The sequence below is a fragment of the Cupressus sempervirens genome, chromosome 10 (genome assembly GCF_028749045.1).
Source record: "Cupressus sempervirens isolate cs-2001-9-10 chromosome 10, ASM2874904v1, whole genome shotgun sequence".
NCBI lineage: Eukaryota > Viridiplantae > Streptophyta > Pinopsida > Cupressales > Cupressaceae > Cupressus > Cupressus sempervirens.
Window position 1 is genome coordinate 699,764,198 of NC_143127.1, and position 72,089 is coordinate 699,836,286.

Genomic DNA, 72,089 nt, shown 5'->3' on the forward strand with positions numbered 1-72,089 from the left:
TATTTCCCATAAATTCTATTTCTCTTTTGATTGTATCTAATGTCTCCTCTAGTACTACATATATGACACGTTTCCTTTGAAAGTCTACATTACCTCTAAGTGTATCTAATGGCTCTACAAGAGTTGTTGAAAAAATCCCTTCTCTACCACACAAATCACCAAGAAAATGTCACAAGATGAAACACCTATCTTCTGAAATTTCACATCTCCAGGTCTCCATAGATGCTCAAGAAATCACAAATAAAATATGAATAGAACAATGTGAACCAACAAGAAATCTTTTCCCATTTCTCCTTGAAGGGAAAGAAAAAGGTGTGAAGTCCCCTAATTTCTCTAATGACATAAATACAATACTTATCATGCAATAAAATCTCCCTAAGAAAGAAGCTAACTTGATATGACAAATAACCTCTTGTATGTTGCATCCACCCTCCAATACAATCTTTTATATTTTAGTGATCAAATGTTGCATGTGTGTTAGTCTTGAAAGCTCAAGCAAGTGTAAAAAGAATGATTTTGATGATGTGTGGCTATTATTATAAATAAGATTGATAAAATGTTTGATTTTACTTGACAATACATCTTCATAGTATGACAATATGTACAAATATCATCATGACTATAAAAAAAAATATCAAGAAACCATTACCAAACTAAAAATGCCCAACTCTATTGTAAAATTCAAAATTCTCTTAGTCCACATTTTCCTATTGCACTCAATGAGAACTTTGCAATGATAAATATTAAAAAATAAATCCTTATAATCCCTTCAATAGTTTCCTTCAAACATAAAACCATTTCAACAATGAGAATGAATATTAATTTTGACAAAACAATATGTGACCAAAGTCGCAAGTCTTCTAACTGCTATTTATAAACTCAAATTTATAGGCATCTAGATCCTCTACAAAGTTAATTACTAATTTACTAATTTACCCCCATTTACTAATTTACTAATTACTAATCAACTCAAATATATAAATATTAATTTTTAATTATGGAAGATCAAGCCCAATCTATGGCAAAATAAAGGAAAATATCTATGAACGATATGATGCATGAGCTTTGTCCATGATTTAGGAAAGTGATGCCAAAGATGGACTCTATGAATATTGTAGCCTTCTCCCCATGACTCCAAATCTTCTATGAAACAATCAAAATATTTCATGGAACAATAAACCTAATTGAGCACTCCTTCACCATGACTAGATTTTTTTTTTATGCACTTTCTCTCCAAACCCATGCCTTGGTATCAAAATTGTTTCTCCATGCTTATTAACTCACTACACAATCATTCAATCTTCATGATTTATAAATTATTGTATATGTAGAAACATGAATCTCCACTACTACTCTAATACAAAATGCAAATGCCAAATGAAAAAGATATAAGTTATTTTGATGAAATTCTTTATGCTTATGATGACTTCGAATAAGAAGTGGAGAAAAAACAACAAAGATAATTGTTTACAAAAGATGGCTTCAAAATGAAAATACTTACTAACTAAAAATATTTTTTTGTAATATGCTAAAAGTATTAAAAATATATATTAGATTTTGTTAGAGTCTTTATATTTAAATTTTAATTACAATCTATGATTCATCATTGTGATGATAATATATACTAAGGAAAAAATCTATTAAAGGTAGAGTTTAGTTCTAACTCATTGCTTGATAGTTTATACATGATATAAAGATTAATATAGCTAAATATTTGATATAGCACTATGTGTCTTAGTCTAGAATATATTTGAATTAGAGAAAATGATTAAGGGGTATCCATTACACCATAAGCCTAGCCTTATCTTTTTTATGGTAAATTGACATGTTGAACTCATTATAACTTGATCTTTTATGGTTTTAGCTAGAACTACTCAACTTCACCAATAAACCAAATTTATCATGTTTTGTATCACGTTGAATTAGTATTTCGTCAGAAAAAAAGTGAAAAAAAATATAAGAGTTCACTTTTAAATCATTCTCTTAAGTTTCATATCAAATCTATAACAATATTATTTATTATTCAAAGTGGGATCATCATAAGTCTTAGGTTTAGGGACAATACCTTAGATATATTCTTTCTCCCATAGCCATAAAATACATGATTCTATTATTTTTGGTTAAGGGTTAAAGAAGGTTTTTTTTACAGGGGACCCGAAACCCCAATAGTCAATACAATAATTATATTAAAAGTATATTAGTTTAAACATGGTGGGTAAAGAAAACTAGCATCCCACCAAAGACCAACACTTAACATAAACTAGGACCAGCTCTAAAACTAGACAACAAAACTAAGCTAAAAACACAAAAGGAAAAATAAACTTGAAGACTTAAGAGCCAACCCAGCATTAGGCTTGCTCAAGAGAAAACTCCTCATTGTTTTACTTAATATTTTCCATGGCCACTCTAACACCCTCTTTGATCTATTCTTAATTCTTGGCCTTCATCTTCCTTGTCAAAGATCTGGTTCTTTTCTTGCTAGAAGACTCTACCACACCCTTAGCCTCTTTTAGGTCAAGCACCATAATGTTGTCCATGTGCATTGTGGCCTTGAACTCAACATGGTGTGATTCTAGACAAGTTTATTTACAAGTATTTTAACTTCACATATAATAATATAAATCTTAATAAGATTTTCTAATTATTTTGTTATATATATCTATATATATATATCGATTATAAAATATTTTGACACCTTGACAATTATATTTTAAAAATATTTGCGGAAAATGGATTTAGCTATTTTGAGGATTGTAGATATTGAGAAAAAATAACTAATATTATTATATTTTTATAATAGATTTAAGCTTGTGGTTTTATTTTTAAATTTTAAAAGGATGAATTTGTAAATATGAAAATATTTCTACAATTGTAGACTTGTTTAAGGACATGAAAAGGGATAGACATGTACAAAAATGTGCGCATGCAAATGTTTACAATTAGACCTAGAACACATAAATGAATCTATTAGGACATGGATAGGATAAGTGGTAGGTGCATTTAGATGTATGTAAGGTGACATAGGGAAAAGTGAGCTAGAAATTGAACAAAATTACATCCTTTCTCAATATGCTAATCTATCAAGATACTGTCCATTAAATGAAAAAAATGGCTCACGAAAAATAATATGGGTATGGAAATGCAATAATTTACGTACCAACAATGATAGAGTGTAATGTCAAACTAAAACACATCCAAGGAAATGAAACAAAAAGAAACTACTCAATTTTATTTTTATTAAAAAATTAATCTATTTGCATTGTTAATAATTTTTCCCTCATTTAAAAGATGGAATTTTAAGTATCTATATTGGCCTAAAATATTTTATTATTGGGTGTAATTTTTTTTCTAAACTAGTTCATTTGGCAGAGGCTTTTCCTAACCACAAACTCATTCTTAACTACTATATTGATGATTTGACATGTGACTTGTCATTTTTACTACTTTTTGGAATTGAATATTATCTAACAATATTTATTTTCTTATCAATATATGTACATGGAGTTTTATATACATATGAATACATAGAGTCTCTAGGTGATTAGTCTACATAGGACATCAAGAAATTGTAAACAATGAATACCTTGAAATTGCATGCTTTATTGTGAGTGTGCGTCATAGTATTTTGATTATCATAGATAATTCCCTTAAGATAGTAGTACGTAAAAGCCATCATATGGATCAAAATTATTTATATAGGAGGTTGGCCTTTATGTCCAAATTGTAGATATACGCTAGTGATATTGATGATAGCAATCCCTAGTGTGACAAAATAATAATGATGTAGGAATCACACCTAGCCATTATAATTTTTTGGAAAAAGAAAAGCATCCTCATTTTATCCTATTGATGCAATAATTAATAAGATTATTGTAGGAGAAAAAATATATCCTTAAGGTACTATATGGATTTCTCACAAATTGGGTACTACTAATGATAATTACCATACTATAGAAATAGGGATTGTAATTTTACATTAATTGATTTAAACTAGGTCTATTTTTCTATTATATGGATTCATAAATTAGGCAAACTAGATTTAATTTTATGTTAGGATCATAAACAACAGGAAAGACATAATGTCTTTCCTGATGATCAAATTGGTCATCCCAATTGATAAAGAAGATAATATGATATCATGTATGACTAGAAAATGTGCACCCCATTTGAAGCTCATGAGTTAGATTATGATTCCCTAGAAAAGAACATCTATAGATATTGCATTGATATCACTAGAGGGGTTACAATATATTTGGGAGTAGATATATCAATTTATTGAGTAGAGGGCCTAGGTATATGTAGACACCATTTTTCAAGAGATGGAAGATTGAATGAGGACAACAAAACAAAAAGAATGTATAAATGATACCTTTATTTTCTCCTTTGATGGTTTATTTTGAGTGTGCATGAAACCCAACCAAACATTGTAGACAAAGCTTAACAAACTATATTAGGAGGTGAAGTGTGTAGAATTAACCTAGTGGTACAATAAATTTAGATCATTAACCATTTGTAATAAGAATTCATAGTAGTGGTTAAAGTGATTCACATGAAGAATTATGGAGACTGCCTCCACTTAAAGATAGCCCTAATATCATTTTTTTCATATAGAAATGCATTTCTACATTAGGTATACATATGAATATATTGCTTGATTTTATATCTTTATACACTCGATGTTTATATGATTCTATGTGCCTGACTATTGATGCTAATGTATATTTCCCATTAAAGGCACATGCTACAATTTGTGATTTTCTTACTTCTTTGGCTAATAGCTATGTATTCATGTAGGTGAACTACATCATGCATAATACCTCACATTCTATCAATTATAATCATTGAAACATATTAATGGTATGAAGCCTCAAAAGGATGAACCAACCACTGACCTAAAAGGAGTCTCAAACTCAATATCACATGTAATAAAGGAAAATGAAATCTCATTATGGTTATATATATTATCATTGTGAGGTTCTTTCATCCTTTTTAATCACTCTTCTAACCATTGAATCATGCACATAACTTGATGGGCTATTTTATAACATTTATTCTATTTTCACTTCTTTGAGAAAATCATCTATATAACAATGTTAACTCTTTTTAACTAATGTAGATTTACATTTGATATTTTTTTATAGTATTATACTTGTACATATGTGATTTAGGGGTGAATGGTAGTGGTGTAGAATATGTATTACGTTTAGTATCATTTTCAAACAAAACTTTCTCATTTGCATTCTTATATACCTTGGATTCTTTCTCACATATAGAGGGAATCGTATATAAATATGGACTCCATAAGCCTTACAATCTACATGACACTAAAACCACAAGGTTTAAAATTTGATGAACTCCAATACTCACCCTATGAACTGTTGGAAAGACTTGACAAAGATTCATTTTGCGTAATAAGATTATTATACTTACTAGACTAGCCATAATTTTTATATGATTTGAGATTGTGAGGCGAAAAAATACAATAAAGTTTTATAGTATATTTTAAAGTTTGAAAGTTAATAATGTGTATAATCTAATAATGAGATTTTTAAAAATGAATTCCAACTTGCATAGTAAACTAATTTGTTTTCTTCTAGATATTCACTTATGAACACTCGCATATGAAAACAAAAATATCCTCAAAAAAAATTGGAAATATTTAACAATAGAGAAAATAGAATGATAAGAATATATTAAAACATAATGATACAATTATATCTTACAATAATTTAGTATTAAATACAATATATTAATATAACAGTTTTAAATTGTAATAATGACCAAATATGATATCTTTTGACATGCTTTATCTATAATCTTCTAAAAGTAAATATATTAATATTTTTCTTATATTTTTAAAATTTAATATATAATACTTTTTTATGATTTGACTCTCTTGTTTTAAACATTATCTATAATACATTTTAAAATTTTAAAATAAACAAAAATGCATTCTTATATTCTAAAACATGACCACCTAATTAATAAGATGCTAAAGCTAACATTACAATATATTCTCATCTTAGATTTTAAAATATATTTTCTGAACTACCCTGATTGCCCTTGAACTTAATTTTTGACTTCATAAAATATAACTTAAAAATTAGGGGGAAAAAGGAAACTGAGAAAATGACTGAAGGGCCAATATATGAATTTGACCTCCGTAATGGTATATATGGCCAAGAGAAATCATTATTATTGAGATAATAGAGATTTTACGGGAAAATGATGTATCAAGCGCACAACGTAACGGATGACGTTATGTAACTTCCAAACAACGTTTTACAAAACGGGTATCTCATTGGGTGCTTAGCTGTGTATTAGTTTAGCCACAAAGGACAGCTTTCCTCCTTGTCTTCATGTGGATTCATAACGATATGAAACCGTACGAGGCGAATCCATTCTCCTTATCTAAGGATAAAGCAAAAGTTTAATATTATTTTCTTCATTGTCTTTTTATCTCGCTTGAATTATCAAGTTAGACAAGGACACGTATACCCAATCATGAAACAATGACTGGGTTTAGATAATATCTTTAGATTTTGGGATTAAATCATGTATTAGTTTTATCATCATTTCTGATTTTATAAAGGAATTTTATAATTAGGATCATTAATATTTTGGATCACACTTTTTAATTCATCTACATAATATTTGAGAGTTAAAAATTATCAAGGTTTTGGACCACATACTTCAATCGATCATCAATTTACTAGAGATATAAGAAACGTCAACACTTTGAATTGCACTCTGTAGTCCATTGTTAGGATACTACAAATCGAAGGAACAACAATATTTTGTATCACAACTCCATCATTTATGATAATTACATTATAGAGCTCAAAATCATGATATCTGATATTTAAGAAACATCAACATTTTGCTTCACATTCTGTAACCTATCATCACGATACTAAAAAGATAAGAATCATGATACTAAAGAGATAAGAATCATGATACTAGTGATCTAAAAAATATCAATATTTGATATCATACTACACAGTTTATCATTATGTACTAAATAGCTAATAATCATCAACAATTTCTTATCAAACTCTATAATATATCATCGGGAGACTAGAGATCAAAGGATCGTCAACATTTTAGCACACTCTATAATCCATTATCAACGTACTAAAGAGTTAAGCAACATCAATATTTCAAACCACACACTGTAATCCATCATCAAAATACTAAAGACCTAAGAAACATCAACATTTTGGATCACATTCCACAGTCCATCATGAAGATACTAGAGATTTAAGAAACATCAATGTTTTTTTATCACACTCTATAATCCATCATAAGGGAACTAGAGATCTATGAAATATCAACGTCTTGGATCAAGCTTGGTAATCTATCATGGTGATAATAGAAATCCTAGAATCACCAATGTTTTCAATCACGTGCTTTGTAATCTATTATTAGGATACAAGATTTCTAAGAAACATAAAAGTTGTGTGCCACACTTTGTAATTTGTCCTCATCATACTAGAGATCTAAGAGACATCAACATTTTAGACCACACTTGAGAAATCTAGCATGAGGATAGTTATGATCTAAGAAACACCAAGATTTTCATATCACACTTTGTAATTAGTCATAAAGATACTTGTAAATTAAGGAACATCAAGATTTCAAAACAAACTCAACAATTCATCATCACTATATTGGAGAGCTAAGAAACATCACCATTTTAGTTCACACTTCATAGTCCATCGTTAGTGTTTCTGAATATATTTAATTTATTTACACTTTGTCTTTTCAAGCCTCATTAGTCATCCATGATTATATTATGGCACTTGTCTAGAGATCAAAGAAACATCACGTTCCTTGTAATACATCATTAGGATATTATAGAACTATAGAGAACTAAGAAACATCAATGTGTCAAATCCCGTTGAGAAATCCATCATGCAACTAGTGAAGAGCTACGAAAAGCTAACTTTTTAGAACACCTCATCGAGATTATAGAGAACTAAGAAACGTCAAGATTTCAGATCACAATCGATAATCCATTATCACTATACTAAAGAGCTAACGTTGATGTTTTAGATCATGTTCTATAGTCCATCATCATGATAGACACGAGCATAGAAATATCAACACTTCAAATCACACTTTGTAATCCATCAGCACGACACTAACACCAACGAGCTAGGAACACAAAATGCATGAGAGGAAGATCACCACATCGAGATGATAGAGAACTAAGAAACATCAAGATTTTAGATCACACTTGACAATCCATTATCACTATACTAAAGAGTTAAGAAACATCAACACTTCATATCACACTTTGCAATCCATCATCACAACAGAAACGCTAACGAGCTAGAAACACGAAATCTGCGAGAGGAAGCTCGCATATAATTATTAGAAAAATATTTAAAAAAATATAAACCATGGAATGGAGGGAAATGTTCGTGGGATTTGGTAGGAAGGAATTCACGTGTGCATATGGATATAGGATTTGACAAGAAAAAGAGTTAATTGGTGCACCGGAAAAGGGTGAATTAAAAAAAGGTTGATTCCCAAAGTCTTGCACAGTTTAATGAGATGGCCATGGGCATGACACGCAGCGTGTGGCCCAATTTCTTCAACTCCTTTTGTCGTCTTCCTCTGCCCGTCGCCATCCCTCGCCTGCCTCACCACCACGCTTACACGCAATTCTTGCTTATTATATTCATCAATATCCGCTTCACAGAAAACCAACCAATAACTGTTTTTCAATTAACACCCCGATGATGCGGCAGATAACTCACAATTTGACTTTACAGGGAAATTGCTCATGTTTAATTCGGAGTTCCCACCGTTTATCACTTCTTCCCCTCCCCCGACTCGCTTTCATTCCAACTCACGCGGATACGTGCTAGATATTCTGCTGGTGGGGGAAAGCTACCTCATTGGCTGCATCCATTTCACTAGCCGCCAATATTTGTTCTTCAACATCCCCCTCTTTTTTCTCATTATTTTATTCCCCTCCCTCAACCATAAAAGGCCCTCCTACTACCCTCTACAACATTTCAAACACCTCTCCTCTCCTTCAAACCCATTGCCCTCTTCTCCCCCTCCCCCTCCCCCTCTCTCTCTCATGTGAGCTTCTCTTTTTAGTAGCCATTACTTCATTTTAGTACCCCATTGCAATTCCCTCCCTTATGGAATCAGGGGCTGTTGAAATGAACCCCCATGAGCTTCCTCCTGGCTTTAGATTCCACCCCACAGATGAAGAGCTCATTCTTCACTACTTGAAGAAAAAGGCTGCCTCAACTCCAATTCCAGTCCCCATTATTGCAGAGATTGATCTTTACAAATTCGACCCTTGGGAACTTCCAGGTACCTTGCGCCCTCTGTCAATCTAGATATCTACAACGTAGACTTTTTCGTGACTTTTCTTCTATATATATCAATCTAGATATCTACAACATGAACTTTTTCATGTCCTTCCTTCTATATATTGATTTAGATGCTTACAATATGAGCTTTGTTGTGTCAAGATTAAGCTAATATGATTTATATCTTCTTTCATTCCTTTCATTGATTTAGATGCTTACAATATGAACTTTGTTGTGTTAAGATTAAGCTATATGAGTTATATGGTCTTGTTAATTTACGCCCCTCTCTATTATTAATCTAGATGCCTACAACATGAATTCGAGCCGCTTTTGCGATCTTAGCTCTAGATGCCTACAACATGAACTTTGCCATATGATTTATGTGGGTTTTTGTGGGTGTATCAGGAAAGGCAGCTTTCGGGGAGCGGGAATGGTATTTTTTCAGCCCGCGTGACCGGAAGTACCCGAACGGAGCTCGGCCAAACCGGGCGGCGGCGTCTGGTTACTGGAAGGCGACCGGGACTGACAAACCGATTGTTATGGCCGGCAGCGGACACGCTGTTGGTGTGAAGAAGGCTCTGGTTTTTTACCGGGGAAAACCGCCCAAGGGGGTCAAAACTAGCTGGATTATGCACGAGTACCGGCTGGCAGATGTCGGTGGGAGGTCCAGCAGTTACAGCATCAGGAAAGGATCTATGCGAGTAAGCACACCTCTTCCTACTTCTATACTTTATTATTATTATTATTGTTATTACTTCTTTTAAGTTTCTTTTCTTAACTGCCTTTTGTTTTATCTCCTATCGGAATATATCAATTCTCAGCCTGCTGTACAAACGCCAAAGAAGACAATTCTATACCGTTCTAGAATATGTAATGTGTGGAGCCCTTCGTGTTCCTGTCTTGTGTGCATAAAAGTGAGGTTTTTTTTGTCTAGTTTGAATTATCCCAGTGGAAAATAATACTATATGAACTTGTTACAAAATGGGTGCCGCAAAATTCAAAGTGGAAACTATTCCAAAATGTTGTGTCTAATGTGGTGCATTGTTTGTCATGGCAGCTGTTTTATTGAGTAAATTGTGTTTGAACATTGACCTAGGGATTTGGGTGAAACAGTGGTTGTATTTGTTGAGTTTTAATACGAACATCATTTCGCCTCTGTGGGTTCAGAATGTGGGTGGTTTGAAATTGCATACACAACATCAGCAAATGGTATTAGTCGAAATCTAATCAAGCTAATGCTAGTACGTGTATATTCCCACACACCCAATGACATGAATTGTACGAAGATTAACTTCTAAAGTTTGAATTTGTCAGCATTTCAATTTTACGGGTTTAATTGTTGCTTTCAATCCTCTGCACTTTGTTTCTTCACCTGTCTCATCAGTAAGAGGTTAGGAGTGAACGGATAAACTGTATGGAGTGGGCGAAAAAACTGCATGTAGAGAATGAAGAAACTACATCTTTTGGCTGTTAATCTTTTGTATTGTATTCTTATTTAGCTTGGTTAAATAAGGAAAATAAAAATTATATCTATTGCACTTCAGTAATATTTCATATAAGAAGCATGTAATTATGCTACAAACAAACAAGGAGGACATATCTCTAGTGGAATTTAAACTTGTAACATCTCTCAAGAATATATGTTCTCTACCACTAGACCAACTCAGATTGTATGAAAATGATTAAATTGCATCAAAGTTAAGATATTGGAGCCAAATTTCTTTTTGTTAAGAGCAATTTTTCAATTTTAGGTGTTGTAGTCATGGTTTCTTCAATTTGTATTAGCGTGCATTTCAGTTTCTTGTTTTGACAGTGTGTCTTTTCAATTTAACAGTTGGATGACTGGGTTTTGTGCCGGATCTACAAGAAGAAAAACAGCCAAATACCCAATTCAAAGTTCTCAACAAGATCTGAAGAGGAGGAGTCTGGAGTGGAGGACATGATGGCCACTTTGCCTGACATTGAGAATGACCAGAAGCCCATCCTGCCAAAGATTGGATCTTTCTCAGGTCTACTTGACGCAGACTACAATCCTTTCTTATCATGTGCTTTCACAGATCAGGAGCCCTCAGAAGGAAGTGGACTGGTGGCTTCTGTTCACGACTTTGATCAATCCAACAAGAACAACAGTCAGAAACAATACCACGGCTTAACACCAACAATTTTGCCATCAATTGACAGCAGATCCGTTCTCGAGTCCATAAAGAGGACTCTCTCCTTAGGTTGCATGGATGACACAACAGTATTTCAACCATCCAAGCGACCCAAAAACAACAACAACAGCAACAACAACAACAGCAGCAGCAACAACAGCGGCGGCAACATCAGTAACTATAATATGCCAGCCTTTCTAAACACCCAACAGCCAGGCCAAATCTATTATCAATACCCACAAAAGCTCACATTCAATCCCTGGGATGATCTTCAGCAAATGTATAATAGATCATCCTTTGAAAATAGACCTTAAATGCATGTATCAATAATACTATACATATATAGGATATATAAGTCCTCACTGTGTGGTTGTGGAGTTCTACTCATATATTTTACCAATACATTCAGTACTAGTCCAGACAATAAAGCAGTTTACTACAACATAAAAATACCCAATATATATAGACATGTCTATAGACCTCTTTTCTATCAAGCTTCATCAAGGAAGTCTGTACAACTAACACACATGGTTTATAAGCTTTTTTCCTGGAATTGGAATCAGTGTTTGATGAAGAATGCATCTGCATCAGCCATGTAGTTTTAGCATCAAGAGACAGGAATTTCCAGCCCTGCAACAAAAACAGAGCAAGATAAAAGAAACTAATGTTTTGTAAATCTCGGAAACATTCATATATTCAGGATCAATCTCACCTCTGTTCAATCCATGGATCAGATGAAATCATCCAAAGAGCAATTACAAAGAGAGAGAAATTGAACCATCTGACTGTGCTGTATTCTTTTCTTTATCAAGGCAGAGGTTACTAAAAGTCGAGAAAACTAGGTACAAGAGATGGGGATGCATTCAAATTGTACATTAGAATTGGCTAAATTCAACTCTGGTGCAAATCAACTTGTTCATGCTTCAGGAGGGAAAATCCGGCTTCCCAATGAGAGAAGTGATCAATCATGTTGTTAAATTTATTATTGGTATGATTGATATATTAAAATCTTCTTCATTTGCAGGCAAGTCTACAGTACAACGATAAGTTGTGAGTCTCTTATTTGAAAGATCTTGAGATCGAATCCACTCAAGCTTAATAATACCCAAAAAAAAATCTTATTTTAATGTATAATCATTTATTTTTCCCCAAATGGAATGCTTGAGAATATTTCAAAACGCTCTTTTGTCTTATCGTGCTTTGACTGTGAAAAGTAACATAGTTTTATTTATTTATTTGGCCAAAGAGTGTCATAGAGTTATGTTGGCCTAATATCTAAGATTTGTTTTTCCTGAGGGAAGCTGGGATACAATTGTCTTGACAGCTACGTAATATTATATGATATAAACTTCAAATAATTGCACGAAATATTAAAATTATAGCTCGTCAGAGATATCGTGGAGCTTTGTGAATGGTAACGATATCTACGGAAGACCGTTTGTTGCGAAAATTTCTGTCCAAATTACGAATATATTATAACCAAATATCGAAGGATTAATATTTGTTTTTCCTATCGGATTATAAATTATTGACCTAATATTCATTATCAACCTTCACTTTTCCACAAGATTAGGAGATATATTCTGATATTATTAATTCCTGCGAGATATTATTGTAATTTTCCACTTTAACTTTTTAATTAATTCAATTAAATTTTTTTATGACAAATTATAAAAATTTTCCTTAATTTTCTATTTTTCAGATTATAAAAATTGCTTTTCTTTTTGATGTTGGGCATTATTATTTTATTTGTTAAAAATAATATTTATTTGAAAAATGTTTAGATTAATTTTTTTTATAGACTATTAATTATTGCTGTGGTCTTGACTTTTGCCTTTAAAATCTGAAATTATATTCTTATGATTTTGTATTCATTTTTTGTAGTGTGTGTATATATATATATATATATATGTTCTTGGACATGATTTCTAGAATTATTTAGACTTGAATTTCTAGCCATATTTGTAATACATTATTATTTGTTCTCATATTTTACATACAATAAGTATACATGTGTTGTTGGTATGATTTTTCAGAGTTGTCCTTCTTGTTACTACTAGTAGGGTTTTTTTGAGTTTTAAGTCTCTATGGATGTCCCTTTTAGGCAAAATCCTTGTTGTAAAGGTTTTAGGTCAAAAACCCTAGGTGAAAGTAAGAAAAACCCAAATTCTTTTATTTCTTCGTTACTTTTGTTTCACTTAAGAAGGGGGTCTTCTTTCATGCATTATATTTTAAGATGCCTAGGCATTATCAATTTAAGTCTTGACTCGACGCCCCCTTTTATTTTAATATACTTATGTTCTAAGTCACTTAGATAAGGGTTGTTTCTACATGAAAAGTGGGGGTGCGAGGCAAGGGTTTGAAACTTTTCTTATAATAATTTTGGCAATCTCCTTTTAAGCACATGAAAAATGATGGGTCTTTCAATCTATGACATGCATATCAATGCTAAGTCTGATCTCTATATTTGTGAAGTTGCATGATCATGCCATGTGGAGACCTCTTATTTTGACATCAGAGTTGTTAACAAATCAACGACTATCACTGTCACGCTAGGTGTCCTTTCCCAAATGGCGCTAGAATGTGATGATGACACACATCCAAATGGCGGCCCATGTGTTAGCAGATATAACTATGTAGATCAATGGCCCGCATTAACCCGCTATCTTTGGTTGCTGGTATAGCAATGAAGTGAGATGATGAAACATGGAGCCACTTTCAGGTCTAAAGTCATCAGTCAAACCAACTCTAGTTAGGACGAGATTTTCTCTTATTTGTCCACATGTATTTGTATCAGCGGGGGAGAGTAAAGTGGACGTGTGAGTTGTACAGTGGAGGGATTAGGATGTTTCCATGTGGATCAAATGATATTTTTTGTTTCTATTTTATGATGGATCCCTTTCCTTATGATTCAACAGTATCGTGGCCTCTCAAAATATGACAAGGATTATGATGACAAAGCGAAGATAAGGCATGTGTCTCGTTCTTTGAGTAAGCCATCTAGTGGGACCTGATGAATCGGTTGGGACCTGCTAAATGATTGGTCCATATGGATTGTGTTAGTAGGCTTAGTCACAAAGTAATCACACTCACTTTTTAAAAGAGTTGATCTAATAGTTTGTAATGCTTCGCTAAAGACTAGATTTTCCATAATGATGAAGCATGATGCTTCCATGTTTCCCTCTCAAGCCAAGATAAATAAGTCACCACTTAAAGAAGATATAATGCATGAGCAATAAATCAATGGTGAGGACTTAATTACTTGATGAAGAACAATTGTCCATCTGTTTGAGAAGGAAATGGTGAATCAACGATCTGGATGTTATCGCAAGGTAGTAGCATCAGTATAGTGATGCAACATGATGCATCCATGTGTCCCTTCCTCCCATAATGTGTTGAATTTTTGAAAGGGCTTGTATAGTCACTTTGCTAACTTCTCATTGGTTAGTGATGGATCTCAAAGTTTGAGTAGGATAGTCAATGGAAGTTAAAAGGGTTATCAGTCATCTAATGCAAAGTTAAAATATGATCAATGGGTAATTTTTAGAATTGAGTACAAAGCCGAACAAAGTAGTTTTTGTTTAATGCAGTGAACTGATAGTTATTTTGCATGAGGTCATGTTAAATATTGATACAACAGTTTTAAAGGTTTTCGTCTCATCTCAATTTTTGCCAACTACATGCTAAATTTGTAAGAAGAAAATTGAAGAGCTTGTGGGTTTGTGAAATTGAAATTGAAGTGCTCTAGAAAGTTGCAAATTCAACTAGTGTTGCATTCTCCCCTCTATCTTGAATTTGACAATTGGTTTGCCTATTTTTTTTTTTTTCTATGAGTAGGCCCTAGTTTGAGTCTCTAAACCTTAGATGAACCCTTTTTGTGTGTATCATCTATTCTGAGAAAAATACCTCCAAAGAAATACTCTTGAAAATTTAATTATGAGGATAGAGACTTCAAGACAAATTTATTGAACAATTACCTATGTCAATGGAAAAGAGGCCACAGAAGGATGGAAGTTATTATAAAATGAAGTACATTTAGGTTTAAAGGACAAGTATGGAAATGTATGTCACACAAACACAATTGAGAGGCAGGGGAGAATTTGAGGTTTAAAATACTTTTCAAAAACCTCAAACAATTACAAGTTATAAAATTTAACACATGAGCAAGATAGTTAATGGAAAACAAAGTGACACAATATTTTAATGTGGAAACTCCCTTAGGGTGAAAAACAAGTTTGAATCTGAAACTTTATTGGCCTCTTGGGAAAATCTTTTAGAGCTACAACTCTGGGAAGCACCAACACCCTATTTTAGAAACACCAATTTCAAGGAACACCATTCCTTTACACGTAAAGCACCAACATCATGAATAGAAGAAGCACCAACTTCCAAAATGAAAAAATGAGATTAAAAATCAGAGGATCATCTCTATTGCAACACAAATCATGGATCACTAGTTCCAACTTCTTGTTGAAAACATAATGTAGGGCATACTTCTATTCTCCTCAAAACATCCAATATTAAAATATGTTTTTTTTTTCCAATAAAAGATATGATCAAATGTTGATATGAATGAATAAAGAAGAAATATATAACCCTTCTTCTACCTTTGATAAACTAGTGCAATGAAAATCAAATAAGAAACAGGAAAATAGAAACATAAAGCATTATCATCTTCTTTATTTTTTAAAATCTGCCTACAAACAATTTGATCTACAAAAAATCCCACACAAATCTTGCAACTTCTATCAAAACCACCTAATGGATGTTTTAGAGGAATGTATCCTCTACTTATAAACCAAGAAAGTCAAAATTTTGGAGGTAGGTACATACCCCAAACTTCCATTAGATCAAAACCACACAAAATTGCTAAAACTATCATAACAGTTTGGTAACTACTTCTGATAATCAAACTTCTTGTCTTTCCTTACATGTGTTATGCAAAAACTAACAAAGAATCATTTTAGTTAAATCAAAGACCTTACAAAAAGGTATGATAGTTGGGGTCTGAATGTTAGGGCTAACCTCAAACAAAAATAATAGTTACATGCAAATATAACCAATACCAGAAAATAATAGATTGCAATAAAGAGAACACAAGACACCAAGATTTAATGTGGTTCACCCAATCCTTGGGCTATGTCCATAAACAATAGGTCCAATATTATTATTATCCAGTGATTACAACTTGATTACAATCTGTAATACCTTACAACTCAATACCACCGCAAGAAGCTACAATATTACCATTCATCATGAAGTCCATAACCCTGAACCTTTTTATACAAGCTTTTGCTACTTACAAAATTAGGGCTAGAATAATAGAAAAATAGTAGCTAATGCCTTTTACAATATAAGAGCATTTTTGGCTTCAGGGGCATTGCCCTCGAAAACCCTTGCATAAATACTCTAGAGGGAAATAGTGTCAAATAAACCTCTGAGTCTAATTAGGCTCCACATCACAACAATCTCCCACTTGGAGACCGATTAGAATCCACAATAATAACCTCCCACTTGGAGACTGAATATAGCACTGTGAAACTTGTAGCTCCCACTAAAATAACAAACTACCCTAGACTCTATTGTTCTTGTATTATGTTCAATCTAGAAGACCAACCAAAGCTAAAGAGGGATTCAACTTCTCCCTTGTCACTACCTTTGTAAACATATCCACTGAATTGTCATTTGTATGTATCTTCTCTAGTTTTAACTATCCATCATCGAAAACTGACTGAATGAAATAGTACCACAATTGTATGTGTTTTGTCATTGAATGCAGAGCTGAATTATTTGCAAGATGAATGACACTGACTATCTATAAAAAAAAAAAAAATTATTCTTCTAAGGTGTTGGTGTTTTGAAGCGCTACAAGTTTCAAATTACCCTGGTGAGAATAAGGTATATCTAGGGGCAGCTAAATCCCATCTTCAACATACTATTTTAGACACCAAGCCAACTATAAGGCTAGACCCTTCTTCTACTTCAGGCTCTATAAAACCTAGGCGGGTGGACCTATAGATTAAATTTATATAGTACTAGTGCTAAGACATATTCTTGAATCTATTAAAGAAGATAAAACCCTTAATCTCCTATTGACTCATGCAATAACATAGATCTGCAGTAGCTAGATGCAAGAAAATACAATTCACAAGTTGAGTGAGGGGATCCTTTTCAACTCTTCAACATGAAAGGGAAGGACGATTGATTAATGATGTTGAATATTAGCACAACCCCAAATATGCAACAGTGAGAACAAGTAGATCTTGTAGGGGATCAATGCCTTATCCATTGGGCAATTTCATGAATCAAATACATACATCTATGATATTAAGGACATATTTCATACACCAAAATATTAGATCTATCTAATCACTTTGTGAATTAGAGATTTGTGTTCATAAATACCTCATTCTTATGAAGTAGCCTTCTCAAAATAACCAGCAACCCTGTCAAACACATCAAGCATTTACTCGGCCCTTTATTCCAACAACAAAATATATATGGCATACAACCTTGAAGGGATGCAAATGAGTCTCTATTCTTTGTTCCTAGACCACATAAGACTATAGAAAAACACCTAATAGATCTAAACTTTCTATATTATCTTCACTACTACTGTTCATACAAGAGAAATAATGCTAACGAAGGTGGTGTCACAGTGATGAAAGCACATCAAGACTGGACCTTGGTTTCACAAATTTGAGAAAACTCTAGATTGGAACACACATGGTATCACAATAGTGAGTCTTTTTTTTTTTCCAAAACTGGAACCTCCATAAAGAATGAAAGAAAGAAAGATATAGAAGAGGATGAATTCCTAGATCTGATCTAAAGAAGACATTGTTGGATACAATTTTTCAATTGTGTGTTGTCTTTGATGTCACACAAATGTCATATCAGTCATCAGATAGAGTCTACTAAGCTTAGAAGGTCAACAAGGCAAAGGACAGTATCTACCAAGCTCAAAAGGTCAGAAAGGCAAAGGACAATGTCTACCAAGCTCAGAAGGTCAGCAAGGTAAAGGACAGAGTCTACCAAGCTCAGATGGTCAGTGAGGCAAAAGGATAGAATCTACTAAACCCAAAGGTTTAGTAAAGAAAACTTGCAGTATCTACCAAGTAAATAGTTCTTACTGAGCTCACTCATTCATCAAAGGAAATGTGGTAGAAATAGTTCTTACTAAGCTCACTTAGCCATCAAAGGAAATGTGGCAGAAATAGTTCTTATTGAGCTCACTCGGTCATCAAAGGAAATGTGGTAGAATAGTTCTTACCGAGCTCACTTGGTCATCAAAGGAAATCTAGCAAAAATAGTTCTTATCGAGTAAACTCAGTAGCCAAAGGATTTTAAGGATATTGCAATGTTAACCGAGTCAAGAAGGTTAACTTAAGAAATTTCTAGAAGCAATATTTACTAAGCAGGGTTAGCCAGTAAAAGATTTTATTATTTTATGAAATAACGTTAATTTGTTTAGGGTAATATTTGTAGCCAACTGATGTATGGTTTATTGGTAAATGTAACATGTAAATGGGCTGACTTGATAATTTGAATGGTATAATTAAGAGGTCAAGTTGCAAATTCTAAGTGTGAGTGGAAGTGTGTGTGGATTAATGTGATATGAGGACTGATTATTGTGGAAGCGAATTTCAAGGATGATCAGAGATCATTGAGGAGCAACAAAGCTATATTTGATCAAGGAGGATCTAATGATGCTGAATAGAGACCTGTAGCTAGCAAATTTAGTTGCATCTTGTTCAGGTCAATTCATTGTTGCTTTCTAACCATTGTAGTAGTGATTTCAAATCTCTTAATAGAGTTGGTTTAATAGCCACTTTGTAAATCCTCTAACAAGGTGACAGTTTAGTTGAATTGTTCTAAAAATCTCTAGCAAGGTCACTCCTAATAAGGTGATTAAATTCTCTAACAGGGTCACACCTAACAATGTGTATTGTAACCTTTAAAAAGGTTGGCTCCTAATAGGGCTCACTTCAGAAGAGTGAAAAAATGGTGACTAGTTACTTGGTGGTTTTTTCCATATTGGGTTTCCACGTTAAATTTGGTGTCTCTTGTCTTCATTTTTGTTTTCAATTACATGCATGAATGCTTGAAGACAAGTAATAGTTTAATTTACTGAGTTACATCATTTGTTTACTGAGTATCAATAGTAACTAGATCTTTAAGACATCTAAGGGATTTGTGGATTAATTTTTGTTAGTAACTGATTCACCCCCCCTCTCAATTACTCTATCTTTAATCCCAACAGACATGTGTCCACTTGAAATTCCATCCCTTGCAATTGCAAAAGCTCTTTTTCTTTCAACCCATTTGATCTGATTTTGTTTTCATCAATATTCTGTAACCAAATTGAAATATCTGTTGTTCAATGGTGAAAACCACTTCATTTTCCAAAATATCTAAGTTGCATCATGAAATGCTAGTAAAAATTTGGGTTTGAACTAAATGAAGGTGACCAAAATCGACCTCAATTGTATTCTTACCATGTTTTACCAAGCCTGCAACTATGTTCCAATTTTTACCAATTCCACTGAGAAGGCCCCGAATTCTAGATTTCTGCCTATAACTTGAACTAGTGACTTCCTGTGTGAAAACAAACTCCATAGTCGAAAATTTCATCTTCTCCTAGTTCCAGCGATATGGGTTAGTGGAAGAAGTTGGGTCTCACTTTTCGCCAAAAAGTGGAAGTGCTTTTCCTGTTTTTGAAATTTTTTGTCAATTGATGTCAAAATTTGAGGCATTTAGATATTGAATATATAAAAAAATCAGAAATAAAATTTTTAGTGTTTGGAATCTAGTGTTTGAATATGTAATTTATTTGTGTACCCGTATGGTAGATTATTTGTTTGGTATGGATCTTTAAAAATCACTTTTTCAAAATGCTTGTTTTAGGACCATACCACTCTCATGTACGAACACCATAATTTGACAGAAATAAATGAATTTTCACAAATCCTTTTAAAGTGAGTTACCAAATACACCTAAGATTGATGACAATATTTTTCTTTAATTTTTTATCAAATAATTTTTTATTATTAATTATTAATTGGCTATAAAGGTAAATTTTAAAACCTCTCATATACAAACCACATAATTTGATCAAAATCTCACTTTTTTCTAAAAAAAAATTAACCTCAAAAGAATTGTATGTATATTGATGACATATAAATTAATTTAAGAAAAATTATTAAATAAAAAAGTTACTAAAGTTTTAGTGAATGTCACTTTTTAATGTTTAAGAGATAGTTTTGATTAATAAATAATAGAAAAATAGCAAATAAACTAATAACACTATAAAATATATAGTTTTTGAATCAGAATAGTAAGACCCATAAGGGGTTTTTGTTTCATCAAAAAATTTAGTGGGGATGACTATAAAAAAATTACAATAATCCCAAAAATTGTCGATTAAATGCCTTAGAAAAAAAAAATGGATCATAAAGGCATGGCTTGGTGGGACCAAGCCTATGCCATGCCTTTCCCCAAGGCAAGATCCCAGCAAAAGTCACCTGCCATACCAAATTCTAGCTCATGTCTCAAGAATCGAGCACCTGATTTGTAATTCAAAAATCAGGTGCCCAATTGCGTGTCAACCATTGTAAGAATTGGGTGCCCAATTATTTTAAAATTGGGTACTCGATTCTTTTAAAATTGGGTACCCAATTTGTAAGCAGGTACCCATTTTTAAACAATCAGGTACGCATTTCTTATGTACTCATTGTAGACACCTAAATTTGATTACATCGCTTTGGTAATCTAATTTAGCCATCTCTAAAGGTATCATTAATTAAATTCTTATTTAATTAATCCTTTGCCATCCCTAGCTAATTAATTTAATTAATCATCTATAGTCCTAATTGACAAATCAAATAACCTATTATTTATCAATTAAATCCTATTCTTCTATCTAATTCCAAAAATCTCCATTTATTAAATAAATCTATTTGATAAATAAAATCCTCAAATCTAAAAACCCCTAACTTATCCCTAATCCTCCATTTAGCCTAATCCACCCCATCCATCCATACTAACCAAGCTTAGCCACTAACTCACCCACCCTCATTAATGCCATCCACTTGCACATCTCTAACATCCCTAATCTAATCCTAAACCCAAGCCTAATCCACCCTCTAATTTTGTCACATTCCCTAAGCAAGTTTAAGACTTTCCTAAACCAAACCAAAGTCTCCCCTCAAAAATTCCAACAACCAAGTCATGAGTGCTCTTACAAACCATAAAAGACTCTTACAAGCCCACTCATGACTCTTACATCCATCTTCCACACTCTTCCCTCTTCCACAGTCATTCCTCTTACATCTCTCTTACATACTCAACCCCACTCATCATGCCTTTAACCAACCCTTTACCCTACCCTCTCACACCCATCCTCCTTGTGAAAAGTTTCACCTTCCCATTGGTGCTAAACAAGCACAATCCATGTGCTCTCTTTTGAGTGCATCCTAGCCCTCCTTAAGCCTTCATCTCTCCTTGCATCTTAGCCCTCCATCCCTCAAGCCCTTAGCCTATATATTTAATCCCCTCCCAAGCCATTTCATCACAACCATTTGAGTAAAGTTATCATGCCTTTTTGAGAGCCAAAATCCATACCCATACCCTTATAATGCCAAATTGAGAGCTCACAAAGCTACCAATTTTCCATTACCCATCTCTATTGAAGCCATTTTGAGCACTTGAGCATACATCCCCAATCCATAAATAGACACATCCCAAAAACAAGAGAACAATCTCATTGAGAGAGCCTATCCATGGCTCACATTCTCATTTGAGTTTGTCTTTTCTTTGTCTCTCATATATGTTATGTTAGTTTAATGTGTAAATGCTTTCATTGAATTAGTATTTCTAGCATATTAGATTAGTGTATACAGTCGTTGGGCCCCAAAAGCTATCCCACAGACAGACTTTCAATGATTGAAATGATTGAATAATAGTTTTGATTTGCAATGGAAAATCATGTCATAGTTATTTTTTTTTTTGTCTTCTTATACAATTTGCAAGTTACTAATTCAAATTCAAGATTGGTGGAAACATGGGATCAAAAAAATGAAGAAAGAAGAAAGCAAAAGTTTTGACAGATGAGGAGATAGAAAAACATTGAGATGGATGAATAGGTCAAGGAAGAGAACCTAATACAAGAAAATTCAAGTGCACATTCTAATCATGCATTTAATATAGGTGTGTCTTCAAACCCTTGAATTTTCTCTCATGATGAAATCGGTGATTTTTTAGAGGTAGGTTATGATTTAAATGATTTAGATTTTCTTCATGAGAATAAATTGTCAAATGATCATGTACAAAAAACTCCAATTGAAATGCATGCCCTGAAAGAAATACCAAGAAAAATTGAAAATGAGATTCAAATCCCAAATAATAGTGAAAATGAAATGTCAATTGAAAATAAAAATTGCATGAATGTAGACATAGAAACACCAACTACTAAACAAACATGTTAGAATGATAGTAAAGTGTCTAAATATAATTTTGATATTCCTAATGATGTGCTGGATAATCTTGAGGAATTGGTTTCATGGAGACAAATTAGGATACATGCTAATAGATTGTATATACATTTTTTTTATAATAAGAAATTTGGGTTTCAATGTCAATTGATGTTGCAACTAATTAAAATGTCTAAAATGCGAAAAGTAATAAGAAGGTTGGGAATTTATGCAAAACCTAAGAATAAAAATGAGTCTTTAAAACAAGTTGTATCCACTATTGCTAGTGCCTTTGATGTAATCAGAAAGAGAAGTCAGTCTAAAGATAAGAATGCAGCACAATGAGCAATAACAATAGCTTTAGTTAACAAATCAGCATCTGACAAAAGATTGATTAGCAACATAAGTGGATATCTTAATGTGAATCGTAAGACTTTAGAAAGAGCTATAAAAGGAAGGGTTAACTTTGAATGTGATCCAACAAATATTTTATGGACTTCTAGAGGTAGACTCCTGAGATGTTGATATGAAACTTACTAGTGAAGTCAAAAGTTTGATTAAATTTTTTTGGCATGATAATACAAGAGTATCACCTAATTCAAGATATGTTTTTAAATTGAGAATTGGGTCAAAAATACATGATCCACATCCTAAACACCTTTTGGACATGACACAAACTGAATTGTTTAGAAAATTTGTAGATGGTAAGGTATTAAATATTACCATTAGTCAAAGATCTTTTGAAAAGTGTAAACTATGGTATGTAAGGATTGTCAAGGAAAGAATCACATGTTTTTGTAAAACTCATATTTAATTTCACTACCATTATGATGTATTTTGATCTATACATGGTACTATGCATAGTAAAGAAATGTTGCAAGAATGTGGTATAAAAATACCACCTCAAACTATAAAGGATTTCATATTAGGTATGTTTTGTAAGCCACCTAATGATCAATACTTTCTTTTCAATGCATGCCTTTCTAGTACATGCAATATGTGTGGCAATCTTTCATAGTTATTATATATATATATATATATACACATACTTTTATTTTTATGCCATTGGATATGATTTGTAGACTTGTTTAGACTTGAATTTCTAGCACTATTTGTAAAATGTTATCAAAATATATTAAATAAATTTTATTACATTATTATTTGTTCTCATATTTTACATACAATAACTATATATGAATTGTTGGTATGATTTTTTAGAGTTGTCCTTCTTTTTACTACTAGTATGTTTTTTGAGTTTTTAGACTCTATAAATGTCCCTTTTAGGCATAATCCTAGTTATAAAGGGTTTTAGGCCAAAAACCCTAGGTGAAAGTAAGAAAAACCCAAATTCTTCTATTTCTTCATTACTTTTGTTTCACTTAAGAAGGGGGTCTTCTTTTGTGCATTACATTTAAGATGCCTAGGCATTACCAATTTAAGTCTTGACTCGACGCCCCCTTTTATTTTAATATACTTATGTTTTAAGTCACTTAGATAAGGGTTGTTTCTACATGAAAAAGGGGGGTGTGAGGGATGGGTTTGAAACTTTGCTCCCACCCACTTTCCATCAAAGTTTGAAACTTTGATTATAATAATTTTGGCACTCTCCTTTTAAGCATGTGAAAAATGATGGGTCTCTCAATCTACAACACACATATTAGTGCTGATTTTGATCTCTATATTTGTAAAGTTGCATGATCATGCCATGTGGAGACCTCTTATTTTGACACTGTAGCTATTAACAAATCAATTATTATCATTGTTACACTAGGTGTCCTTTCCCAAATGGCACTACAACATGATGATGACATGTATCCAAATGACAACCCATGTGTTAACAGATATAACTATGTAGATCAATGGCCTGCATTAACCTACTATCTTTGGTTGCTGGTATAGCAATGAAGCGAGATGATGAAACGTGGAGAAAATTTTAGGTCTAAACTCATTAGCCAGACCAACTCTAGTTAGGATAGATTTTTCTCTGATTGGCCCACGTGTATTTGTATTAGTGGGGGAGAGTGAAGCAGAGGTATGAGTTGTATAGTGGAGGGATTAGGATGTTGCCACGTTGATCAAATGATATTTTTTGTTTCTATTTTATGATGGATCCCTTTCCTTATGATTCAGCAATATTGTGGCCTCTTAAAATTAGACAAGGATTATGATGACAAAGTGAAGATAAGGCACGTGTCTCATTCTCTAAGTAAGCCTTCTAGTGGGACTTGATGAATCAGTTGAGACCTGCTACATGATTGGTCCATGTGGATTGTGCTAGCAGGCTTAGTCAGAAAGTAATCATGCTCATTTTTTAAAGGAGGCGATCTAATGATCTGTATTGCTTTGCTGAAGACTAGATTTTCCATAATGATGAAACACAATGGTTCCATGTGTCCCTCTCATGCCAAGGTAAATAAGTCACCACTTAAAGAAGATATAATGCACAAGCAGTAAATCAATGGTGAGGACTTGATTGCTTGATGAAGAATAGTTGTCCATCTGTTTGAGAAGGAAATGGTGAATCGATAGTCTGCATGTTATCGCAAGGTAGTAGCATCTGTATAGTGATTTGACTTGATGCATCCATGTGTCCCTTCCTCCAATAATGTGTTGAATTTTTGAAAGAGCTTGTATAGTCACTTTACTGACTTCTCATTTGTTAGTGATGGGTCTCAAAGTTTGAGTAGGATAGTCAACAAAATTCAAAGGGGTTATTGGTCATTTGATGCAAAGTTAAAATATGATCAATGGGTAATTTTCAAAATTGAGTACAAAGCAGAACAAAGTAGTTTTTGTTTAACGTAGTGAACTGATAGTTATTTTTCATGAGTTCGTGTTAAATGCTAATACAATAGTTTTAAAGGTTGTTGTCTCATCTCAATTTTTTCCAACTACATGCTAAATTTTTAAGAAGCAAATTGTAGAGCTTATGTGTTTGTGAAATTGAAATTGAAGTGCTCTAGAAAGCTGCAAATTCAACTAGTGTTGCATTCTCCCCTTTGTCTTGAATTTGACAATTGGTTTGCCTAAGATTTGTTTTCTTAATATAAGTAGGTCCTAGTTTGAGTCTCTAAATGCTAGATGAACCCTTTTTGTGTGTATCATATATTCTAAGAAAAATACCTTCGAAGAAATTCTCTTGAAAATTTAATTACGAGGATAGGAGACTTCAAGACGATTTCATTGAACAATTACCTATGTCAAGGGAGGGAAAAGAGGCCACAAAAGGATGGAAGGTATTATAAAATGAAGTACGTTTAGGTTTAAAGGACAAGTATGGTAATGTATGTCACACAAACATGTTGGAATACAAACACAACTGAGAGGGGAGTGAATTTGTGGTTTAAAATACTTTTCAAAAACTTGAAACAATCACAAGTTATAAAATTTAACACATGAGCAAGATAGTTAATGAAAAAAAAAGTGACACAATATTTTAATGTGGAAAATCCCTTAAGGTAAAAAACAAGTTTGAATCTGAAACTTTATTGGCCTCTTGGGAAAATCGTTTAAAGCTACAACTTTGGGAAGCACCAACACCCTATTTTAGAAACACCAATTTCAAGGAACAACAATACCTTACACCTGAAGCACCAACATCACAAATACAATAAGCACCAACTTCCAAAATGAAACAATGAGATAAAAAATTAGAGGATCATCTCTATTAAAAAAAAAATCATTAATCAGTATTTTCAACTTCTTGTTGAAAACATAATGCAAGACATACTTCTATTCTCCTCAAAACATCCAATATTCAAATATGTTTTCTTTTTCCAATAAAAGATCTAATCAAATACTAATATGAATGAATAAAGAAGAAATATATATAACCCTTCTTCTACCTCTCATAAACTACTAAAATGAAAATCAAATCACAAATAGGAAAATAGAAACATAAAGTATTATCATCTTCTTTACTATTAAAAATTTACCTTCAAATAGTTCAGTCTACAATGAATTCCACACAAATCTTGCAACTTCTATCAAAACCACCTATTCAATGTTTTATAAGAATGTATACTTTACTTATAAACCAAGAAAGTTAAAATTTTTGAGTTAGGTATTGTTGGATACAATTGATCATTTGTATGTTGTCTTTGATTTCACACAAATGTCATATCAGTCATCAAATAAAGTCTACCGAGCTTAGAAGGTCAGCACGGCAAAGGATAGTGTCTACCAAGCTTAGATGGTCAACGAGACAAAAATGATAGAATCTACTAAGCCCAAAAGTTTAGTAAGGAAAACTTGTAGTATCTACCGAGTAAATAGTTATTACCGAGCTCACTCGGTCATCAAAGGAAATGTGGCAAAAATAGTTCCTACCGAGCTCTCATGAAGGAATTTAGTTCTTACTGAGTAAACTCGATAGCCAAAGGATTTTATAGATATTGCAATGTTAATTGAGTCAAGAAGGTTAACTCAAGAAATTTTTGAAAGCAGTATTTACCGAGTAGGGTTAGCCAGTAAAGGATTTTATTGTTTATGAAATAACACTTATTTGTTTAGAGTAATATTTGTAGCTGACTGATGTATGGTTTATTTGCAAATGTAACTTGTAAATGAGCTGACTTGACAATCTAAATGGTATAATTAAGAAGTCAAATTGCGAATTCTAAGTGTGAGTGAAGTGGAAGTGGAATTAATGTGATATGAGGACTGATTATTGTGGAAGCAAATTTGAAGGATGATCAGAGATCATTGAGGAGTAGCAAAGCTATATTTGATGAAGGAGGATCTATGATGCTAAACTAAGACCTATAGTTAGAAAATTTAGTTGCGTCTTATTCAAGTCAATTCATTGTTGTTTTCTAACCATTGTAGCAGTGATTTCAAATCTCTTAATAGAGTTGGTTTAATAGCCATTTTGTAAATCCTCTAACAAGGTGACAGTTCAGTTGAATTGTTCTAAAGACCTCTAGCAAGGCCACTCTTAACAGGGTGATTAAATCCTCTAATAGGGTCACACCTAACAATGTGTATTGTAACCTTTAACAGGGTTGGCTCCTGATAGGGCTTACTTCAGAAGAGTGAAAAATTGGTGACTAGTTACTTGGTGGTTTTTTCCATATTGGGTTTCCATGTTAAATTTGGTGTCTCTTGTGTTCATTTTTTTTTAGTTGCATGCATTAATGCTTGAAGATAAGTAATAGTTCAATTTACCAAGTTACAATATTTGTTTACTGAGTATCAACAGTAACTAAATCTTTAAGACATCTAAGGGATCTGTAGATTAATTTTTGTTAGTAACTAATCCCCCCCCCCCACCCTCTCAGTTACTCTATCTTTAATCCCAACAATTGGTATCAAAGCTTTTGGTGCTTACTAGAAAAGATTTCAAGGATCTAAGCCAAAGATCAAGATGTCTTACAAAAGGGAAATTCCAAGACTGAACAAGGACAACTTCTCAGCATGGCAAGGATTGATGACACTTCATCTAGCTTCTATTGGTGATTTAGGACTGAAGTATCTTGATGAAAAATATGCAAAACCTACTGGTAAATTATCTATCAATGATATTGCTAAAAGAAGACTCACAATAACATGATGATAGATATAGCATTTTCCCTGAGTTATGAAGAATTTGATGATATCAAAAATTGCAAAACAGCCTTTGAAATGTGGAACAAGCTGAAAGAGATCTATGGATGAGATGATAATGTAAGAAGAACCAAAGTAGAAAGTTTGAGAGGTCAGTTTGATCAAATGAGGATGAAAGGAGATGCAAACATTGCAAAATATGTTGAAAGAGTCAAAGCATGTGTTAGTGCTATCAAAGCATCAGGAGGAGATATCGATGATGAGACAGTTATAAGTAAAGTTCTTAGAACTCTACTTCCCATTTATGCAATCAGAGTCTCTACTATTCAAGAAAGAAGATGTGAGGCAAATCATAAAATAAATTTAGAGGCTATAGTTGGAAGATTGACTACATTCGAGCTAGACAACTATGATAATTATGTTCCAATTGCCAAGAACATTAAATCAGCATTTGAAGCCAAGCTTTCACTCAAAGAAAAAGGAAAAAAAGTTGAAGGATCCTCAATCAGATAGCGATAAAGAATCAGAATAGAGTTCAGATAGTGATCTTGAAGTGGTTGAAGTTCTGCTAGCAAGGAAATATTCAAGAGGCAAAGGAAAATACAAAGGTAAGGTTCCTCTAATCTATTTTTCTTGTGAAGAAATTGGAAATATTACTACTAGGTGCCCAAATAAGTAGAATAAGGATGAGAAGAAAGGTCACAAGTACAATGGAAAGAAAGACTTCAAATCATTCAAGGATAAAGGTAAGAAAACATGTTTCATGGCTAAAGATTCTAATGATTTTGATGATGAAGAAGAAGATGAAATTGTCTTCATTGCTGTGAAAGATGAGTCTAATAATGATGAAGAAATGACACTCATTTCTCATATGAGTAGAAATGATACATGGATCATATATAGTGGTTGTTCTCATCACATGATTGGTGATAAAACTAAGTTTGAATACTTTGAAGACTATGATGGTGGCAATATAAGATTTGGTAATAATGAACCTTGTTGTATAAGAGGAAAAGGAAGAATCTCACTAACCAAGGAACTTGTATGTGATAATGCATATTGGGTAGAAGGACTAAAGCATAATTTGTTGAGTGTGGCATAGCTACTCAATACTAGATTTAAAGTAGAATTCATGCAAGGAAAAGTAAGACTGTTGAATGAGAAAGGTAAGCTAATTGGATTAGGCACTCAAACAAGAGGTAACTTATTCTATCTTGAACTTAGTGAATGTTCATGTTTTATTGCTCAAATTGAAGAAAGTTGGTTATGGCATAGGAGGTTATGTCATGTAAACTTTTACAACTTGATAAAAATTAGTAAATTCAAGAAAGTAAGAGGCATTCCTAACATAAAGAAACCTAAGGTTGGTCTGTGCAAGAATTGTCAAATTGGTAAAATGAGAAAGACTAGTTTTAAAAGAAAGAACTATTAGACTAAGGAAGTTTTAGAAATTTTGCATACTAATTTGTGTGGACCTATTGGCATTGAAAGCTATACTGGTGAAAAATTCTTCATTCTTTTTTTTGGTCATTATTCAAGAATGATGATTGTCATGTACCTAAGAGAGAAATCAAACTCATTTGAAAAGTTTAAATAGTATTTGGCAAGAGAAGAAAAGGAAACAGGCAAAAGACTAAAATGCTTAAGGTCTAACAGAGGTGGTGAATTCATTTCACATGACTTCAATAACTTTTGCATTGAAAGGGGAATCAAAAGACAAGTTTTAGCACCTGGAACTCCTGAAGAAAATGAAATAGCAGAAAGAAGGAACAGATCTACCATGGATTGTGCAAGAACCTTAATGATTGAGAAAGGCATTGCTATCAAATACTGGAAGGAAGCTATTAGCATTGTAGTTCATACCTTGAACCGACTATAGCTGAAAAATGACTCATTCGAAATGTCCTATGAGTTATGGTATGGCTACAAACCCAATGTAAGTTACTTAAAAGTATTTGGAAGCAAATGTTACATTTTGAAAGAATCTAGAAAAGGTAAATTTGATGTAAAAGGTGATGAAGGAATATTTTTGGGATACTTAGGAAAAAGTAAAGCATATAGATGTTTGAACTTATCTACTCACAAAGTCATAGAAAGTGCACATGTGAAAGTTGATGAGTTTGCAGAAAGAACAGAAGAAGAAAGAAAAAAGGAACCTGAAGACTACAAGAGATTTGTTTACATTGAACTTGATACAATACCAAATACATCTATCAATCAGGAATCTTAAACTCCTGAGTCTTCATTAGCCAAGTCACAAGATGTTCAAATTGAGTCATTACCTATCGAGCTACAAGAACTCAAGTTGCAAACAGAAGCTACCGAGTTAGCATCTATCGAGCCTGAGAAACTAGAATTAGAACCAAAGGTTGAGACACAGAAGGATAAAAATGCAAGTCATTCAAAAGGCAAGAAGCCCGTGTTAGCCAAATATGTTAGAAAAAATCATGCACCAAATTAGATCATTGGACATAAATCAGAAGGAACAATGACAAGAAGTAAGTTGAAAGGCACTTGTTCATTTAATGATTTTGAACCTAGAAATGTCAAAGATGTGCTAGACAATGAAAGTTGGATTAAAACTATGAATGAAGAGATAGAATAGATAGAGAAAAGCAAAACATGGACTCTTGTACCTAGACCCAAAGACAAGAATGTGATTGGAACAAGGTAGGTATTCAATAATAAACTAAATGAAGATGATAAGGTTTCAAGGAACAAAGCTAGACTGGTATGCAAAGGTACTCACAAGAAGAAGGTGTAGACTATGGAGAGACTTTTGCTCCTGTTGTAAGATTGGAAGGTGTCAGAACCTTACTTGCATATGCTACATTCAAAGGATTCAAATTTTATTAGATGGATGTCAAGTCAACATTTCTCAATGGCATATTGGATGAAGAGGTTTACATTGAATAACTTGAAGGTTTTGTTGATCCAAACAAGAAGGACATGGTCTACAAATTGCATAAAGCATTATATGGTCTGAAACAAGCCCCTAGATCATGGTATGAAAGATTGCATAACTATCTTATTCAAATTGGTTTTCAACGAACTAATGACAATAGTAGTTTGTACATAATGGAAGAACCAGCTAATAAGATTGTTTTGGTAGAAATATTTGTAGATGATACTTTGTTCACAGGAAATGATGATCTTTGCAAAGAATTTTTAGAACAAATGAACAAAGAATTTGAAAAGTCAATGTTTGGTGAAATCAAATTCTTTGTTGGTCTTCAAATTCAACAGAGTAAGAATGACATCTACATCACTCAATCTAAATACATCAAGGAGATACTAAAAAAGTTTGGTATGGAAGATTGCAAACCAATTGGGACTCCTATGTGTACTAGATTAAAACTTATCAAGGATGATGAATCAAAGGAAGTGGATTAGAAATTATATAGATCTATGATTGGAAAGTTGCAATATGTAGTGCAAAGTAGGAATTGCACCAAGATTCTTAGCAAAATCAAAAGAAAATCACATGATGGAAGTCAAAAGGATTATGAGATACTTAAAAGGAACTGAAGATTATGGATTACAGTATAAACTTAGAGGAAATCTAGATCTAAAGGTGTTCACTGATGTAGATTGGGTAGGAAATATTGATAACAAAAAGAGCACAAGTGGAGGAGCTTTCTTTCTTGGAAAAAGGTTAGTTTCTTGGACAAGTAAAAAATAGAATTGTACATCTCAGTCCACAGTAGAGGCTGAATATGTTGCAGTAGCAATAAACTGCTTAAATATTGTGTGGTTCAAAAAATTATTGGAAGGTATGAAGCAAGAAATCAGAGAACCTATTGTTATGTTTTTTGATAACACAAGTGCAATTAACATCTCCAAGAATCTAGTGATGCATTCAAAAACCAAGCATATTAGCATAAAGTATCACTTTGTTAGAGAATTGGTGCAAGAAAAGGAAATAAGATGGGAATATGTCCATACAAAGGAACAAATTGCTGACATATTCAAAAAGCCTTTACCTAAGGATGCATTCTTATATCTAAGAGGTAAGTTAGGGGTCATTCCCCTATCTAAAACTCACTAAAATATAGTTCTAGTGATGCATCAATAGGAATAGAATTGAAGGTCTATCAGTTGATGCAACAAACCAATGAAGACATTGCATATGAATTAGTAATTAGGTACAATGCTATTCAGTTGTTTTGAGTTGTCTTTGGCATGTGTTGTCAAAGAGGGAGAGTATACTCTCATATCTTTCTGAAATTTGCAAAAAAATAATAATAAGAGTTTGTGTAAGAGGGAGAGATTATTATGAAAGAGGGAGTTTGTTGTATTTGAAGAAAAAAGAGAAGTATTATGTTAGTAAAACACTTGTTTTCAAATTTCATTCTGCTATGAAATGTGTTGCTAGCAATGCCAAAGAGGGAGATTGTTGGATAAAATTGATCAATTGTGTGTTGTCTTTAATGTCATACAAATGTCATATCAGTCATTAGATAGAGTCTACCGAGCTGAGAAGGTCAGCAAGGCAGAGGACAGTGTCTACCGAGCTCAGAAGGTCAGCAAGGCAAAGGATAGTGTCTATTGAGCTTAGATGGTCAACGAGGCAAAAAAGATAGAAACTATTGAGCCCAGAAGGTTAGTAAAGAAAACTTGCAGTATCTACTGAGTAAACAGTTCTTACCGAGCTCACTCGGTCATCAAAGGAAATGTGGTAGAAATAGTTCTTACTAAGCTCTCATGAAGGAATTCAATTCTTACCGAGTAAAATCAATAGCCAAAGGATTTTATAGATATTGCAATGTTAACCAAGTCAAGAAGGTTAACTCAGGAAATTTTTGGAAGTAGTATTTACCGAGCAAGGTCGGCCAATAAAAATTTTTATTGTTTATGAAATAATGATTATTTTTTTAGAGTAATATTTGTAGCCAACTGATGTATGGTTTATTGGCAATGTAACTTGTAAATGAGACAACTTGACAATCCAAATGGTATAATTAAGAGGTCAAATTGTGAATTCTAAGTGTGAGTGAAGTGGAAGTGGAATTAATGTGATATGAGGATTGATTATTGTGGAAGTCAATTTGAAGGATGACCAAAGATCATTGAGGAGCACCAAACCTATAGTTGATCAAGGAGGATCTATGATGCTGAATTGAGACTTGTAGTCAGCAAATTCAGTTGCATCTTGTTCAGGTCAATTCATTGTTGCTTTCTAACCATTGTAGCAATGATTTCAAATCTCTTAAAAGAGTTGGTTTAATAGCCATTTTGTAAATCCTCTAACAAGGTGACAGTTCAGTTGAATTGTTGTAAATACCTCTAGCAAGGCCACTCTTAATAGGGTGATTAAATCCTCTAATAGGGTCACACCTAACAGTGTGTATTGTACCCTTTAACAGGGTTGGATCCTAATAGGGCTCACTTCAAAAGAGTGAAAAATTGGCAACTAGTTACTTGGTGGTTTTTTCCATATTGGGTTTCTGCATTAAATCTGGTGTCTCTTGTGTTCATTTTGTTTTTAGTTGCATGCATGAATGCTTGAAGATAAGTAATAGTTCAATTTACCAAGTTACAACATTTGTTTACCGAGTATCAAAAGTAACTAAATCTTTAAGACATCTACGGGATCTGTGGATTAATTTTTGTTAATAATTGATTCACCCCCTCCTCTTAGTTACTCTATCTTTAATCCCAATAGGTACATACCCCAAACCTATAGACCAAAACCACTCAAAATTGCTAAAACTAGAATAACAATTTGGTAACTACTTCTAATAATCAAACTTTTTTTTTTCTTTCCATACATGTGTCATTCAAAAAATAACAAAGAATCATATTAGATAAATCAAAGACCTTTCCAAAAAGGTATGATAGTTGGGGTCTAAATGTTAGGGTTAACCTTAGACAAAAATAATAGTTACATGCAAATATAACCAATGCTAGAAAGTAATAGATCGCATAAAAAAGAACACAAGACACCAAGATTTAATGTGGTTCACCAATCCTTGGGCTATGTCCATGTTATCCATTGGATTACAACTTGATTACCATCTATAATCCCTTACAGCTCAATACCACTGCAAGAAGTTACAATATAACCATTCATCATGAAGTCCCTTATACAAGCTTTTGCTACTTCCAAAATTAGGGCTAGAATAATAGAAAACTAGTAGTTGATGCCGTTTACAATATAAGGGCATTTTTGGCTTTGGGGGTGCTACCCTCAAAAACCCCTACAAAAATAATCTGGAGAGAAATCACATTGAATAAACCTCTGAGTCTGATTAGGCTTCACGTCACAACAATCTCCCACTTTGAGATTGATCAAACTCCACAATAATTAATGCCCACTTGGAGATTGAATATAGCACTATGAAACTTGTAGCTCCCACAAAAATATCAAACCACCTTGGACTCTGTTGTTCTTGTATAATGTTAAGTCTAGAAGACCAATCAAAGCTGAAGAGGGATTCAACTTCTTCCTTGTCACTACCTTTGTAAACATATCCACTAGATTGTCATTTGTATGTATCTTCTCTAGGTTTAATTGTCCATCATCCAAAATTGACCGAATGAAATAGTACCACAATTTTATGTGTTTTGTCTTTGAATGTAGAGTTGAATTCTTTGCAAGATGAATGACACTTTGACTATCTGTAGAGAAATAATTATCCCTCGGAGGGTGTCCCAATTCTTCCAAGAAGAACTGAAGCCATATCATATCCTTAGCTACCTCTATAGCAACAACATACTCTGCCTCTATAGTGGATAAAGGATTAACCTTTTGTAACCTAGAAACCTAGCTCATGGCTATCCCACCAACAATAAATATATAACCTATAGTACTCTTCCTGGTATCAATATCCCTTGCCAAATCTAAGTCAACATAGCCATGTAAATCAGTGTTAGAGCCCCCAAAGTGTAAACACTTGGGTATGTGTAGGATCATAGTGTGCCAAAAAGTGGCAATGTGAAAAAAATAGAGTTTGAAAATGTTTAAAATCATTTCAAAATCTGCTTTGACTTTTTTCCACCCATCCTGATACCAAAGCTAAAAAGTTAGGACCAAGCCTTATTGGGTATCCAATTTCATATCGGATACTCGATACCTGTAACTTTGATTTTTAAGAAAACTAAGCATTGTTTTACATTGCATTTTTGTTGTTTTTTGAAGCTCCTCTTTCTAGTATCCGATCTCAGAATGGGTATATGATATCAGTGAGTATTTTTTTAAAAAAATGTTTTGAATGAATTTTATTATAAATTAGTTATTTTAATTGAATTTGTTAAAAATTCTAGGTTTTTTTTAATAGAAATTGTTGAAATTTAGGTTTTTTTACATAGAAATTATGTTTTACAAATTAATAGTAATAGCTAATCAAAATGATGATACTGAGGCAAGAAATAATGTTCCTCGTAACCCTCCACCAAATGATCTAATGCCCCCTCAAAACCATCTGCCAAATGATCCCCTACCCCCTTAAAACCCTCCACAAATCAAAGATTTGATATTTGAAAATCTCAACAAATTGAGGGCTTCGCGAACCACATATAATACTATACCTGAATTGGGTCCTATGTTATCAATGTTAAACACCATAGTGGATAATATTGAAACACTTACCAATGAACAAAATGTCACTCTTTTTTGGTGTGATGAAATGCATGCCACATTTGATGATGGGTTGGACTATCATGAGGTTGTGACCCTCAATATAAGTAAAGATGATTTGGTTGCCCTTTTTACAAACCCAAAAATCGGTAAACAAGTCGACCAAAAAAAGTCCAAACTATCAATTAAATGGTGCACAAATGAGGCTATGCGTGTGAACTTTTGGGATCATTGGTGGATGTTTTTTGACATCCCTCCATGGAGAAATTTAGAGGAGCCATCTTATTTCCTTAGAAAGTTGTATGCAAAATTCGTGTTGGGCCTCAAGGTGAACTATTGGAACTTGAAGCTCAACATGGATGTAGGAGGAGGAGCTCCTTAGGATAGACCCTTTTCCTAATGGAAGAAAGTTGGCACTTTTACTGATGTCTCCCCCCCTCCTTGAGTGCAACATCCTAATATCATTGCAGAGGCTAGCTCTTAGACTATTAGATTCATCCATAGATAAAGTAGTCTATTGATATCCTAGGCTAGGTCAGTGTTGCCTTCCATGTTGATGATGTTGGCACAAGTTCATCATTGATGAGCTCATCACATGTTTGTGTGCCCCATAATTGCATAACATGCAAGAATATTTGTTTGGGTCCCATAGGTTATTTTTTGAGTATCAATTTGTATTTGACAAGGATACACCAGACGTGTGTATAGAGGTTACACACCTAATGTGAGAGAGGAGGGGCATGTAGAGAAATGGACTCCTTTTGTGTCAGTACGTGTATACATTTTTTTGTTACAACATATGCAATTTAAAGTTAATCTTTGTAATTAAAAAAATTTAATTTTTAACTCATACTGACTTATACATGTATGTGATCTTCATTCATGTTTAGTTGATAACTGAGGAGGAGCTCAAATAGCTTGATGATGTCATGCTCTCAGCTATTTCATTTGGCTTTGAGACATCTATGGTACATTGTGTTGTGTTTTCATTACTTTTTCTATTTGATATTGTAGCATATATGGCTTCTATTCTTTCTTTTTTCTTGCAAGTATCACGTGTCAGTGGAGGATAGAGTGTAGGGGATGAGGCAAGACGCATTGACAAGGGAAAGGTAATTAGGTGCTTTCTATTTGATTAAATATCAATGCATTTCTATTAAATATTTATGGTAATAAAATTTAATTACATTCTTTATTGTATAGGGCATGGCTATTGGTGATGAGCCCATGCAAATTCCACATCATAGATGCTCTGGCATTTCCATTCACACTAAGAGCCCCATTGTATGTATAAGTATCATTTATTTTTTATTTTTCTTATTTTCATAAATAAATTCAAAACTCATTTCTATGATATTAACAACTAGTATTTTGTATCTCATAGGAAACACCTAGTGCATAAGAGGTTGGACGACAGAGTTTTGTATCTTTACTGATGCAACCATTATATCCTAAGGAGTCAACACAAGTAAGTTGTACTTTGAATTATTGATTATATGTTATAAATTTAGCATGCAATGAATTATAATATTATAGTTTAAGTTGTAGATTCATTTGACAAACATATTTGAACATACATAGGTCACAATTAGCGTGGTACAAGCATTGTTGAGGACATATGAGAGGACTCTTGACCAATGCAGGAGGTCAATGAGAAAGGTATTTATGATGAAAGTTTAATACTATAAATCTTCATTAAAAAAAAGATCATTATGCATTTCAGTAATTCAATGTTAGATACAAAGAAACATATAAATTTAGTAGTCTAACTTTGGGTTTTCCTTTTTTGTTTATGTAGGAGGCATCTGATCAACCTAGTGTAGCAAAGAGGCTACATTTTGATCATCCACAAGCAGCCTAGGATAGTATAGTTGTCATAAGATGCATCATGGGACATTATGAGATGGCATATGCCACATTGTTTTATTATACACATTCCAATGGCATGATCAACCACATTTTGTATATGGATCTATGCATTTTGATATATATTTGTGTAATTTGTCTATATATATATATATATATATATATATATATATATATATATATATATATATATATATATATATATATATATATATATATATATATATATATATATATATATATATATATATATATATATATATATATATATATATTTATGTAATTTGTCTATGGATACATATATTTTGATATATATATTTTTCATTTATTTGCACAATGATATACATATTAATTTAGTATAGTATTGTTCAATTTATCATGAATCATGTGTATTGTTCATGTTTATGGAATATCATTCATTTTGATTATGTTTGTTATGTTTGATTGAAATGCAATAATTTGTGAATAACATTTTAACAACCTTTATTATCAAATTTTGATGCAATTTTTAATTTCAAATGCTATCATATATGTATAATTTGAAATAATCTCTACAATCCACATCCTTCACCCTAGTACATCAACTTTACAAAGGAAAATGAAAACAAGTGCTATTATGAGAATTTACTACACATTTGGCTTACCAAGCCCACATGAGATTTTGTCAATGCAAGAAAGATTCAAGGCTTCCATTAGCATCATGACATTGATACGTATGAGTTTGGATCAACCAACAAGTCTAAAATAACTAAAAATCAATATCCAAAACAAATTTCAACTAGATGTTGTTGTTAGCACACTAAAATCATAGTCATAGCAAGGTCATTTCACACCTTATAGGTGTTCCCAACCTTGTATGGTTGTGCTCAAAACCCTAACTAACTCTTTAGACTCATATTCAACTTTGCAAGAAAAAGTTGCTAAAGGTGCAAAATTGTAATTTTGCAACTTTTGCAATTTTGAGCAATTTTTGCTATAACTTAAAATACATAATTAGACAAGCTCACCAAATTTGATAAGGGGTGCTATTAGGTTGATTTAGACATTCCAAGATAGTTTTTGACCCTTAGTCAACTTTTCTACCACTTTAGTCAACCTAACCCCTATTGAGCAACTTATAGGCATAATAGCAACGTAGGAGCAAAAACCCACTTACCTATTGATAGTATTGACAAATGAGTGTCAACACACTTAATCATTTTTACCATACATGCTAAGTACTCAATAGATGCTAAGCCATAATTTTAACAGGTGCCAAGTCGTAGCTAGTGCTAAGTAATTTATAGTATAACACATGCCAAGCAAGACAGGAATTGTTCATGTGTCGAGTAACAGAATCATTCAGATGCTGAGCAACTCAAAACAACACATGCCGAGTGATATAGGATACAATAGGTGCTGAGAAAACTAAGAAATGTAGTAGATGCTAAGCAATCCAAAAATAGTCTATACCGAGCATCAGTAATACTTCATGTGTCGAGCAACACAAGATTAGCATAAGAGTTTGTACCTACACAAACTAAGATGTAAATCATTTTTTGAAGCAAAATTAGAGAAATTTTGAAGGAGAAAGAGGATAAGGACAAGTCATTTGTATTCCCTATGAAATCTACATGCAACCAATCAAAAAAATTGTGAAGGCATGCAACCAATGAGAAAAATGCAAAATATGAGCGAGAATTTGAGATTCAATTTGGATCGTAGATCCATACCTAACCCTAAGTCTTTGCATTATTTATAAGGAAGATGAATGCACCATTATATGTGTGGAAGAAAATTTTCATAAGGGGAGATTATAGTGAAATCTCAGTGAAAGGGATAGCAGTTATATTCAGTTGACCATAGCAGAATAGGAGACATATACAGAGATCAGATCAAGCAAGGGTCAAAAGAGAAAGAGCAGATCAAGTGCCTAAACCCCAGCAATTTGAGATTGCATTAAATCAGGTCAAAAGTTTTAATACTCTCTCACAATTGTATTAGAAGTTGAAATCCTATGGTGATAGGTTAGCTTAATAGCTAGATAGGAAAGTCTTTGGAGAATGATGAGGAAATCCTATGTATTAGGTAGGTTTAACAACCTTTATGTAAATCCTTTAACAAGGTGACACTTCATGTAAAGTGTTTGTAAATCTTTTGAACAGGTCACTATTGACACAGTGTAAAGCCTTTAACAGGGTAGGCCTTTAATAGGGCAAACCATTAGAAGTGGTTGAATTCATTGCTACAATAATTTTGTGGGTGTCATCCCCACCCCAGTTTTACCTTCTTATTCTTGGAGGGTTTTTGAGTAACCAAAATATCTTGTGTTATATGTTGATGCATGCTCTCATTTTATGTTTGTTTACTTGCATGCATGTTAATTTCAATTATATGTTATTATGTGTTTGAAAGGTTAACAATTGGTACTTTTGACTCACACCCCCTGCCACCCCCCCCGCATTAAAAGTCCTCTTCCCATTTGAATAATCCAACTATTAGCATCAGAGTACTAGTTCTCATAAGGAGAAGCCTAACAGCTTGGAGAAAAAGGTCAGAAGATGAAAGTCTTCAAACTTGGGAACATCATTGACAATCAGGTGATTGATGTGCAACTAGCTCTACACAAAGTAGAGGAAGCAAGGGAGGAACTGAGAAAATCTTTGAAAAGAAGAAAGAAGATAGCCATAGCCAAAAATGACATACATTACAAGGATATTGATACCACACATGTATTTACCAATGGAGATTTCAAAGAATTTGATGCAACAATAGTAGAATTAACGGAGAAAAATAGAGCATAAGCTGAAGAAATCAGATTACTCAAGCTTGAACAAGAATCACAAGCCACAATGCTTTGTGAAGTAACTAAACAAAAGAAAAGAGCTATTAAAGACAAGGTTATGGTAGAAAACAACAAGAGAAATCTCATCAATAAATTGGAAGAAAAGACAATTGAATTTAAAAAGATTTCAAACAAGCAGCTAGACACCTTGAGCTAGATGATGAATGCTCATCATGAGCTGAACATGAAGGACATTGAGATCTCCACCTTGAAGATGTAGAATGAACAATTATAGAATGAATTGAAAAGAGAAAAGGAAATAGAAAAAAGCTACAAAAAACCCAATGAGGCCATCAAGTATTTTGAGCAATTGCTGAAATCACCAAGGGCTCGTAATGATACTTTAGGACTTGGCTACATCAGCACTGAACAAGGAGAATCATCTAAGACTGTAGAAGAAAGAATAAACAAAGGTAAGAACACTAAACCCACTTGTCATTGTTGTGGTAAAAAGGGACATACCTCTAATATGTGCAGAAGCAAGAATAGTCATCAGCATGTTAAGCCCACAAATGAAAATTTTTGTCACAAGTACAAAAAGAAAGGACATCAAGCACATGAATGTAGAACCAAGACACTAAGATTTGAAGGTAACTGTTACAATTGCAAAAAAAATGGACATAGAGCTTTTGAGTGCAGATCAAAGCCTATGTGGACACCTAATTAGCTTGCAAAAAGAACCAATCATGCACATCACTACAATTGGGATTACAACTCTAGGTATAGCTGTCACTATTGTCAAGAGTATGGAAACATTCCTGAAAACTACACAAGAACACATTTTAAGGGAAATTATAGTAGATGGTTAAATCAAACTACTTGTTTTAGTTGCTTGAAGACTGGTCATATCAGCGAAAACTATCCAACAAAAGTCAAAGCATCCAAGACTAAATATAATAAGGGCAAAGAAAAAGTTAATGAGGAACACATTAGAGAAGATATGAAGAAGACATGGCAGAAGAAAGGTGAATGCAACATATCAAATGGAGAGATCACTTCACCCAAGAGGTCAAGTGATCACACCTCATCTAATTAAGCACTAGAAAGGCACATAAGGCTGATAGATATAAAGATGTATCATACATCAGCCCAAAAAGAATATAGGAACATTGCAAAGAAGAAATTTGCGTAAGTTAAGATGCCAGGATAAAAGTTGGAAGATGATGCCAAGCTATCTTGGGTTGTTGAGTAAAACTCTAGTATAAGCCAAGTTAAAATAGATTAGTGGATGCCGAGTAAAGTGGTAATAGTAGCTGCTTAGTGAGTGGTAAATAGTTGATGTCGAGTTGGAAAATCCTTTTGAATTTGAGTGTATAGTAGTAAAATGCTAGGTTTCAAGCCTAATAAAAGTGAAAATTGTTCACGGCAATCAAACGAAGAGAAAAAATTAGAAGAGCTAAGAAGCGATCAAGTAGCCACCTTACAGTCACTCACATCAAATACAATAGAGATTCAACACAAACTTATCAATCTAAAGGTAAGTGCCAAGCTATGCAGAGTTTTAATCTTTAATACATTTTAAAGCCCTAGTTTGGTAATATGGCTTCTAGCTCAAGAAATCCTAAGGCTAAGGGAGATCATGAGATTCAACTTGTTAGAAATGAAGTTAAACAACCTAAATTCAGACCAATACCTGAAGTAGCCTATAAAAATGACTTGACTGGTGCACTATCTGTCATTCGACCCAAAGTCGTCATGGTTCAAGATGTAAGGAAATGCTACAATTGTAAAATTGGTGCTATAGGTGACCTAGAAATATTTAATGCCTATGATAAGTTATGTGAGAATAAGATATTGAAGGATGAGTTTTCAATCGTTGAGAAGAAGGGTTTAACTAAAACCCTAGTTTTTCCCATAGTGTTTAAAACATAATGGATTCACATTGTTCTAAGCCAAATTCATGATGGTTATGTGTGGTTTGATTCAAGACCAGTGAAGATTACTAAGAGGATTGTGCATAGGGTTACTGGTATCCCAACCCTAGATTGACCAAAAACATTGAGAAGTGACAGAAAGGAGGTAATTGAGAAGAACACAGGTACAAAATGGAACAATAGGGGAATGACTATTGATACTGTCAATGACCCCCTACTTCACTTTGCTGTGAGGATAATCTCAGATAAATTTTATCAATCCAACAAACAAAACATTGTTCCCTGCATAACTGTTGATGTGGCATACAAGTTAGTAAAGAACGATCACACTTATGATCTGGCTGAACTCATGTTGCAACAAATCAATGAGAACTTAGGAGCCATAAGGAGATCAAAAGATGCACCATGTGAATTTGGCTTAGCTCTCATGTGCATATTCTTTTATGTGATGGAAGAATTCCCTTCATTTGGGAAGGTAAACTAGAATTCTAACAAGACAACAGTCAGTCAAATTAATGAGTTCATTGATCAAATGGCAGATAATTTTGAAGCCTAGATGACTAGCTATTTTGAAGATTTTTAGAAGTCTATGAAGCAAAGGATAAGGATACCAATATAACTAGTTGAGAAACATGTCAATGACATATTCTTCTTGGTTCATATTGACTTCACATATATTCAAGCTGCAATACCAAGAGTAACATGGCTAAGGCCATTGGGATATGAACTGGATATTGATGAAGCCTCAACAGCAATCACAACATTGTTAGTAGAAGAAGAAATTGATAAAGTAGCTCATCACTTTGGAGCTTATGATTTTGTTAAGTCCAAAATTGAGATAGAACTAAAAACTAATTTAGTTGTTAAGAAGAAGGATAAAATGGTGAGGAAAATAAAGAATACATTTGGAGCAAATATTGAAGGTGAAGTAGAAGAAGTAGAAGAAGTGGAAGGAGATAGTGAAGAAGAAGAAGAAGAGAAAGGGAAAGAAAAGGAAAAAGAGGAAGGTGCCAAGGAAGAAGAAGCCAAGGAAGCACCTACATCTACCAAGCAGAAGAAGAGAAAGGAAAAAACACAGCCCATAACTTAGTCAAAGCCCAAGAAGGAAACAAAATCAGCTCCAACCAAGCTACCTCCAACCAAGACAATAGCAACAAGGGTCACAACAAGAGCATCAAACCAAAAGGCTAAAGAGGTAACAAAACAAAACAAAACAAGAAAAAAGTGGTAAGTAATCCACCAAAGTCTTCTATTGATAAATTATGTGTTAAGATTAAGAATGGAGACTTGAATGATTTGAAGAATGTAAATTTTAGTAAGCTCATAAAAGATGAGCAAAATAAAATAGAGACGTCTGTCTATAATATGATGGAAAAATATAAACATACACCTCTTGAATTGGATAGTTCATTTCCAAAGGAATTATACAAGATTGTAGAAGAAAAATGGCATTTTTGTCTACAAACTGAGAAAGAAATAAGGGAGTCTACCTTAGCAAAGATGTTGCTTGATTTGACTAAAAGTCAAATAAAAAAATGCAGTTAAAAGGCACAATAGTAGATTTACTCCCAAATACAAGGCATTTGGTATTCTACAAATAAAATTGAAGAGGTTGTGAATAAAACCACAAAAGTGTGGAAAGTTATCTACAGGAAAATTGATGATGTATTTGATGAAGAATACAAGGCAGAAACAAGTGTTAAAACAAAGGAAACAAAAGAAGCAAGAAGAAAGAAGATAAAAGAGAAGAAAGTGGAGGAAGAAAAGAAGGATGAAGAAGAAAAGGAGGAGGAAATAAGTAAAGAATAATAAAAGGGGATAGGTGAGCAACATGAACAAAGTGTGCAAGACACACAACTAGCACCTCCCAACCCTCCTCACTCAACTGCTACACTTGTAGAGATAGTCATCATAAAAGATGTTACTGAAAAAATAGTTCAAAACATCAACCCACTCACTATAGAGGATCTCTCAAAGATCCTTCACCAATCTACTCTTTAGGCACAATTATGCACAAATCCTATATTGGTGAGTGTAGAAGAAATACAAAGAGCAGCAACACCACCACTAAGACAAAAGGTGAAGCCAAATGTATAGCCTTTTACATACACTAAAGCTAAAGGTTTGATGTTGCCACCACCACCTCACCAAGTGTAAATATGGATAATGCTTAGATGCCAAATACAGAGGAGAGGAAATCAGATGAGAAGGATGATGCAGCAAAAGAAAAGGAGCAGGTCACCATTTAGACATTGGTAGAATTACCAAAGACTGACACTCCTACTAAGACTATTCAGGAGCTAAGCACTAAAGCTATTCCATTGAAATTCTCCACACTAGGCTTGAGTTCAACAAGAGTGGCCAGGGTACTTCACTATGGAGACCCTGAATTAGATGAAGAAATTGAGATACCCTCCTATGATTCCAAAACTATCACAATGGCACAAATGACTGAATTGAAAAATGCATTGGATAGAAGGATGAGGTAGGAAATTATGAGAAAAGAGTTTAAACAAAAGTAAGAACTTCATGATATCAAGGACATCTTCATGGATGCCTTTAGCTTGTAGTCATCAAATAAAGGAAAACCAATAATTGAGCAATTATTAGACATAGTTGATCAGCTGAAAAATGAGGACCAGGACACCAATGTTAAAATAATGGAATGGTTAGAAAGAAAGTTTCAAGGTAAGATTAATGAGAAGATATCAAGTGGCATTGAACTTGAACAAGTAAAGTTGGCCAAGACAATTGATAAGGCCAAAATTGTTCTTGAAAATATTTTTTCATTATATAGGAAGTTGTGTGATTTTACAAATTTCACATAAGAAACTAATCAAAAAATAATGAGCTTGGAAGGGAACTTGAAAATCTCTAGTATGCAATTACCTAGAGATCCAGCTCAAAGTGAGAAGCATTTTGCATAGATGCTTCACACACAAAGGGAGTTAGTTGTGCTAATAGTAGAGGAGGCAAATATAAAGGCTAAATTGATGCATATCCAATCCTCTATAACCCCTCATTTAGAAATCCTCCACAAGGAACAAGTCTATGCTAAGACAGTATTAAAGAAAGATCCCAATCTTTCTACTCTTGATGGACTTGTACACCTTGCTAGAAAGACTACCATCCAACACAAGTCATTGGATATTGCTATGGAGAATTGGGATGCAACTCTGAAAATAATAATGGAGGTAACTAGGAATTTTTTGGCTAAATATGATATTACTCCATAGAACCCTTTGACATTAGTGTCAGAAAAAGGGAGAATGAAGAAAGGAGGAGACATATATTATAGGGAGAGTAATAACAAAAGGAGGAGAAGATATGTAATTACCAGGGTAATTACCAAATTTACCAAATTTTGACAAATTTTGATCATTCTTTCATTTTGAAAATAAAGTGGAATGATTGTATATAGCCAAAAAGGGGAGACAAGGAATAAAGGAGTGAAGAAGAGATGTAAACTTTTGGTAATCAAATGGAATACATGCACATCATATAGATCAGATACAACATATAGGGTTAGAATGCAGAAATAGATCAAAGGACATAAAGTATCAAACATATTGGTACAGAATTTCAAAATTCAAAGGCATAATCAACTCAGGGGGAGCTATAAGTTAAGTATTTTTGACATTCATGTCAAAGGGGGAGATTGTTGATAGTATTGAAAAATGAATGTCAACACACTTAACCATTTTCACCATACATGGCGAGTACTCAATAGATGCTAAGCTAGAATTTCCATAGGTGCCAAGTCATAGTTAGTGTTGAACAGATTACAACATAACACATGCCGAGCAAGATAGGAATTGTTCATGTGTTGAGTAACATAATCATTCAAATGCCGAGCAACTTAGAACAACACATTCTGAGTGATACAGGATACAATAGGTGCCGAGAAAACCAATAAATGTAGTAGATGTTGAGCAATCTAGAAATAGTATGTGCCAAGCATCAGTAATACTTCATGTGCTGAGAAACACAGGATTAGCATAAGAGTTTGTGCCTACACAAACTAAGATGTAAATCATTTTTTAAAGCTGAATTAGAGAAATTTCAAAGAAGAAAGAGGATAAGGACAAGTTATTTGTATTGCCTATGAAATCTGCATGCAAACAATCAAAAAAATTGTGAAGGCATACAACCAATGAGAAAAATGCAAATTATGAGTGGGAATTTGAGATTCAATTTGGATCGTAGATCCATACCTAACTCTAAGTCTTTACATTCTTTATAAGGAAGATGAATGCACCATTATATGTGTGGAAGAAAAGTTGCATAAGGGGATATTATAGTGAAATATTAGTGAAAGGGATAGCAATTATATTCAGTTGACCATAGCAAAATAGGAGACATATACAAAGATCAGATCAAGCGAGGATCAAAAGAGAAAGAACAAATCAAGTGCCTAAACCTAGCAATTTGAGATTGCATTCAGTCAGGTAAAAATTTCTAATACTCTCTCACAATTGTTTTAGAAGTTGAAATCCTATGGTGATAGGTTAGCTTAACAACTAGATAGGAAAGTCTTTGGAGAAGGACAAGAAAATCCTATGTCTTAGGTAGGTTTAACAACATTTATGTAAATCCTTTAATAAGGTGACACTTCATGTAAAGTGTTTGTAAATCCATTCAACAGGTCACTATTAAAATAGTGTAAAGCCTTTAACATGGAAAACCATCAAAAGTGGTTGAATTCATTGCTACAGTAATTTTGTGGGTGTCATCTCCACCCCAGTTTTACCTTCTTATTCTTGGAGGGTTTATGGGTAACTAAAATCTCTTGTATTATGTGTTGATACATGCTCTCATTTTATGTTTATTTACTTGCATGCATGTTAATTTCAATTATATGTTATTATGTGTTTGAAAGGTTAACAATTGGTACTTTTGATTCACCCCCCCTCTTAGAAGTCCTCTTCCCACTTGAATACTCTAACATTAGCAAATAAGTTAACCTCACCTAAAGACCTAATAGGTCTTATTAAACCACTACTGATGTGGCTAGCATAACTACAAGCCAAAATGACAAGAAAGAAGCACTAGGTACAAACTAGACTACCTATGTGCTCCTATACTGGGGTGGCCACATATGATGGAGGCTCTTCATAGCTGAAACAAGGGTGTCAATAGGGTTCACCTACCCATCCAAAGCTAATGGCACTGATGATCTGATTTCAAGATCAATGGTTTTAAAGTTACGTTGTGATGCACCTATGAACTAAGGCACAATGCGAGTTTTGGGATCGAGCAAGATCGTTATGCTGAATCCAAACAAAATGTGATCTTTTGAAAATGAGATAAGTTATTTTAGGCCTCAGCATGACCATCATGTAGTATTTGACATTTCATTGATAGCCCTCATGAGCTCTGAGTTATGAGCCTCATAAAATTGACCTCGATACGCACTTAGAGCACCTTGGAGACTCTTCGGTACATGGTGGCCACGGATGATGGAGGCACTCCATAGCTAAAGCAAGGGTGTCACTAGGTTTCACTTGCCAATCTAGAGCTAACGACATTGACGATTTGACGACAAGATCAAAAATTTCAAAGTTATGTTGTGATGCATCTATGAACTAAGGCACACTACGAGTTTCTACATCGAGCGAGATCGTTGTGCTAAATCCAAAAGAAATGTGATCTCTAAAAAATGAGATAGGTTACTTTAGGCTTTAACATGACCATCATGTAGCATTTGACATTTCATTGATAGCCCTCATGAGCTCCATGTTACTACCCTCAGAATATTGGGCTCAACACGCACTTAGAGCACCTTGGAGACTCTTCAGTAAGGGGTAGCCACGGATGATGGAGGCTCTCTATGGCCAAAAAAAGGGTGTCACTAGGGTTCACTTACCCATCCAGAGCTCATAACACTAATTATTTGATGCCAAGATTAATGGTTTCAAATTTATGCTATGATGCACCTATGAACTGAGCTACACTGTGAGTTTTGGCATCAAGCAAGATTGTTGTGCCGAATCCAAACGGAATGTGATCTCTCAAAAATGAGATAGTTTATTTTAGGTTTTAGCATAAACATAATGTATCATTTTATTTTTCATTAATAGCCTTCACAAGTTCTGAGTTACGACCCTCAGAAGATTGACCTTGATATGCACTTAGAGCACCTTGGAGACTCTTCAATATAGGGTGGTTGTAGATGATGGAGGGTCTCTGCAGCTAGAAAAAGGATATTAGTAGGGTTCACCTGCCTATCTAGAGTTAGCGGTACTAAATATTTAATTCTAAGATCATCGGTTTCAAAGTTACATAGTGATGCACCTACAAACTGAGGCACATTGCAAGTTTTAGCATCGAGTGAGATCACTGTACCAAATCCAAATGGAATGTGATCTCTTGAAAATGAGATAGGTTATTTTAGGCCTTGGCATGAACATAATGTAGCATTTTACATTTCATCAATAGCCCTCACAAGCTCTAAGTTACAACCCTCAGAAGATCGACCTTGACATGCACTCATAGCACCTTGGAGACTCTTCGATATGGGGTAGCTGCGGATGATGGAGGCTCTCTGCATCTAGAAAAGAGTGTCACTAGGGTTCAGCCACCCATCCAGAGCTAATGGAACTAACGATTTGATGTCAAGATTAGTGGATTCAAAGTTACATTGTGATGCACCTATGAACTGAGGCACACTACGAGTTTTGGCATCAAGCGAGATCACTATGCCAAATCCAAATAGAATGTGATCTCTCAAAAATGAGATAGGTTATTTTAGGCCTCTTCATGACTATCTTGTAACATTCAAAATTTCATTGATAGCCCCCATGAGCTTTTAGTTAAGACCCTTGGAAGATTGACATTGGCACGCACTTAGAGCACCTTGGAGACTCTTTGGTACGGGGTGGGTACACACAATGGAGGCTCTCCATAGCCAAAACAAGGGTGTCACTAGGGTTAATATTAATAAAAAAATTTATATTTTTACCTCTTTCAAGTTTTTGGCATTGGGCATAGTGCAAGTTTGGTGTTAGTATGTATTAAAATCATTAGTTTTTAGGTCCCTCCAGATAAATTGCATTAAGTAAAATCATCTTTATTTCTTACATTAAATCAACAAGTGTACATTTACAATATCTCAAGTGTTTCATCATTATTATATCAATACAAAACTACAAAAAATTGTAGTGTCAAAAATCATAGTGTCAATAAAAGTATTATCAAAAATTGTAGTGTCAAAAATAGAATAGATTTTTCTTCATTTTGCTTCTTATTTAGTTTTTTATCTTCATGCATGACTACTCTTCATTATGTACCTACATTCCAATATCATAAAAAAATTAGTAACTTATTGTATTAAACAAGATAATCATTGGTTCATTGAATCATTATGAACAAAATAACAAAAGAACTAAATATACCTAATTGAGTGTTCCAGTAGGGTCCTCTCTCTATTTTAAGGTCTCTAATAGGGCTTCATGATCAGCATTAGTAATAGTAAAAATTTCTTTTAATTTTGGTCTTCTTTGATGTTTCAACAACTTTACATTTGTTGCTATAATAAGATATAAATATATGAGAATTATTTTGTGCTTTTGATAGTCTTCAAATGTAGGAATTCCATTCCTTCTAAACATGTATGTCTACAAACATATGAGCATTCTTGAATTATCTTGTACAATTATCTGACCAAATTATATATCTATCCATAGCAATTGCATGCTCCTGTAAGAAATTAAAATAATTCTTGAAACAATGTTGCACAAACTCGTGAGAGTGAGATCTATCATCACTCATATAAAAATGGTACTCTCTAATAATCTTCATATTATCTTTTGCACTATTAGGGGCATGTCTATATGTTATGTGAAAAAAAATAGAAATCTAAATAGAGTTGTAATATTATATTGTGTCTCATTTTGAGGCTACAATGTGTAGTTCTCAAAAAATTCAACAACTAATATAATAGTGCAAATGGAAAAAGTCTCCTTACACATTCTAAATTGTTGATCCAACCACTGAGACCTATGACTATGTCTTGCATACTTGTAGAAAAGATTTGTCTTAAAATTTGAAATAAAATTAGCCACACTAATTTCTTTTACAACCAATTCACATATAGACCCCTCACCCCCACTCTTCAATATGTATTTCACTGTTTCATATACCATTTTTTTTTACTATTGTCTTCCCAAAATCTTGTTTGCACCCCTCATGGAAACATGTGTCAAACATGGATAAGCCACCACATTCTGAACACTTCTAATTTAAGCAAGCATTTCTATAAACGAAACAACCATCAACTCTACAGCATAAAAATTGATCTAGCAAGTCTCTTGATGATTTTGGAAAACCACTAGCACCACAATTCTCCAACATTTTTTTACTATGCAAAGTAGAATGGATGGAGCATAATAGTTCATGGTGCATAGAAAACTCGACATGATATTTGCATTAACATATATTTTGAATTTTAAGTGGCACACAATAAAATGACTTCAAAGATTCAAAAGACCTTTGTGATATATGAAATCTTGGATGAATCTCTCTAAATTGTTTAAATAACATAGTTTAACTTACCTCCAAATAATGTTTAGGATGTGGCATGTGGTCCCTGATGCCAATTCTCAACTTTAACACATCTTTAGCATTGGGTGATACTCTTGAGCTAGAGTGCCAAAATTGTGTAATTTCTTCCTTCACATCATTAGATGGCTTCTTATCAAAATGTGGAAGTCTCCCACCAACATCCCATGTTTCATTTTGAAGAGGATCATCGATTCTCTCTTGTCTACTAAGTGCACTTCTCAAAGTAGTACAATTTAAGTTCAATCAATACAAGTTTGTCTCATATATCTACCCTTTCTCAAATGATGACTTACCAAAGAGGTTGTAATAACTCGTTGAGAAACTCTCTGATCCTTCTCCCTACTATTTTTTCCAATGCCATTGAGATCACTAAAAAGATTCTTCAAAATAATGGCATTTCTTTCCAATATTTTATTGACAAAAATCTTCAATTTAGAAAGCATACATCTCATCTTTTACATATTTAATAAGTGCATAAAATGTTGACATTGCTCCACCACTATCTTATTTTTGAAAGATATCTTATAAAGTCTTCAAGCCCATAACCGCATAGTTGTTTTTAATTTTTTCCCTTCCAAATTGGTAATAATTGTTTCATCAATTTCAATTATCCATTTTGGTGTTCTAGAACATTCATGTTGATTATAATTAGGAGATATGTAAGGTTCCTATGCATTATCATTTTCAACATGGTCAATCATGCAATTTACATTATGACCTAACAGCATTTCATTATCCAAATTTTCAATCTCGGCAATATCATTATCAATTGGTACATTTTAATTCTCTAACTGCACATATTCATTATCTAACTCTATAATTTCACCTTCAATTAATACATCGTCAACTTGACTCACATTTAACATACCTTGTCTCTTCCTTTGGTGATTTAGCTTATCCCTTTCCCTATATGCTGCAATATCTTCATTCAATACATTCTTTTTGCGTTTAGCCTTTTGATGACTACTACTCCCCATTCAAAAAATAATATCGGACACCTAATCCTATATTATTGAAACTTTTTCGATCATATGCGCCCACAAAGGTCAATAGTGACAAGGAATATGTTGGAAAAATCATGCTAGTATATTGGGTACCCAATCTCATGTCGGGTATCCGATATCAAATCAAATACCCGATATGAGATTGGGTACCCAAAATTGGTTCCCAAATTTTGGAGGGAAGTGAACAAATTTTATGGGCAATGGAAACAAATTTGATTAATATATATGATTATTATTATATATAATTATTATATTATATTATAATGACTATTATATTATGTTATTATTAAATATAATATAGAAATATATATTATTATTATTATGACCCCTCTAAATGCATTTCATGAGAATGTATGTCCCTAGGGGCCCTAGGACCCCTAGGGATATATTTTGTTAGTTACAATGCATCAAGAGGGGTCATTGGTTAACCTATGACCCCCCTCAACACATTTCATGACAACAGATGTCCCTAGGGGCACTAGGGCCCCTAGGGACCCATTTGGTTAGTTAGAATGCATCGAGAGTGGTCATAGGTTAGATTAACCTATGACCCCTCTCGATGCATTCCATGACAACATATGTCCCTAGGGGCCCTAGTTGGTTTGAATGAATTGAGAGGGGCCATAGGTTAACCTATGACCTCTCTTAATGCATTTCATGAAAACATATGTCCCTAGGGATGCATTTGATAGGTTAAAATGCCTCAATGTATTTTGTGACAACATATGTCTCTAGGGGCCCTAGGGCCCCTAGCGACCCATTTTTTTGGTTCAAATGCATCAAGAGGAGTTCATAGGTTAACCTATGACCCCTCTTGATGTATTTCATGACAACATATGTCCCTAGAGGCCCAGGGCCCCTAAGGACACATTTGGTTGGTTCCAATGCATCTTAACCTATGACCCCTCTTGATGCATTTGATGACAACATATGTCTCTAAGGGCCCTAGGGTCCTTAGCTTGAATGCATCAAAAGGGGTCAAAGGTTAACCTATGAACCCTCTCGATGCATTTCATGATAACATATGTCCCTAGGGGCCCTAGGGCTACTAGGGGTGCATTTGGTTGGTACAAATGCATTGAGAGGGGTCATAAGTTAACCTATGACCCCTCTTGATGGATTTCATTATAATGTATGTCCTTAAGGGCCATAGGACCCTATGGACCCTAGGGACCCATTTGGTTGGTTCAAATGCGTTGAGAGAGGTCATAAATTAACCTATGACCCCTCTTGATGCATTTGATGACAATGTACGTCCCTAGGGGTCCTAGGGGCCCTTGGGACACATTTGGTTGGTTCGAATATTTCAAGAGGGGTCATAGGTTAACATATGACCCCTCTCGATGCATATGATGACAACATATGGCCCTAGACCCCGAATGCCTTGAAAGGATTCATAGAATAACCTATGACCCATCTTGACATATTTCAAGACAACATTTGTCCAAAGGGGCACTCGTTCCCCTAGGGAAACATTTGGTTGGTTCAAATACATCAAAAGGGGTCATAGATTAACCTATGACCCCTCTTGATGCATTTCATGACAATGTATGTCACTATGGGTCCTATGGACATGTTTAGATGGTTTGAATGCATTCAGAGGGGTTATAGGTTCACCTATGACCCTTCTTGACACATTTGATGACAAGATATGTTATTAGGGGCCCTCGGGCCCCTAGGGATGCATTTGGTTGGTTCAAATGCATCAAGAGGGGTCTTAGGTTAACCTATGATCATACGGCTCCTAGGGACCAATTTAGTTTCTTCCAATTCATCGAGAAGGGTCATAGGTTAACTTATGATGCCACTCAATGCATTTCATGACAACGTATGTCCCTTGGGGCCCTCGAGCCCCTAGGGACCCATATGGTATTTTTAATCGCATTGAGAGGGGTCATAAGTTAACCTTTGACCCCTCTCGATGCATTTCATGACAACATATGTCCCATAGGGCTCTAGGGCCCCCAAGGACCCATTTGGTTAGTTCAAATGTGTTGAGAGGTGTCATAGGCTAACTTATGACCCCTCTTAATGAATTTCATGACAACATATGTCCCTAGGGGCCCTGGTTGGTTCTAATGCATCTAGAGGGTTCACAGGTTAACCTATGATCTCTCTCAACACATTTCATGACAATATATATGTCCTTAAGGGCGTTAAGGCACCTAGGGATTCATTTGATATGTTCAAATGCATTGAAAGGGGTCATAGGTTATCCTATGATCCCTCTCAAAGCACTTCATGATAATGTATGTCTCTAGGGGCCCTAGGGAGGCTAAGGATTCATTTGTTTGGTTTGAATGCATTGAGAGGGGTCATAGTTTAACCTATGATGTTCAATCAAGAGGGGTCATAGGTTAACCTATGACCCCTCTTAACGCATTTAATGACAACATATGTCCCTAGGGGCCCTAGGGAACCCAGGGATGCATTTGGTTGGTTCCAATGTGTCTTAACCTATGACCCCTCTCAATGCATTTCACGATAATGTATGTCTATAATGGTCGCAGTGTCCCTAGCTCGAATGCATCAGAAGAGGTCATAGGTTAATCTATGATCCCTCTCGATGCATTTCATGACAACATATGTATCTAGGGTACATAGGGCCTCTAAGGGTGCATTTGGTTGGTTCAAATGCATTGACAGGGGTCACAAGTTAACCTATGACCCCTCTCGATGCATTTTATTATAACGTATGTCGATTGGCACCATAGGACTCCAGGTAAGCATTTGGTTGGTTTGAATGCATCGAGTGGGGTCATAGATTAACCTATGACCCCTCTCAATGCATTTGATGACTATGTATGTCCCTAGGGCCCATACAGCCCCTTTAGGACCCATTTGGTTGGTTCGAATGTGTTGATAGGTGTGATAGGTTAACCTATGACTCCTCGTGATCCGATTTAGTTGGTTCCAATTCTTTGAAAGGGGTCATAGGTTAACCTATGATCCCTCTCAATGTATTTCAATCCAACATATGTCTCTAGGGACCCTAATGATAGATTTGGTTGGTTCAAATGCATCAAAAGGGGTCATAGGATAAGCTATGACCAATGTCGATGCATTTCATGACAATTTATGTCACTAGGGGCCCTAGTGCCCCTAACGACCTATTTGGTTGGTTTGAATGCATTGAGAGGGGTCATAGGTTAACCTATCACCCCTCTCAATGTATTTCATGACAACATATATCTTGAGGGGCCCTAGGGCCCCTAGTGACCCATTTGGTTGGTTTGAATGCATCAGGAGGGGTCCTACATTAACTTAGGACCCCTTTGGACACATCTCATGGCAACATATGTATGTAGGGGTCATAGGGCCCCTAGGGACCAATTTGGTTAGCTCTAATGCATTGAAAGGGTTCATAGGTTAACCTATGACCCCTTTCAATGCATTTCATGACAACATATGTCCCTAGGGAACTTAGTGTCCCAAAGGTCACATTTGGTTGGTTCAACTACATCAATAGTTCTCATGAGTTATCTTATGATCCCTCTCGACAAATTTCATGACAACGTATGTCTCTTTCAACATATTCCATGAAAACATATGTCCCTAGGGGACCTAGGGACCCTAGGGACACATTTTGTTGATTCGAATGCGTCAAAACCTATGACCCCGCTTAATGTATTTGATGAAAACATATGTTGCAAGGGGTCCTAGGGAGCCTAAGGATCCATTTGTTTGGTTTGAAGGCATCGAGAGGGGTCAGAAGTTAACCGATGACCCCTCTCAAAGAGTTTCATGACAACATATGACCCTAGGGGTCCTAGGGCCCCGAGGGATGCATTTTATTGGTTCCAATACATTGTAAGGGTTCACAGGTCAACCTATGACCCCTTTCAATGCATTTCATAATACCATATGTCCCTAGGGTCCCTAGGGCCCTTAGAGATTGATTTGGTTGGTTTGAATGTGTTAAGATGGATCATATGTTAACCTATGACCCCTCTCAATGCATTCAAACCATTGTGAGGGGTCATAGGTTAACATATGATTCCTCTCGATGCATTTCATGACAACATATTTCCCTAAGGGCCCTAGGGGCCCTAGGGACCCATTTCGTTGGTCCAAATGCATCGAGAGGGGTCATAGGTTAACCTATGGCCCCTCTCAATTGAATTCATGACAACATATGTTAGTAGGGGCCCTAGGGCCCCAGGGTACAATTTGGTTGGTTCAAATGTGTTGAAAGGAGTCATAGATTAACATATGACCCCTCTCAATGCATTTCATGACAACATATGTCCCCAACGACCCTAAGGCCCTTAGGGATGCATTTGGCTGGTTTGAATGTGTTGAAAGTTGTCATAGGTTAACATATGAACCCTGTTGATGTTCAAATGTGTCAAGATGGTTCATAAGTTAACCTATGACCCCTTTCAATAGATTTCATGACAACATATGTTCCTAGGTGCCCTAGGACTCCTAGGGACTCATTTGGTTGGTTTGAATGCATTGAGAGGTGTCATAGGCTAACCTATGACCCCTCTTGATGCATTTCATGACAACGTATATCCCTAGGTTACATAGGAACTTGGAAAGTATTTGTTTGGTTAGAATGCATTGAGAGGGGTCATAGGTTGACCTATGACCTCTCTCAATGCATTTCATGACATAATATGTCCCTAGGAGCCCTAGGACCCCAAGGGATGCATTTTCTTTGTTTGAGTGTCTCAAGAGGGGTCATAGGTTAGCATATGACCCCTCTCAACATATTTCATGACAATGTATGTCCCTAGGGGCCCTAGGACCCCTAGGGACACATTTTTTTGGGTTGAATACATCAAGAGGGGTCATAGGTTAACTTATGACCCCTCTCTATGCATTTCATGACATTGTATGTCCCTAAGGGCCCTAGTACTGCATCAAGAGTGGTCATAGATTAACATATGACCTCTCTCGATGCATTTCATAGAAATGTATGTCCCTAGGGACCCTAGGACCCCTAGGGATGCATTTGGTTAGTTCAAATGTATCGAGAGTTGGCATAGGTTAACCTATGACACCTCTTGATGTATTTCATTACAATATATGTCTCTAGGTGCTCTAGGACACCTAAGGATGCATTTGGCTGGTTAACCTATGACTCCTTTGAATGAATTTTATGACAATGTATGTCCCTAAGGACCCTAATGCCCCTAGGGACCCATTTTTTTTGTTCAATTGCATCAAGAGGGATCATAGGTTAACCTATGATCCCTATCGATGCATTTCATGACAACATATGTCCCTATGGGCCCTAGAGCCCCTAGGGACCTATTTGGTTAGTTCAAATGCATCGAGAGGGGTCATAGGTTAACTTATAATCCCTCTCGATACTTTTTAGGACAAAATATGTCCCTAGGGTCCATGGTTGGTTTGAATGCATCGAGAAGGGTCATAGGTTAACCTATCACCTCTCTTGATGCATTTAATGACAAAATATGTTCCTTAGGGACCTAGGGCACATAGGGACACATTTGATATGTTCAAATGAATCAATAGGGGTCATAGATTAACCTATGACCCCTCTCAAGGAATTTCATGTTAACGTATGTCTCTAGGGGCCCTAGGGAGTCTAAGGATCCATTTTTTTGGTTTGAATGCATTGAGAGGGGTCATAAGTTAACATATGACCCCCCTCGATGTATTTCATGACAACATATGTCCCTAGGGGCCCTATAGTGCCTAGGGACACATTTGGTTAGAACCTATGACCCCTCTTGATGCATTTCATGATAACGTATGTTGCTAGGGTCCTTTGGGTACCTAGCTCAAATTCATCAAAAGGGGTCTTAGGTTTACATATGACCCCTCTCGATGCATTTCATGACAACATATATCCCTAGTGGACCTAGGGACTCTAGGGGTGCATTTGGTTGGTTTGAATGTGTTGGGAGGGGTCATAAGTTAACCTATGACCCCTATTGATGCATTTTATGATAATGTATGTCCTTAGGGGCAATAGGACCCTAGGGACACATTTGGTTGGTTTGAGTGCATCGAGACGGGTCATAGATTAACCTATGACTCCTCTCGATGCATTTGATGACAATGTATGTCCCTAGAGACCCTAGGGCCCCTTGGGACACATTTGGTTGGTTCAAATGTGTCAAGAGTGGTCGTAGGTTAACTTATGACCCCTCTTGATGCATATTATGACAACATATGTCCCTAGGGGCCCTAGGGTCTCTAGGGACTTATTTTATTGGTTCTAATGCCTCGTAAGGGATATGATCCCTCTCAACATATATCCCTAGGGGTCCTAAGAACCCTAGGGACACATTTGGTTGGTTCAAATGCATTGGAAGGGTTCAAATGCATCGAAAGGGGTCATAGGTTAACTTATGATCCCTCTCAATTCATTTGGTTGGTTTGAACACATTGAGAGGGGTCATACATTAACCTATGACCACTGTCAACTCATTTCATGATAATGCATGTCCCTAGGAGCCCTAGGGATGCATTTGGTTGGTTCAAATGTGTTGAGAGGGGTCTTAAGTTAACTTATGACTCCTCTCAAAGAGTTTCATGGAAACATATGTCCTAAGGTTCCTTAGGGACCCTAATGACTCATTTGGTTGGTTCAAATGCATCGAATTCTGATGCATCTCATGAAAACATATGTCCCTAGGGGCCCTAGGGCCCCTAGGGATTGATTTGGTTGGTTCCAATGTGTTGAAAGGGTTGGTAGGTTAACCTATCACCCCTCTCAAAGAATTTTGTGACAAATTTTGTCCCTGGGCCCTACGGTCCCTAAGAATGCATTTGGTTGGTTCAAATGAGTTGAGAGTGGTCATAGGTTAACCTATGATCCCTCTTGACACATTTCATGACAACGTATGTCCCTAGGGGTCCTAGGGCTCCTAGAGACCTAGTTGGTTGGATCAAATGTGTCGAGAGGGTTTATAGGTTAACCTATGACCCCTCGTAACATATTCCATGAAAACATCTATTCCCGGGATGCATTTTGTTGGTTTGAATGTGTTGAAACCTATGGCCTCTCTTAAAGCATTTCATGACAACATATGTTCCAAGCGGCCCTAGGGTTTCTAGGGATGCATTTGGTTTGTTTGAATGCATCGAAAGGCATCATAGGTTAACGTATCACTCCTCTCGATGCATTTTGTGAGAACATATTTCCAGAGGGGCCTACCCCTGGGGACCCATTTGGTTTGTTTGAATACATTGAGAGGGGTCATAGGTTAACCTATGAGCCCTCTCGATGCATTTTATGAAAACATATGTCCCTAGGGGGCCTAGGGACGAATTTGGTTGGTTCCAATATGTTAAAAGTTGTCATAGGTTAGCCTATCACCCTTGACGATGCATTACATAACAAAATATGTCCATAGAGACCCTAGGTCACTTAAGGATGTATTTGGTTGGTTAAAATGCATCAAAACTTATGACTCCTCTTGACTCATTTCATGATAGCATATATCACAAGGGGCCCTAGAACCCATTTGGTTTCTTTGAATGCATCTAAAGCAGTCATAAGTTAACCTATGACCCCTCTCAACACATTTCATGACAACATATATCTCTAGGGGCCCTAGGGCCCCTAGGGACCAATTTAGTTCATTCAACTGCGTACCTATGATCCCTCTCAACACATTTCATGACAACATATGTCCTTAGGGGCTCTAGGGCCCCTAGGTATGCATTTTATTGGTTCAAATGAATTTAAAGGGGTCATAGGGTAACCTATGACCCCTCTTAATACATTTGATGATACCATATGTCCCTAGGGGCTCAAATATGTCGAGACATATAATGACTACATATTTCCCTAAGGGCACTAGGGGCCCTAGGGATCCATTTCATTGATCTAAATGTATTGAATGCTCTCAATGCATTTCATGACAACACATGTCAGTAGGGGCCCTATGGCCCTAGGGACTGATTTGGTTTGTTCCAATGTGTCAAAAGGGGTCATAGATTAACCTATGAACCCTCTCAATGTATTCCATGACAACATATGTCCCTAGGGGTTGTAAGAGCCCTAAGGAAGTATTTGGCTAGTTAAAATGCATCAAAAGGGTTCATAGGTTAACCTATGACCCTTCTCCATGCATTTCATGACAACATATGTCCCTAGGGGCGCTAAGACTCCTAGGGACTCATTTGGTTGGTTTGAATGCATCGAGAGAGGTCATAGGTAAACCTATGAGCCCTCTTGATGCATTTCATGACAATGTATGTCCGTAGGGGCTGTAGGACCCCTAGGGACATATAAGTTTGGTTTGAATACATCCTAAAGGGTCATAGGTCCCAAAGGGTCATAGGTTGACCTATGACCCCTCTCGATGCATTTCATAACAACATATGTCCCAAGGAGCCCTAAGACTCCTAGGGACACATTTGGTTGGTTTGAATGTCTTGATAGGGGTCATAGGTTAGCCTATGACCCCTCTTGACACATTTCATGACAATGTATGTTTGTAGGGGCTCTAGGATCGCTAGGGATACATTTGGTTGGTTTGAATGCATCGGGAGGGGACCCCTCTTGATGCATTTCATGACATCGTATGTCCCAAGGGGACTTAGTATTGCATCAAGAGATGTCATAGATTAACCTATTACCTCTCGTCATCCATTTCATGACAATGTGTTTCACTAGGGCCCCTAGGACCCCTAGGGATGCATTTGGTTGGTTTGAATGTGTTGAGAGTTGTCATCAGTTAACCTATGACCCCTCTTGATTTATTTCATTACAATGTATGTCCCTAGGTACTCTAGGATAAGTAGGAATGCATTTGGTTGGCTTGAATGCATCGAGAGGGGTCATAGGTTAGTCAATACATTTCATGACACATGGTCATAGATTAACCTATGACTCCTCTCGATGCATTTCGTGACAACGTATGTCCCTAGGGGCCCTAGTTGGTTTGAATGTATTGAGAGGCATCATAGATTAACCTCTAACCTCTCATGACAAATTTTATTAGAAAATATGTCTCTAAGGGCACTAGGAAAAATATGGACACATTTTTTATGTTCAAATGCATCGAATGCATTTCATGACAATGTATGTTTCTAAGGGCCCTAGGGAGCCTAGGGATTAGATGCATTTCAAGACAACATATGTCCCTAGGGGTCCTAGGGCCCCTAGGGATGCATTTGTTTGGTTCCAATGCATCTTAACTTATGACCTCTCTCATTGCATTTCATGACAACGTATGTCTCTAGGGGCCCAAGGAGCCCTAGTTTGAATGCATAGAAAGTGGCATAGGTTAACCTATATCCCCTCTCTATGCATTTCATGAAAACATATGTCCCTAAGTACCCTAGGGCTTCTAGGGTGCATTTTGTTGGTTCGAATACATTGAGAGGGGTCATAAGTTAACCTATGACCCCTCTCGATGCATTCCATAATAACATATTTCCCTAGGGGCCATAGGACCCTAGGGACGTCTTTTCTTGGTTCAAATGCATCAAGAAGGGTCATAGATTAAACTTTGACCCCTCTCGACACATTTGATGACAACGTATGTCCCTAGGGGCCCTAGGTCCCCTAAGGATGCATTTGGTTGGTTCAAATGTGTCGAGAGGGTTCTTAGGTTAATGTATGACCCCTCTCAACACATTTCATGACAATATATGTCTGTAGGGGCCCTAGGGCCCCTAGGGACCCATTTGGTTGGTTCAAATGCATCAAAATGTATGACACCTCTCAACACATTTCATGACAACATATGTTTCAAGGGACCCTAGGGCTGCTAGGGATGTATTTGGTTGGTTTGAATGCATCAAAAGGTGTTCTAGGTTAACTTATCACCCCTCTTGATGCATTTTAAGACAACGTATTTCCCGAGGAGCATCCCCTTGGGGACCCATATGATTTGATTAAATGTATTGAGAGGGGTAATAGGTTAACATATGACCCCTCTCGATGCATTTCATGGCATCATGTGTTGCTAGGGGCCCTAGGGCCCCTAATGACCCATTTGTTTGGTTTGAATTCATTGAGAGTGGTCATAGGCTAACCTTTTTCCCCTCTCAACTCATTTCATGACAACATCTATCTGTAGGGGCCATAAGGCCCCTAGGGATGCATTTGGTTGGTTTGAATTTGTCAAGAGGGGTCTTAGGTTAACTTATGACCCCTCTCAATGCATTTCATGACAACATATATCCCTATGGGCCCTAGGGCCTGTAGCGACCCATTTGTTTGGTTCGAATGCATTGAGAGGGGTCATAGTTTAACCTAGGACCCCTCTTGATGTATCTTGTGACAACATATGTCCCTATGGGCCCTAGGGTAACTAAGGATGCATTTGGTTGGTTCAAATGCATCGAGAGTGCTCATAAGTTTACCTATGATTCCTCCTGACACATTTCATGACAACGTATGTCCGTAGGGGCCCTAGGACCCCTATGAACCCATTCAGTTGGTTCAAATGTGTCAAGACGGGTCTTGGGTTAGCCTATGACCCCCCTTGACACATTCCATGACTACATATGTCCCTAAGGTCCCTAGGCACATTAGGAACACATTTGGTTGGTTCGAATGCATCAAAACCTATGACCCCTCTCAATGCATTTGATGACAACATATGTTCCAAGGGGCTTTAGTGTTGGTAGGGACACATTTGGTTGGTTTGAATGCATCTAAAGGTGTCATAGGTTAACCTATCACCCCTCTTGACACATTTTGTGAGAACATATTTCCCAAGGGGCTTGCTCCTAGGGACTCATTTGGTTTGTTTAAATGCATCGAGAGGGGTCATAGGTTAACCTATGACCCCTCTTGATGCATTTCATGACAACATATGTCCCTAGGGGCTCTAGGGACCAATTTGACTAGTTTGAATGTTTTGAAGGGATCATAGGTTAACCTATCACCCCTGTCAATGCATTACATGATAATATATGTCCATAGGGGCCCTAGGGCCCCTTGGGATGCATAAGGTTGGTTAGAATGCATAAAGAGGTGTCATAAGTTGACCTATGACCCCTGTCGACTTATTTCATGACAACACATGTCCTAAGGGGCCCTAGGGCACTTGAGGACCCATTTGGTTTGTTCAAATGCATCGAGAGTGGTCATAGGTTAACGTATGATCCATTTCAACACACTTTATTAGAACATATGTTCCTAGGGGACCTAGGGCCGCTAGGGACAAATTTGGTTCCTTCCAATGCATTGAGAGGGGTCATAGGTTAACCTATGATCCCTCTTGACACATTTCTTGACAATATATTTCCTTAAGGGCCCTAGGGGCCCTATGAACCCAATTCATTGGTCTGAATGCATTGAGAGGGGTCATAGGTTAACCTATGAACCCTCTTAATGCATTTCATGACAACATATGTCAGTATGGGCCCCAGTGCGATAGGGACCAGTTTGGTTGGTTCAAATGTGGCGAAAGGGGTCATAGATTAACCAATAACCCCTCTCAACACATTTGATGACAACATATGTCCCTAGGGGCCCTAAGCCCACTATGGACCCATTTCGTTGGTCTGAATGCATCAAGAGAGGTCATAGGTTAATCTACAATTAACCTATGACCCATCTCAATGCATTTCATGACAACGTATGTTTGTAGGAGCCATAGGACCCCTAAGGATGCATTTGTTTGGTTCAAATATCTTGAAAGGAGTCATAGGTTAGTGTATGACCACTCTCAACACATTTCATGACAATGTATGTCCCTGAGGTCTTAGGATGCATAGGGACACTTTTTTTTGGTATGAATACATCGAGAGGGGTCATATGTTAACCTATGAATGCTCTTGATGCATTCCATGATATCGTATGTCCCTAGGGGCCCTAGTATTGCGTTGATAGGGATCATACATTAACCTATGATCCCTCTCAATGCATTTCATTGCAATATATGTTCCTAGGGGCCCTAGGACCCCTGAGGAAGCATTTGATTGGTTCAAATGTGTTGAGAGTTGTCATCAGATAACCTATGACCCGTCTTGATGTATTTTGTTACAATGTATGTCCCTAGGTTTCCTAGGACACGTAAGGATGCATTTGGTTAGTTTGAATACATCTAGAGGAGTCATAGGTTACTCGACACATTTCATGACATGTCCTCATAGATTAACCTATGACCCCTCTTAACGCATTTCATGGACCCATTTGGTTTGTTTAATTGCATCGAGTGATGCATTTCATTATAACATATCTCCCTAGGGTTCCTGGTTGGTTCGAATGTGTCGAGATGGATCATAGGTTAACCTATAACCTCTCTCAATGCATTTCATATCAACATATGTCCCTAAGGGCCCTAGGGCACCTAGTCATGGATTTGATATGTTCAAATGCATCAAAAGGGGTCACAAGTTAACCTATGACCCCACTCAATGCATTTCATGACAATGTATGTTTCTAGGGGCCCTAGGGAGCCTAAGGATTGGTTCGAATGCATTGAGAGGGGTGATAGATTAACATTTGACCCATCACAATGCATTTCATGAAAACATATGTCCCTAGGGGACCTAGGGCCCCTAGGAATGCATTTGGCTCATTTTAATGCATCTTAACCTATGAGCCCTCTCCATGTATTTCATGACAATGTATGTCTCTAGGGGCACTAGGGTCCTTAGCTCATACGCATCAAAAGGTTTCATAAGTTAACCTATGACCCTCTCGATGCATTTCATTGCAAAATATTTCCCTTGGGGCCCTATGGCCTATAGGGGTGCATTTGGTTGGTGCAAATGCATTGAGAAGGGTCATAAGTTAACCTATGTTTGATAACAACATATTTCCCTAGGGGCCCTAGAAACCCTAGGGACACATTTGGTTGGTTTGAATGCATTGAGAGAGGTCTTAGGTTAATGTATGACCCCTATTAGTTCATTTCATGACAACATATGTCATTAGGGGCCCTCGGTCCCCTAAGGACCCATTTGGTTGTTTGAATGTGTCGAGAGGGGTCATATGTTAACCTAGGAACCCTTTTGACACAACTCATTACAACATATGTCCCTAGGGCCCCTAAGGACTAATTTGGTTGGTTCTAATGTGTTGAAAGGGTTCATAGGCTAACTTATGATCCCTCTTGATGCATTTTTTCAGAACATATGTCCCTATAGGCCCTAGGGTCCCTACGGAAGAATTTGGTTAATTCAAATGCATTAAGAGTGGTAATAGGTTAACCTATGATCCCTCTTAATGCATTTCATGACAACATATGTCCCTAAGTGCCATAGGGACCTTAGGGACCCATTTGGTTGATTCAAATGCATCGAGAGGGGTCATGGGTTAACCGATGACCCCTCTCGACACATTCCATGACAAAATATGTCTCTAGGGGCCCTTAGGGATGCATTTGGTTGGTTCGAATGCATCGAAGCCTGTGACCCGTAACAACACATTTCATGACACCATATGTTCTAAGGTGCCCTAGGACCACTAGGGACGCATTTGGTTGGTTTGAATGTGTCAAAAGGAATTTTATGTTTACCTATCACCCCTCTTGACGCATTTCGTGACAAGATATTTCCCTAGGGACCTTCCCCTAGGGACCCATTTGGTTTCTTTAAATGTGTTGAGATGGGTTATAGGTTAACATGTGACTCCTCTCGATGCATTTCATGACAACATATGTCCCTAGGGGCCATAGGGATGAATTTGGTTGGTTCCAATGTGTCAAAAGGGGTCATAGGTTAACCTATCACACCTGTTGATGCATGACATGATAACATATGTCCGTAGCAGCCCTAGTGCCCCTAGGGATGCATTTGGTTGGTTCGAATACATGGAGAGGGCTCATAGGTTAACCTATGACAACTCTCAACTCATTTTATGACAACATATGTCACAAGTGGCCCTATGGGCCCTAGGAAAAAAATTGGTTGGTTTCAAAGTGTCGAAAAGGCTCATAGGTTAACCTATCACACCTGCTAATGAATTACATGATAACATATGTCTGTAAGGGCCGTAGTGCCCCTAGGGATGCATTTGGTTGGTTCAAATGCATCAAGAGGGGTCATAGGTTAACCTATGACCTCTCTTGACACATTTCATGAGAACATATGAATCTAGCAACCCTAAGGCCCCTAGAGACCAATTTGGTTTGTTCCAATGCATTTTATGAGAAATATGTCCCTAGGGGCCCTAGGGACCAATTTGGTTCATTCAAATGCATGAAAAATTTCATGAGAATATATGTCCCTAGGGGTGCTAGGGCCCCTAAGGATGCATTTTCTTGGTTCAAATGTTGTCATGAAATGTGTTGAGAGGGGTCATAGGTCTCAATTTATTTCATGATACTATATGTCTCTAGGGACCCTAGCACCCATAAGGAAAGCTTTGGTTGGTTAAAATGCGTCAAGAGGGGTCATAGGTTAACCTATGAACCTTCTTGATGCATTTCATGACAATAGATGCATTTGGTTGGTTTGAAAGCATTGAGATGGGTTATAGGTTAACCCATGACCCCTCTTGATGCATTCAAAAAAAATGAAATGGGTCCCTAGGGCAATATGTTGTCATGAAATGCATCAAGAGGGGTCAGAGGTTAACCAATGACCCCTCTCAATGCATGCCCTAAGGCCCCTGAGACCAATTTGGTTGGTTCAAATGTGTCAAAAGGGGTCATAGATTAACCTATAGCCCCCCTCAATGCATTTCATGACAATTTATGTCGCTAGGGGCCCTAAGGCCCTTAGAGATGTGTTTGGCTAGTTCAAATGCATCGAAAGTTTTCATAGGTTAACCTATGACACCTCTCGATGTTTGAATGCATCAAGAGGTTTCATAAATTAACCTCTAACCCCTCTTGATGCATTTAATGAAAACATATTTCCCTAATGGCCCTATAGGCCCTAGGGACCCATTTTGTTTGTTTGAATGCATCGAGAAAGGTCAATGCATTTCATGACAACATATGTTAGTAGGGGCCCTAGGGCCCCATGGACCAATTTGGTTTGTTTGAATGTGTCAAAGGGGGTCATAAATTAACCTATGACCCCTCTTAATGCATTTCATGAAAACATATGTCCCTTGACGCTCTAAGGCCCCTAGGGATACATTTTGCTAATTTGAATGCATCAAAAGTTGTCATAGGTTAACCTATGAACCCTCTCGATGTTCAAATGCATCAAGAGGGTTCATTGGTTAAAGTATGACTCCTCATAGTTTAACCTATGACCCCTCTCAATATATTTCATGACAACATATGTCCTTAGGGGCCCTATGACTATTAGGTACTCATTTGGTTGGTTTGAATGCATCTAGAGGGGTTGTAAGTTAACCTATGACCCCTCTCGACACATTTCATGACAACATATGTCCCTAGGGTCCCTAGGACCCTCAGAAACACATTTTTTTGGTTTGAATAGATCAAGAGGTGTCATAGGTTGACCTATGACCCCTCTCAATGTATTTCATGACAATGTATGTCCCGAGTAGCCCTAGGACTGCTAGGGATGCATTTGGTTGGTTCCATTGTCTCGAGAGGGGTCATAGGTTAGCTTATGACCCTTCTCGATATATTTCATGACAATGTATGTCCCTAAGGGCCCTAGGACCTTAGGGACACATTTGGTTAGTTTTAATACATTGAGAGGGGTCATATTTTAACCTATGAGACCTCTCGATGCATTTCATGACATTGTATGTCCCTAGGGTCCCTAGTACTACGTCGAGAGGGGTCATAGATTAACTTATAATCCTTGTTGATACATTCCATGAAAATGTATGTCCTAGGGGCCCTAGGACTCCTAGGGATGCATTTGGTTGGTTCGAATGTGTCAAGAGTTGTCATAGGTTAACCTATGACCCCTTTTGACTTATTTAATTAAAATGTATGTCCCCAGGTGCCCTAGGAGACCTAGGCATGCATTTGGTTAATTTGAATGCATTGATAGAAGTCATAGGTTAGTCAATGCATTTCATGAAATCTGATCATAGGTTAACTTATGACCCTTCCCAATGCATTTCATGATAATGTATGTCCCTTGGGATCCTAGGGCCACTAGGGAACCATTTGGTTTTTTCAATTGTGTCGAGATGGATCATAGGTTAACCTATGACCCATCTCGATGTATTTCATGACAATGTCTGTCCCTTTGAACCCTGATTGGTTCAAATGTATCGAGAGGGGTCGTAGGTCAACCAATGACCTCTCTAGATGCATTTCATGACAACATATGTCCCTAAGGGCACTAGGGGCATTTTATATGTTCAAATATGTCAGAAAGGGTCATAGGTTAACCTATCACCGCTCTCAATGAACTTCATGACAACGTATGTTTCTAGTGGCCTTAGAGAGCCTAGGGATCCATTTGTTAGATTATAATGCATCAAGGGGGGTCACAGGTTAACCCATGACTCCTCTTGATGCATTTCATAACAAAATATGTCCCTATGGGTCCTAGGGCCCATAGAGATGCATTTGGTTGGTTCCAATGCCTCTTAACCTATGACAACTCTTGATGCATTCTATGACAACATATGTCTCTAGGGGCCCTAAGGTACCTAGCTCAAATCCATTGAAAGGGGTCATAGGCCCTCTTGGCACATTTCATGACAACATATGTCCCTAGGGGCTCTAGGGCCTCTAGGGGTGCATTTGGTTGGTTTGAATGTATTGAGAGGGGTCATAAGTTAACCTTTGACCCCTCTTGATGCATTTCATGATAAAATGTGTCATTAGCAGCCATAGGACCATAGGGATGCATTTGGTTGGTTCAAATGTATCCAGAGGAGTCATAGATTAACCTATGACCCCTCTCGACACATTTGATGACAATGTATGTCCCTAGGGGCCTTATGACCCTTAGGGACACATTTTGTTGGTTTGAATGCATCGAGATGGATCTTAGGTTAGTGTATGACCCCTCTTAAAACATTGCATGATAACATATGTCACTAGGGGCGCTAGGGCCCCTAGGGATGCATTTTATTGGTGTAAATGCATCAAATGACATTATAGATTTAGCTAACACCCCTCTCGATGTATTTTGTGACAATATATTTCCTGAGGGGCCTGCCCCTAGGGACCCATTTAGTTTGTTTGGATGCATTGAGAGGGGTCATAGGTTAACATATCATCATTCTTGACACATTTCATGACAATGTATGTCCCTAGGGCCCCTAGAGACAAATTTGGTTGGTTCCAATGTATCAAAAGGGGTCATAGATTAACCTATCACACCTGTCGATGTATGACAAGACAACATATTTCTGTAAGGGCCCTAGCAACCCTAAGGTTGCATTTGGTTGGTTCAAATGCATCGAGAGGGGTCATAGGTTAACCTATGACAACTCTCAACTCATTTTATGACAACATATGTCACAAGGGGCCCTAGGGACCAATTTGGTTAGTTCCAATGTGTTCAAATGGCTCATAGGTTAAATTATAACACTTGTCAATGCATTACATGACAACATATGTCCATTGGGACCCTAGTGCCCGTAGGGATGCATTTGGTTGGTTCAAATGCATCGAGAGAGGTCATAGGTTAACATATGACCTCTCTTGACATATTTCATGAGAACATATGTCCCTAGCTGCCCTAGGGACCTTAGAGACCAATTTGCTTCATTCTGATGTGTCAAGAGTCAACACATTTCATGAGAACATATGTCACTAGGGGTCCTAGTGCCCCTAGGGATCAATTTGGTTCATTAAAATGCATTAAGAGGGGTCATAGGTTAACCTATGACCCCTCTCAACACATTTGATGAGAACATATGTCCCTAAGGGCACTAGGGCCCCTAAGGATGAATTTTTTTGGTTATAAAGTTGTCATGAAATGTGTTGAGAGGGGTCATAGGTTAACCTATGACCCCTATCAATGCATTTAATGATACCATATGTCCCTAGGGACCCTAGGGCCCATAGGGATTGATTTGGTTGGTTGACATGCATCAAGAGGGGTCATAGGTTAACCTATGACCCCTCTAGATGCATTTCATGACAACATATGCATTTGGTTGGTTCAAATGCATTGAGAGGGGTTATAGGTTAACCTCAGACCCCTCTTGATGCATTTCATGACAACATATTTCCCTAAGGGCCCTAGGGGCCCTAGGGACCCATTTTGTTTGTCTGAATGCATCAAGAGGGGTTAGAGATTAACTTATTCCCTCTCTCAATGCATTTCATGACAACATATGTCAGTAGGGGTCATAGGCCCCTTGGGACCAATTTGGTTTGTTCAAATGTATCAAAAGGAGTCATAGATTAACCTATGACCCCTCTCAATGCATTTCATTAGGAATTCATTTGGCTAGTTGAAATGCATCGAAAGTTGTCATAGGTTAATGTATGACCCCTCTCAATGTTCAAATGAGTTAAGAGGTTTCATGAAAATGTATGTCCTTAGGGGCCCTAGGACTCCTAGGGACCGATTTGGTATGTTTGAATGCATCAAGAGGGTTCATAGGTCAATCTATGACCCTATGACCCCTATCGACACATTTCATAATGACATATGTCCCTAGGGGTCCTAGAACCCCTAGGGATGCATTTATTATGTTCAAATGCTTTGAGAGGGCTCATAGGTTGACCTATGACCCTTCTTGATGCATTTCATTACAACATATGTCCCTAGGAGCCCTAAGATCCCTAGGGATGCATTTGGTTGATTCGAATGTCTCAAGAGGGGTCATAACTTAGCTTATGACCCTAATCAACACATTTCATGAAAATGTGTGTCGCTAGGGGCCCTAAGATGCCTAGGGACACATTTGGTTGGTTTGAATTCATCAAGAGGGGTCACAAGTTAGCCTATGACCCCTCTCGATGCATTTCATGACATCTTATGTCCTTAGTATTGAGTCGAGAGGGGTCATAGTTTAACCTATGACCCCTAGGGACCGATTTGTTTGGCTCCAATGTATTGAAAGGGTTTGTGGGTTAACCTATGACAACATATGTTAACTTATAGATGCATTTCATGACAACATATGTCCCTATGGGCCTTAGGACCCCTAGGGATGCATTTTTTTGGTTTGAATGCTTCAAGAGGGGTTATAGGTCAACCTATGACCCCTCTTGATGCATTTCATGACAATGTATGTCCCTAGGAGCCCTAGGACCCCAAACAATGCATTTGGTTGGTTTGAATGTCTCGAGAGGGGTCATAGCTTAGCCTATGACCCTGATCAACACATTTAACAAAAATGTGTGTTCCTTGAGGCCCTAGGACACCTAGGGACACATTTGGTTAGTTTGAATGCATCAAGAGTGGTCACAAGTTAGCCTATGACTCCTCTCGATGCATTTCATGACATCATATGTCCTTAGTACTAAGTCAAGAGGGGTCACAATTTAACCTATGACCCCTAGGGATCGATTTGTTTAGCTCCAATGCATTGAAAGGCTTTTTGGGTTAACCTATGACCCCTCTTGACACATTTCATTACAACATATGTCCCTAGGGGCCCTAGGGGCCCTAGGGATGCATTTTGTTGGGTCAAATTTGTTGAAAGGTGTCATAAGTTAACCTATGACCCCTCTAAATGCATTTCATGATACCATATATCCCTATGGGCCCTAGGGCCATTATAGACTGATTTGGTTGGTTTGAATGCGTCAAGAGGGATCATAGGTTAACCTATGACCACCCTTAACACATTACATGACAAAAATGCATTTGGTTGGTTTACATGTGTCAAGAGGGGTCATAGGTTAACCTATGACATTTCTTAATGCATTTAATGACAAAATCTTTCCCTAAGGGCCCTAGGGACCCATTTCTTTGGTCAAAATGCATCGAGAGGGGTCATAGGTTAACCTATGACCCCTCTCAATGCATTTCATGACAACATATGTTAGTAGGGGCCCTAAGGCCCCAGTGACCAATTTGGTTAGTTTGAATGTGTCGAAAGGGGTCATACATTAACCTGTGAACCATCTTAATGCATTTCATGACAACATATGTTCCTTGAGGCTCTATGGCTCCTAGGGATGTATTTG

At 36.0% G+C, this 72,089-nt stretch overlaps 1 protein-coding gene across 1 annotated transcript; it reads left to right on the plus strand.

Moving 5' to 3' along the window:
- Positions 1-9,028: 9,028 nt before the first annotated feature.
- Positions 9,029-12,516, plus strand: LOC149535753 (NAC transcription factor 32-like). Its single transcript, XM_089804481.1, has 3 exons — positions 9,029-9,336; positions 9,741-10,036; positions 11,170-12,516. The coding sequence occupies exons 1-3, from the start codon at positions 9,159-9,161 to the stop codon at positions 11,800-11,802; spliced, it is 1,107 nt and encodes a 368-aa protein (XP_089660607.1). The 5' UTR covers positions 9,029-9,158; the 3' UTR covers positions 11,803-12,516.
- Positions 12,517-72,089: the final 59,573 nt, after the last annotated feature.

Bases quoted from the DNA above. Each gene is read 5' to 3' on its own strand.
- LOC149535753 (XM_089804481.1), top strand. From the start codon at position 9,159: ATGGAATCAGGGGCTGTTGAAATGAACCCCCATGAGCTTCCTCCTGGC. The intron at 9,337-9,740 runs GTACCTTGCGCC...TGGGTGTATCAG, and splicing joins CGACCCTTGGGAACTTCCAG to GAAAGGCAGCTTTCGGGGAG. The intron at 10,037-11,169 runs GTAAGCACACCT...TCAATTTAACAG, and splicing joins TCAGGAAAGGATCTATGCGA to TTGGATGACTGGGTTTTGTG.